General features: G+C 41.0%; 1 protein-coding gene across 1 annotated transcript; it reads right to left on the minus strand.

Annotated features, from left to right (window-relative positions):
* Positions 1 to 36,038: 36,038 nt before the first annotated feature.
* CXHXorf21 (chromosome X CXorf21 homolog) lies at positions 36,039 to 52,837 on the minus strand. The gene is made up of 2 exons (XM_002917051.4): positions 52,619 to 52,837; positions 36,039 to 39,496 (listed from the first exon to the last, which is right to left on the minus strand). The coding sequence occupies exon 2, from the start codon at positions 39,493 to 39,495 to the stop codon at positions 38,602 to 38,604; it is 894 nt and encodes a 297-aa protein (XP_002917097.1). The 5' UTR covers position 39,496; positions 52,619 to 52,837; the 3' UTR covers positions 36,039 to 38,601.
* Between the last annotated feature and the right edge of the window lie 10,324 nt (positions 52,838 to 63,161).

Consider the following 63,161-nt stretch of genomic DNA (forward strand, 5'->3'; position numbering starts at 1 on the left):
AATCGATTTCATTTATAATTGCACCAAAAACCATCAGATACCTTGGAATAAACCTAACCAAAGACTTAAAGGATCTATACACTAGACACTACAGAACACTTACGAAAGAAATTGAAGAAGACACAAAAAAATGGAAAAACATTCCATGGATCGGAAGAATAAACATTGTTAAAATGTCTCTGCTGCCCACAGCAATCTATGCTTTTAACACCATCCCGATCAAAATACCAATGCCATTTTTCAAAGTGCTGGAACAAACAACCCTAAAATTTGTGTGGAACCAGAAAAGACCCCGAATCGCCAAGGAGATGTTGAAAAGGAAAAACAAAGCTGGGGGCATCATGTTGCCGGATTTCAAGCTGTAGTACAAAGCTGTGATCACAAAGACAGTATGATACTGGCACAAAAACAGACACATAGACCAATGGAACAGAATAGAGAACCCAGATATGGACCCTCACCTCTATGGTCAACTAATCTTTGACAAAGCAGGAAAAAATATCCAATGGAAAAAAGACAGTCTCTTCAATAAGTGATGCTGGGAAAATTGGACAGCTACATACAGAAGAAAAATCAAGCTTTTACATATGATATCAGCCAGCTGCTGCTGTATAATAAGCAATCACAAAATCTCATTGCTTTACACCACTACACATTTATTTTTCACATATCTGCCTATCGGGTAAAGTGGCTGCAGCTGATCTTGGTTGGGCTTAACTAGATGGCTCCAGGCTGCAGGTTGGATCCAGCTCTGCTTCACATATCCCTCGACCTCCGTGGATCAGTGAGCAGACTGGCCGGACCATGGTCTTCTCATGGTGCTGACAGAAGTGCCGAGAGTAAGCAGAACACACAAGGCCTCATCCGGCCTCAGCTTGAAACTGCTACAGTGTCGTTTCCATCCACATCCCACTGACCTAAGGCAGTCATGTGGCCAAGCTCAGAGTTCAGGGGCATGGAAGTATACGCCTCTCGAACTGAAAGGACATGCAAAGTTACATGGCAGAAGAGTGTGGCTGCAGGAAGGAATTCAGCACATTCCAGTCACTCTGTCAGTGGACTTCCATAGTGGTGTACTCTTTTTCATAAATTATTTGACATTTATGTGTTTGTAGTGAGGTCAGGAATGAGCTGTCATTCTGATTCACTCAGGGGTGCTGGAAGGGTAGCAAATGTGATCAGTTAACAAGACATAGGTGATATATCTCTCAGTTCTGAAAACCTGAGGCCTAGCATCATTCGCAGGGCCCATCAGAGGCAAAGCCATGAAGCAGGCAAATCTGTCTCCAAGACTCCTTAAGGTCACCTCCAGTCATACGCACTTTCATGCCTTGGTCTTCTCTATTTCTCCTGTCTCCGTAACAAAATATTCCATCTCATTAAACCCTACCTTCTGCCTTTCAGGGCTGAGCTATCCAATACGTAACTACCCCGCCCACCCCCACCCCCCCGAGGTAGCGGCAGCTGAATAAGTTTCACTGGGGATTCCTGGGTACCGGGCGTGTGTGCTTAAATAGGAGTTGTTGACCAAATTTTGGGAAGTAAAACTCTTTTTATTTTGAAATGACCTTAATTGAAAACTGAATGTATTAGAATATAGTAGTGGTGCTGTACTCTTCTTCTACTAGTAGTCAAATAATATTCTATTATTACTAGTCAACTATCATTCGTCCACATGGGGGCACCAGGCAAGAGACAAACTGACTTGTTCTCTGGGTCTCCCTCTCATTACACCCTGGCGACCTCTGAAGTTCTTCCACAGATCCTCTAAGTACTGAGGAACACAGTTTGTGAACTCTCACTTTAGGAATGTCTGATGGATCCTCTCGTCTTTCACATCACACTGAGTCTCCCACAACCTCTGTGAAAGCATAAAGCTCTCTCGGTCGCAGCACCTCTGTGATGTGATCCGAGATGCATGTGAAATTTTTCTTGCTTTAGTCTGCCACAGTGTCTGCATATCTGCAAATGGGAGGTTCTGCTCCTTTGGTCTAGGACATTTTCTTGCCCCGGAGTCCTTTTAAAGGTATAAAATCTCTTTAGAGAAACAGTCCATCGGTTCATGAATACCTTAGCTTGAATCAGGATTTTGGGACGGCCTGCAGACAGCACAGGGAGGTGGGGGAAGAAATGTGAGTCCTAGATGTTCAAGGGCCATGGCGACCAGGGGTCAGGAGGAGCACTGAAAAAAAAAAGTGAACAGAAAAAAAGGAAGACTTAAGTGGAAAGCTGAGGTGAATTTAAAGAAGAGCCAAGTCTTGTCTGAAAAATACTTTTTCACTAAGTGAGCCCTAGTACGTAACATATAGAGATCATTTTCTCTGAACACAGAGCCTTTAGGAAGTTCATTTCCCTCTTCTGTGGGGAAAACCAAGTAGGTGGGCTTCATTTGGATCCCACACGTACTGTGGCATTTGCTATAATTCAGATTGATCCCAAGCTCAAAATATTTGTTTCAAACCATATGGTTTTTTTGTTTTGTTTTTTGTTTTTTGTTTGTTTGTTTATAATTTTCATTTTGTTATATTAGTCACCATACAGTACATCCTTAGTTTTTGATATAAAGTTCGATGATTCATTACTTCCGTATAACACCGAGTGTACCATGCAATACGTGCCCTCCTTAATACCCATCACCGGCCTAGCCCATTCCCCCACCCCCCTCCCCTCTGAAACCCTCAGTTTTCAAACCATATGTTTTTGAATCGAATTGCCCAAGGAGGAACGGCCTCAAAATTATTTATTTTATATTTTTATAGATGCCGGGAAGGAGAAATGGGACAAAATGGGCATAGTTAGGGGTTTGTCTGATAGCTGTGTTATATCTTCTAAAATCTATCATACAGTAAGTGATCAACTGTGCCTCATCAAGAGCAAACAGATACAGAATTCACTGAATTACTCTAGGATGACTTACTATCTGAACTTGAAATATACTACCAAGGAGCAGGTAGTTGCTGAAAAAGTACAAATTCATAAGACATAAAAATTCCATGTTTCCTGTAAAATTCTTTAGGACCTCACTGAGAGCTTCCGGTATACTTGTTTAATTCCATTCCACACATAAGTATTACCTGTTTCATACCAGGCGCTGTGCTGGAAAAGCAGAGAGAAACGGCATTCTCTCTGTCCTCAACACGCTCAAAGTCTAAGGGAGGAGGACAGAGTTAGGAAGGACTATACTGCTGTGTAGTAAGTTCTCCGTTCAAGGAACAGAGAGAACGCTATGGGTGTAAGTGAGTGACAGAGTGATCTGGCCCGGGGCTTTCAGGGAGAGGGAAGAAGGTAGGTCAGGGGAGGTTCTGTAGCTCAGTGAGCCTTGACAAGCCACTGGACACTTAGAGCTGGAGAAAGGCATGATTAGATCAGCTTTCTCAAAAAGGCACTCAGGCAGGGAAAAAGCAGTCAAACTAGTTAGGAGGTTCTTGCAATCAATCAGTCACGAGCTGTTAAAAGAGACCCAATAAAATGTGGAGTCTGGGGACAGAGGAGAGGCTTCTTCTAGGTGGCCTCAGGAGGTAGAAATAATGAGAGCTCAGTACTCAAACAAGAGACATATAAATGGCAACTACTTTGTCACATGTATGGAAAAAACTAAAATTTTCCAATTCCCGTGATGCATTGTGGTAGTTGTCGTGCTGGTAACTGTTCCCTCTAACTAAGAAAGAAACCAAAAACTCCTTCCTCCAGACTAGTCAGGCAGCTGCTAGCGACAAGACGTGAGTCCCCTGTCATAGGGAGACTCACATTCTCAATTGAAACGGAACTACTGTGTTATTTTCCATGGAAATCCTTATTTGAAATAGGTGCCCTCCTGGCACTGGTAAGAGAAGGTTCAATACGCATTGGGCCTACATGTCTTCATATCCTAATGAATTTCTGAGAATCACTTTGTCACACAGGTACTATACAAAACATTGTGAAAGCAGGCAGAAAATAAAATCTTAGCACCCCAGGATCAGTGCTGAATATCATGTAGTGGGTAAAGATGAGAGTGGGAGTGGGATGTCGCCCCATCAATTAAGAGCCCCTTATTGAATGCCAGTGCCCAGAACTCTACCTGACATAGAGTAGTACTTGGGGAACAGTTGGCGGATGAATGAATGAACAGGACAAGTAGATATCAGGAATACATAAATGAGGGGCACTTGGGTGGCTCAGTCAGTTAAGCAACTGCCTTCGGCTCAGGTCATGATCCCAGGGTCCTGGGATCAAGTCCCACATGGGGCTCCGTGTTCAACAGGGATCCTGCTTCTCCCTCTACCCTTCCCCCTACTCATGCTCTCTCTCGTTCTCACACACACACACTCTCTCTCAAATAAAGAAATAAAATCTTTTTTTAAAAAAAGAACACATGAATGACTTTCTTGTGATACTTGTCTTTGAAACGGTAAGAAAATACTAATGACCTCCCTCATGTGGTTGCAATAAAAAAAACATAATAAATATTTTGTCATATTCTCTGGGTTTTCCCCATTTTCACTTTCTGCAGCTCAAACCACTATTCAATTCTGCCAGAAGTGGGAACATGTATCAATTTTTAGAATGGTATATGAATTGACATTTCCCCCTTCTTGTACCTTAGTGGGGAAAAAGATTTTTTTATTATGATATGTTAGTCACCATACAGTACATCATTAGTTTTTGATGTAGTGTTCCATGATTCATTGTTTGCGTATAACACCCAGTGCTCCATGCAATATGTGCCCTCCTTAATACCCATCACCGGCTAACCCATCTCCCTCCCCGCCCCAAAACCCTCAGTTTGTTTCCCTGAGTCCATAGTCTCTCATGGATTTTTTTATGAATAAACAAAATGTGGCATTGGATCCACAAATTCAGAATAAAATAAAGTGGGAAAAAGACCTGGGATATTGCGGCAAATCGTTGTAGAAGCGAGTGGCCACAGATACCCTCACATGAAGTAGTGGGGCACAATCCTATCCACAGCAAGACAGCTGAATTCCAAAATCCACCAGAAATAAAATAAAAATGTGACCCAATATGTCAAAACTCGGTGAACATTTTTATGACCCATCAATTGTATCATCTCAAGTTGTTAGAAGATTTTGATGAACATCAATTTCTACATCAAGAAAAATAAATGAGCCTCCATTTCTTTCCTTCTCTTTGTTCTCACCTTCAAGTTGTTAAGGTCTTTGAGAAGAATAAAAGATGACACTTCAGTAGCTCACAAATCAGACTTAACTGTTCCCATGTCAGTTTGAGTTTAGAAAAGATTGCTTTCATCTAACAGCCCTCTCAGATACAGTACTACAGTGGGTACTATGTCACCTCCAGGAATGATTTATACTGTAGCTATCTAAATCTTAAAATATTAGAGAACTCTGCCTTCTAGCTATCTCCATGCTTTTAAAATAGTTCCCAACAGTGCCTTAACAGCACAAAGAACAAAGAAAGAGCATTTTCATATTCCTTAACTACCTACAACCCTAAATTAAGTCAGTGTTTAGAAAGACGTTCAAAACAGAAGTTAACATGAATATACACCCACTACTCTTCTCCAGTTTTCCAGTCAACATAAAAGAAACAATCCAAACCTAAGACTTGGTTACTTTTCATCCAAAAAATCAGAAAACTAGAAGTAAGAGACCCTTGTGAAGATTGCAAATATAAATAATCCCTTTCCTCAGAGAACACCCAGTCTTGTAGGGACAATAAGAGATGTACACACATACTTGAAATGTACAGAATAATAAGATCACTATCTTGGAAAGGTGTCAAAAGTGACAACAATACTCAGAGAGAGAAGGGCTAACTTCAGAACTAACCAGGACTGGGAACCCAAGGGCATTCTAGTCAAAGAAAATGTGATAAACATAGGACCAGTGGTCTTCAAGAAGAGGCAAAGAGACCGGGTCCCCTAGGAGTAAGATAAGTGAGAGAAAGTTTGAAAAATAATCAGTGACCTCAAGTGTCGGCCCAAGAAGTTGGATTTTATGAAATAATGAGAATGCTTCAAAGCAAGGAAATGATGTGAGGTCAGTTGCATTTTAGATTAATTAGGAAGTGGGGCACCTGGGTGGCTCACTCGGCTAAGCGTCTGCCTTCAGCTTAGGTCATGATCCCGGGGTCCTGGGATTGAGTGCCACGTTGAGCTCCCTGCTCAGTGGGGAGTCTGCTTCTCCCTCTCCATCTGACCCTCTCCCCTGCTCATCCTCTCTCACATGCACTCTCTCTCTCTCTCTGTCTCAAATAAATAAATAAAATCTTTTTTAAAAAATAATTAGGAAATTATGTGAGGCTGCGGTAGAGAAGAGATAGAGAGACATCAGAGAGACACCAACAAGACAGCTATTGTAAGAGCCCAGGAATGGAACCTTAAACCAGAGCACCAGCAGGGGGAATGGACAAGAGAATCCAAATTCAAGAGATACAAAAAAACAGAATGGCTTCCAGTTTCCAGTTCTGCATGTAATGAGACTGGAAGTCACCACATTGTCCTAACAACCAGTAAAAAGCTGAACAGGCTAGAAAACCAACAATTCTTCTTAGATTCCTAAGAGAGGGGAGGACACAGGGCAGACCGCTGCCCCCAAAACTGGAGAGATGGACAAGGAAATGCAAGGAATCACAGTTTATTGGGACAGAGACTCAAGAGTGGAAACCATGATAAGAACCAGTGCCAGGGTAGAAAAACCCAAACTATAATTGATGAACTGATGGAGGCTCAGTGATGGAACATACAGACATCCACATGTTAAAAAAAAAAAGTGAATCTAGATACAGACCTTATACTCTTCCCAAAAATTAACTCAAAATGGATCATACACCTAAATGTAAAACCTCAAACTATGAAACTCCTAGAAGATAACATAGGAGAAAACCTACATGACTTTGGGTATGGTGATGATGCTTCTTAGGTACCCCACCAAAGACACAATCCATGAAATAAGTGAGAAACTGAAGTTAATTAAAATTTAAAACCTCTGCTCTGTGAAAGACAGTATCAAGAGAATGGAAAACACAGGCCACAGGGTGGGATAAAATATTTGCAGAAACATCAGATAAAGTACTATACAAAATCCTCAAAGTACTCTTAAAACTCAACAATAAGAGAATGAAGAACCCAATTAAAAGCTGAACCAAAGACCTCAACAGAACCCTCACCAAAGAAGATATACAGATGACAAAATAAGCTTATGAAAAGATGTCTCACATCATAAGTCGTCAGGGAAATGCAAATTAAAACAATGAGATACAACTATGAGACCTGTTAAAATGGACAAAATCCAAAATACAACACCAAATGCTGGTGAAGATGTGGAGCAACAGGAATTCTCATTTGTTGCTGCTGGGAATGCAAAATGGTGCAGCCCACTGTGGAACACTTTTGGCAGTTTCTTATAAAACAAAACATACTCTTACCATATGACCCATTAATAGTGCTCCTTGGTGTTGACCCAAAGCAGTTGAAAACTTAATTACACACAAAAACCTGAACACGGATGTTCATGGCAGCTTTTTTCATAATTGCCAAATCCTGGGAGCAACCAAGATGTCCTTCAGTAGGTGAATGGATAAATAAACTGTGCTATGTCCAGAAAGTGGAATATTCAGAACTACAAAGAAATGAGCTATTAACTCCATGAAAGGACATGGAGTTTACATGTATATCACTAAGTGAAAGAATCCAGCCTGAAAATGCTACTTATTGTAAGACTCCAACTATATAACATTCTGGAAAAGGCAAACCATGGACACAATAAAAAGAGTGGGTGGGGAGGGTGGAGGTGAAGGGTGGGGAACAGATGAATAGGCAGAGAATGGAGAATTTCTAGGGCAGTAAAAATGCTCTGGGTGATATTACAATAATGGGTACATGTCATCATGTATTCATTCAAACCACAGAATGTACAACACCGACAGTGAACTCTAAGGTAAATTATGGACTTTAGGTGATTATGATCCATCAATGTAGATTCATCCTTGGTAAAAAAAAAAAAATTATACACACACACACACACACACACACACACACACCATTTTGGTGAGTGCAATTGCTAATGGGAGAGATTATGCTTGTGTTGGGCCAGGGGATATATGAGAAATCTCAGTACCTTCTTCTTGATTTTGTTGTAAATCTAAAACTGATTATAAAAAATAGTCTTTTAAAAAGAAAGACATAGTCTCCAGGGTTTTATAAGTGCTGAGGTTTAGGTGCCTGGGTGGCTCAGTCAATTAAGCATCTGACTCTTGATTTCTGCTCAGGTCATGATCTCAAGGTCGTGAGATTGAACCTCACATTGGGCTCCATGCTGAGCATGGAGCCTGCTTAAGATTCTCTCTCTCCCTCTCCTCCTTCCTCTGCTTCTCTTCCCACTCAGGCTCTCTCTCTAGAAAAAAAATAATAATAATAATTAAAATAAAAATAAATTTAAAAAATATAAGTACTGAGACATGAAGACAAAATGGGTACAATAGGAATTCACTGTGAAGTCTGTGTGACTGGGAAAATCACGTGGCGTTTATACAAATTAAAAGCCAAGAAAGTGGGACATATAGAAAAGGAGAGATAATTAGTTCAGGTTTAAAATATGTTGAATTTAAAAAAATTAAAATTAAATTAAAATTAAATGCAATAGGCTGAATTTGAGGCCCCCATGAAACAGTGGGCTAGGAAGCTCTACTTCCATTCAGTGGCATGAACTTTACGAGACCTACTCAGTTTTGTGATTTCTTCTTGTGTGTGAGCGGAAACTCTAGACAGTAGAGTTTATCACAGGCTGGGTATTGTGATCTGCCTGTCAATGAGACCCACCTGGAGGGAAGTCAAGACCTCACTGAGGAACAAGACCCATCTGGAATGAGGCCAAGAAGAATGACTATTTCAAATTACTAGCACAAACAGTATTGAAATGGCTGGTCTTAGAATGGACAAGACAGAAGGAACAAACCCTGTGGTTTATTTCCCTATAGCAAAGTTGCTCACTTCCCCTGATTTCCATGGCTTTTGCATTGTTACCTAGAATCATGACCTCTTTTTCTTCAAACCTTTTACATCTCGTCTAGTCTTTTACCTCGCCACTTGTCTCGTAGGACCATATACCCAGTGTTTCCAAAACGGCAGTGTTTAAAGTGAGCTTTTTTTTTTTAATCACTTTTGTCAGACAAAGGAATAGAATAAAAATTTGGCAGGTTAGCAAAGCTAGATTTTTACCTCACCAAATCAGCACCACAGAAAGAAAAGATGAAGGGGGGAAGCAGGAGGAGAGGGAGTAGGGAGCAGAGGAGGATGAAAAATGGTGAACAAGAAAGGAAGGGAGGGAGGAGAGAAGGGAAGGAAGAAAGAAGGAAAAAACATTTCGATTGGACCCATTGAGTGCCGTACAATCACATAAAGATGATTGTTTCCAATAATTAAAGTCAACATGGGGGCAAGAAATCTAGATATGCCAGTCCTCCACCCTCATTAATCAGACAAAGCTAGAGCCATTAATTCTGCCTCAGACGGACATACCATTCTCAGATCTACTAGTAGAAAACAAGGTAGAAAATAGGATCTGGAGTCCTAAAAAAAAATCTATTAATCCAAGCTTTGCTTTGTATCGAATATGTAAACTAGGGTGTTTTATTTACCTGTTGAGCCCTGATTTTCTGGTGTATAAAATACTTGCAGTAACACTCACTTTACAATGTCACTTTCAGTTAAAATATGTGTATGTATGTGTGCTTATTATGCGTCACCCACCGTAGAACTCAGCATAGTCTTGATAACTTGTAGCTCACTTCCTTACAACATTACTGTTAGAATTAAGTGAAATAATGTGTTTGGAGGCACCTGGAAAGCAGTAGATTAGCTTGACAAGCTTACAAAGTAATAAAATGATGCTTGAAAAAATACCTTTAGCCGTGTACATATCGTCATGACTCTTTCTAAGTCGACATTAAGAATGAACTTATTTTATTTTACTGAATAATACCTTGTAGCCTTATTGAAGTTCTAAATATTCTACATGCTAAAATAAAATCATAGTACATTCCCTGAAGTATTTTCAATCACTATAAAACACCATCTAACTGCAGTGCCTGGTTTGAGATGCAAGCCATATTTGACTTTGAAACTATGCTGACTGAGAGAGAAAACGCAGTGGTGATTAGCTTTCTAAGCTCCACTAGTTTTCAAGATAATCATCTTCTCTGCATTTTAGTTGTATAAACACAGCCATAATCTGTACCTCTGTGACCTCCAAAATTGAGATGATAGTGGTTCCAAACACTTAGATCTCTGACCCGTTCTGATGGTTGCTTGCAAAAGGTCTACATGTTCACATACACACAGAATGTTAATTTCTCGTTAACTAAATAATTTCTCTTGAATATTTGTGTTAATATTTTAAACATTACTTGCTCTTGGGGATTAGTGAAACATCATCTCAAAGCATTTATAGGAGAAAAGGCTCTTGCTTGCAAGTAAGGGAAACCCAATTTGAACTACAAATGGTATTTATGGACTCATATATCTGGAAAGTATATGAGTAAATGCAGGCATGAATAGTTTTAGGGGCCCAAACCATGAAAATGGTACTCCATCTCTTTAAATATCTCAGCTTTATCTTCTGTCCTTGAGCTTTATTCTCATATATACTTCATCGTTGTGTAGTTGTTGCCAACAGCTACAGGCTTATACAGGCCAATCCCGATAGTCCAGGACAAAAGGGACAATCTCACTCTCAACAGTCCCAGCGTAGGTTCAAAGACCATCTGCAACCAGTAGTCTAGTCCATGCTCATCCTGGAAATAATTACTAAATAATTGCTGTGGCCATGGAGAAGAAATACTAGGATTGGCCAGGCCTGAGTCACATGCCCAATCTTGGAGCCAAGAATTGAGTGAATATCATCCAACATGAATGGATTGAAAATAGAAAAGCAGAGATGATTCACCACAGGAAATTTGGGGTGCTGGGACGTCAATAAATGGAGGAAATGCTGACCAGCAAAAGTAACAGATGGCCATTACAGCATTCTGGAATCCATAGTGGTAATTTGCAATGCTGTATTTTCTCAACTTGCGTGGCTCTTAAAATGTTTTGTTGTTTAAAAAGGGGTCCTTCTATTTGTAAAGCTTGAGAATCTCTAATCGATTCTTTTCATAGGAGTTTATGGACTAAGGGCACCTGGGTGGTATAGTTGGTTAAGTGCCTGATTCTTGATTTCAGCTCAGGTCATGATCTCAGGGTCGAGAGATCGAGCCCGGCATCAGGCTCCCTGCTCAGTGGGGAGTCTGCTTGAGATTTCCTCTCCCTTGCCCTCTGCTCCCCCACTCATTCTCTCCCCCCCCCAAATAAATAAATCAGTCTTTTTAAAAAGGGGTGTATGGACTAATACAGATGAAATACATGAATAAGTAACTGAAGTTTGTGTCTGTCGATTTAGATGATTACTATGGCGAGGATGATACCATAGACAGCTGCTTTGGAACTATTCATGCCTGTAAGTCGCTAGCGCAGTGAGTTCTCTTGGCCCATTAAGTAACTTCTGAAAGCATTGCCTTCTCCAGGGAGCAGGAAGCACTACAAAAGAACAGTTTATAAAGGACATCTTCCAGCAAGAATTTTCTTTCAGTTGAGCTGTTTATTCTTGAATCTTTTGAGATAACCAGTTTAGCTGCTTACAGAATGAGTTTATGAACTTTCGTAGTGCTAATCTGAAATTAGTTGTGCATTCTACATATAAAGGCCTGTAATCTTACGGTACTTCTTTCCATGAGATAGTTTAGCTCAAAGAAATTTTATGAGGTTGATCATTATAGCATATGCACTAAATGAGCACAATTGTCATAATTATGGACTCAGGAGTAGCAAGTGCACTTCCACTTGTGTACCCTTCCAGCGACCCTGCTACCTGGATGTTCATCCTTACTTGGAAGGAAAATTGGTCATGCCGTAACAGACTACTTGGCCATTACTTTATGCATAAGTTTTTTTCAAGATTTATTTATTTGAGAGAGAGAGTACCAGTGGGGGGAGAGGCAGAGGGAGAGGGAGAGACTCTCCAGCGGACTCCCCCACTCAGCCCAGAGCTGAACATGGGGCTCGATCTCACAACCCTGAGTTCATGACTTGAGCTGAAATCAAGAGTTGGATGCTTCATCAACTGAGCCACCCAGGAGCCCCTTATAAGTTTTTATAAAAGTAAATATTTGCTTGATGATGACTATTTTATTTTTTATAATGCCTATTTTAATCATATATTTTTTCACACTGTGGAGCCCTGTAGTTTAAATCTCAAGTAATGTTATATAAATGACAAAGTCCAGCCTATGCATAAAATTATACGATGTCTCAATTACACGGTAATATTTAGGCCCCATGTCCTCTTCCCTAATAAGTTGCAGCTAAAAAGCTTTGTCTTTTTTTTTAAGATTTTATTTATTTATTTGAGAGAGCAAGAAAGAGGAAGAGAGAGCATGAATGAGGTGAGGGTCAAGGGGAGAAGCAGGTTCCCCACCAAGCAGGGAGCCCAACGTGGGTTCAATCCCAGGACCCCAGGATCATGACCTGAGCCAAAGGCAGACGCTTAACTGACTGAGCCATCCAGGTGCCCCTAAACAGCTCTGTCTTAAAGAAGACTCTGATACATCTTAATTTAAAAAAACTCAATCTTTCAAAGCAGTAATTCACGACATATGCAAATAACCGAAATTTATTTCCCTTTCCTCTCACTTTCTTCCTTGTTCTTCACCAATTATTTCTTAAATAATATTGTCTTTTATGATGCTTATCTTTGTATACTTATTTGCAAATGATATATCCAATGATGGGTTAATATCCAAAACATATAAAGAAGGCATGCAATTCATCATCACTGACCATCAGGGAAATGCAAATCAAAACTACAATGAGATATGGCCTCACTCCTGTCAGAATGGCTAAAATCAAAAACTCAAGAAACAAGTGCTAGCAAGGATATGGAGAAAAAGGAACCCTTGTGCACTGTTGCTATTGGTGGGAGTGCAAACTGGTGCAGCTACTATGGAATACAGTATGGAATTTCCTCAAAAAAGAAAAAAAACTAGCCTTTGATCCAGTAATCACACTATTGGGTATTTACCCAAAGAATACAAAAACACTAATTCAAAGGGGCACATGCTCCACTATGTTTATAGCAGCAGGATTTACAAAATCCAAGATATGGGAGCAACCCAAGTGCCCCTCCATTGATGAATGGATTAAGAAGATGTAGGGTGTGTGTGTGTGTGTGTGTGTGTGTGTGTGTGTGTATGAATATTATTCAGCCATGAAAAAGAACAAAATCTTGCCATTTGAAATGACATGGATGGAGCTAGAGAGTATAATACTAGGCATAATAAGTCAGAGAAAGATAAATACCGTATGATTTCACTCATATTTGGAATTTAAGGAAAAAACAAGCAAAGGTAGGGGGAAGAAAGAGGCAAACCAAGAAACAGATTCTTAATGATAGAGAACAAACTGATGGTTACCAATGGGGAGCTGGGTGGAGGATGGGTTAAAGAGGTGATGGGGATTAATAAGCAGTGCACTTGTCATGATGAGTATCAGGTCATGTATGGAAGTGTTGAATCCCTATATTGTACACCTGAAACTAATATAACACTGTACATTAACTATACTGGAATTAAAATATAAAAACTTTAGGGGCACCTGGCTGGCTCAGTTGGTAGAGCATGCAACTCTTGATCTTGGGGTTGTGAGTTCAAGCCCCACGTTGGGCACAGAAATTACTTTAAAAAAAATAAAATTTAAACAAAAAAATAAAAAACTTAATAAAAGAGGACTTCTTTTTATACTTTCTAGGTTTCCCCATATTTCCTTTTTTAAAACTGGGTTTATTGAGGTATAATAGTCGTTTTATAAATTGTGCATATTTAAAATATATAATTTCGTCAGTTTTAACATACTACCAAGAAATCATGACCATAATCAAGAAAAGGAATATATTTAAAAAACTCAAAAGTGATTTATGTTTGAACATCTACAAAAGCTAAAGTTAACAGAAAGGTATATTTTGATTCACTTAAAATAATAATTGTATAATAATAATAATATCCAACTTGAAAAAAGCCTGGGTGACCAAAGAAATGGGTTTATTGTCATTTGACCTACTCAATGAGGTGGGGGTTGAACGAGACATCTGCTGTGTCCCTCTCAATTGTGAGATGCTCTGATTATCTGAAAATCAGTGTTGCCCTTATTTCTGTCTTTCGGGAAATATACTATATGTCTTTTTTTTGGAATTATCTTATAAATTTTACATCAAAACTTTTGAAAATAAATAAAGAAAAGATAAACCCACATAATTCTACTGACACAGCACAACCATTATTACTTTTTGCACATGTCCTTTTAGTCTTTTTTTCAAATACTTATTTTATTTTTATAGTTGATTGTACTTGTGCTGTCCTTACCATTTTTTTTAAAGATTTATTTATTCATTTTAGAGAGAGAGAGCGACATGAGCAGGAGGGAGAAAGAATCTCAAACAGACTCCACACTGAGCGTGGAGCCTGACACAGGGCTCAATCCCAGGACCCCGAGATCATGACCTGAGCCAAAACCAAGCGTCAGACACCCATCCAACTGTGCCACCCAGGCACCCCATCCTTACCATTTTATACAACTTGTTTCACTTGATATTTTCTCCCTAGTCATAATTTGTTCAACTCTTTTAAGTTGTTATGAAATAATGATAGATTTCTAGGAAATTGCCAAAAATGTACAGGGGACTTCTGCGTACCCTTCATCCCAGTAACAACACGTGGTATAACGATAGTACGATATCAAAACCAGAAAGTTGACACTGATACAATGCACAGAGTTTATTCAGATTTCATCAGTTTTACGTGCATTCTTTTGTGTGTGGTGTGTGTATGCTTGCGTCTGTGTGTACAGTTCTATGCATATTTGTTTAGAATTGTGTATCCATCACCACATCAAAATACCTTTTCCATCACCAAAAGGCCCCTTCCTGCTACCCCTTAATAGCCACGCCTACTCCTTTGCCCTCCCCATTCCTGATCCCTGGAAACCACCCATCTGTCCTCAGTTTCCATAATTTCATTACTTTGACAACATAATATGACATAATCATGGAATATTTAACATTTTGCACTCAGTTTTTCTCACTCCACATAGTTCCTTTGAGGTTCATACAAGTTATCGTGTGCATCAGTAGTGCATTCTGGTTTATCAGTCAGCAGTATTTCATTATTTGTATAAGAGTTTGTTTACATTTGCCCATTGAAGGACATCTGGGTTGTGTCTAGTTTTTGTCTATTACAAGGAAGGCTACTATAAACCTTTGTGTACAGGTTTTCATGTGAGTATGTTTTCATATCTCTGGAATGAATCGCTAGCTTGAATGGTGTTATGGACTGAATATTTGCATCACCCCCCCCCAAATATTCCTATGTTGAAGCCTTAACTCCCAGTGTGGCTGTATGTGGAGTAAGGAAGTAATTATGGTTAAATGAGGTCATAAGGCTGGAGTCCCAATATCTGTAAGACTAATATCCTTATAAGAAGACACCAGAGAGCTAGTTAGCTCTCTCTCCCTCTCTTTTTATGTGCATGTACTGAGAAAAAGCCATATGAGGAAATGTTGAGAAGGAAGCCAGGAAGAGAGCTATCACCAGAAACCTTGATCTTAGACTTCTGGCCTCCAGAACTGTGAAAAAATAAGTTTCTGTTGTTTATGTCACCCAGCCTGGGATATTTTGTTATGGCAGCCCAAGCCAACTAATACATATATTACGTGTAGTTTTAGTTATCAAAGAAACTGCCAAACTGTTTCCCAGAGTGGCTGTATCATTTTACATTTCTATCATTAACTATGAATGATACAGTTTTTCTGCATCTTCACCAGCATTTGGTATTACCGCTATTTTTATTTTAGCCATTCTGATAGATATGTAGTGATATCCCTTTGTGGTTTTAATTTGCATTTCCCTAATGACTAAAAATGTTAAACATTTTTTCATGTGCCATGCTTCCTTTTACTTCCCTAAAACTTTAAAATGTCAGGGGTAAATCTCAGTCCACAAAAAATTGTATGTGCTAAAATTTTGACCTTATTTTTCTGAAACTGAATGCAGTTTTCCATGCACCTGTATCAGTTATTGTGCAAATAATCCAACATAAGAATTAAACTCAAAATCTCAGGGGCATACAATAATATACATGTTTTATAAACTCACCTCTCAGGGTTTGGCTGGATAGCTTTCCTCGAAACTGTAGGTCTGACTGAGCATGGCTGGGTGGCTCTACCCTACATGTGTGCATTTTGGAGTCCAGAGAGAAGGAGCAGCAGCTCCCTAGAGGAGGCTCTTTTCATGGTGATGGTAGAGGCTCAAGAGGGCACCTGAAAACATTCAGGCCTCTCAAGACCTAGGCTTGAAACTCACAAACTTTCATTTCTACCTATACACCATTGGCCAAGCAAACCATATTTCTAGGCCCAAAGTCAGAGTGTGAGGAGGTACACTCTCAGCCTTCTATGTGAGATTCTACAAATTATATGGCAAAGGTCATAGACAGATGGAGGGTACATAATTAAGGCCAATAATTTCAATCTATCACAACCCAACAACCAGCCAGATGGCTAAAACTAATTTTTACATACCTCAAGTTTTCCCTTGGGGTTACATCTATAGATTAGGCAATGGGCTTTCATAATTCTAAGCATGAAGGGTGGGGAACAACCTTTATGCGTGATCATCATTTATCCATTCTGGCATCTTCTAATTCTCCTCTTCATTCCATTGTGCTCTTTGGTCATCAGTCGACATAGGCTACTATATCTCCTTTCACCAATGGCAAGTCCTTTTCAAGCGGGTTGACTCTCTGTCAAATCTTCTTGGCCACTAGTAGGTCCTGTGGGGTGATACTTGAATGCCATAGAGAAGTCTCAGGCACGTCTGCCTATATACCATTAATAGGTGAATTATAAAAGTTTCTCCATCTCAGGGACCCTTGAATACTGGACCCGTGGCCTAGCCTCTTGCAACTTTAACTCAAAGAGTGTGTGGAAGTATACCAGACCCAAGGTGAACAAGGGTCCTATTGAGATTGCTATGTACTGAGCCCTGTTATGTGGGCAGGCTACACATGCTTATTTGGTTTTTGAGATTGTTCATTGTTTACTTGTGTAATCTGTCATTGATGAGGTTAAGGAGCACTGGAGAATGGAATCTAGTCATGTACTCCTGAAAGGTTCATAATACTCTGAAAGTATAAATGCTACCGAGACCCCAGAGCATTCCCTGATCTGACGTAGTCCATGTATACTCAACCTCATCTTTTGTGACCTTGCAAGTCCCTGTGCGGAATGATTAAAGACATTGGAAGCTGTGCCTGGAGTTGTAAGTCCTTTGTGTAAGTTGTGTACGCTGATTTTCCTGCCCTGCCTCCATGGTTCAAGCTATGTACCCTCGGGGCTGTGTGAAGCCCATGGTATCTTTTGAATGTGACTGTCAGTCTGAACCTAAGACATCCTTTAGTGGTTTTGTGGGGTTCAAGTCTCCCCTTCCCACAAGGGCTTGGCCTCATTTGGGCAGGGAGGTCAGGGAAAGAGCTTCTTTTTAGGAACTGCCCTGACGTTCAAGCTCTTTCCTGTCTTCCAGGCTTGTCCCCCTTTTAGTGAGTCCACAAAAGCTGTCTATTACTGATAATATAATCTTCCAGATCTTTTGTCTTAAGCCACAAACCTGGCTTTGTTTTTCCTCTCAAAAGCTAAGACTCTGATTCTGTTGTGTGTGTGTTCTGGAATGGAACCCTTCTATGAGGAAGTAAAGGTAAAATGTCTTAGCTCTTTCAGTGCTGTCTCTAAATATTACCCTGCCCTACCATGCAGGTGAGACAGAGTGTTACATGGTGGGATGAAGTTCAGGTTTGCTACCAAACACACCTTGATTCACATTTTGGCTTCAGCTCTTAGTAGCTGTATGATATGCAACCCATCAGTTGACCTCTGAACCATTTAATTAAAACTGTCAGTTTTTTTTAAATTTTTTATTATGCTATGTTAGTCACTATACAGTACATCCTTAGTTTTTGATGTAGTGTTCCATGATTCATTGTTTGCGTATTAACACCCAGTGCACCATGCAATACGTACCCTCCTTAATACCCATCACCAGCCTATCCCATCCCCCACCCCCCTCCCCTCTGAAGCCCTCCGTTTGTTTCCCAGACTATGGACTCTGGAAAACTGCTAGTTTTAATACTCTTTGCTTATGTCCATTCTTCTTTCACAACCTCTCAATTCTTCTTCTCCGGCGCCACAAAAATTTCACTTTCCCTGCATTAGAGTAACGTGCCGCGTTTAAGTAGCAGTCCTTCCCTTCATCAGTTTTAAAAGTGAAATGATCATCCTTGTGCCCCCAGCACCTCTGCTTCCCAGGGCAGCACTCTGGGGGAAACTGAATGACAGAAGAGACATAGGAACGGAAGACAAGCCAACAGACAGTTCCCCCCTCACCTTCCCAAACGTCTCCCGTGCTCAGCAATGCCAGAGCACAGGACTTCTTACCGGCTCACCCTGTGTCTACTCTCATTCTCATTTCTTCAACCTCGCTCAGATTCTGCTCCTCGGAAAGTCCGCCCCCCCACCGCCACCAACACCCCCCCCCACATCTCTCCCTCTCATCTAACTCGTCCTCTCTTTCTCTCTATGACTGGCACTACAGCCTTGAAAGGGGAAACCACAAATTTTTACAAAAGTGATGCTAATACCCATCTCACAGGTTTTAGAGAGAGGTGAGCTCACTGATTGGAAATCCCTTTGTAAGGTGTAAAGTGCTACACACCTGGGAGTGTCATTGTCCTGCCAGGAGCCATAGGAGCAGCAGCAGCAGGAGCCACATTCCTAGTACCGGATAAAAACAATCAGGGACGGCGTCTGGGTGGCTCAGTCGCTTAAGCATCTGCCTTTGGCTCAGGTCCTGATCCCAGGGTCCTGGGATCGAGCCCCATGTTGGGCTCCCTGCTCAGCGGGGAGTCTCCTCCCTCTGCACCCCCCCCCCCGCCATGTTCTCTCTCGCTCACTCTGCTCTCTGTTTCTCAAATAAAGAAAGAAAAATCTTTAAAAAAAAAAAAAAAAAGCAGGGATACAAATCTGGCTGGCCATGTCTGTGGCTAGTTTGGAACAGGTGGTCAGAAGTTCATTTGCATAAAAGCCTGCGATGCTCCTGGAAGATACCTCATTTTGAGAATAGAAAGAAGCGGAGTGAATGTGCCACAGTAAACAGCTACGGAAGATGACTGATGAATGTCGTGTCAGCTGAGGACCATAGAAACCTAATATCAATCATAAAGATCTGAAACCGATACCATAAGCCTTGGCCCTGGAGAGGCAGCGGGATCAGATCCTGAGTACGGTATGAGGGCAGTCATTTGAACTTACCCCCCACCAGAGGGATTCTGGGGTCATTTGGAGAAAAAGTGGCTGTCGTGATAATCTAGATGATAAAAAAAAAAAAAAGCCTAGAAAACACTGGGCCACCTGCACCATGCTTTCTGTGTCCCTCTAACAGAAGACAACACGCAAAGTAGAAGTCACAGAATGCCACCAAGTATTGGCACATTAAGGGCTCTGGGGATTTGGGGAAAATAACTGAGGCAGCAAAGACTGGTAAGAGAGAGCCCCTGAATTAACAAGCATATACTTCAGCTTAGGGGATCACATTAACTTTCAAGAACCATTGAGAACAAATAAACCAATTAAGGCAAGACTGCTCCAAGTGCCTGTGCATGAATGAGGAATAACTGGGGGCTAAACATCATTTGCAGACCAGCAGAGGTCTGTGGGCCACAATTTGAGCAGCTGTGAACTTGAGAATAAATGATCCTATTCTTTCTCACACACACACACAAGTATGTTCCTCTCCTATGAACTTTTCTATACTGCTACACCTAAGTTTCTAGCTCGTTATATCTAAGAGACTTTCCATCCTTAGTGAGATAAGGAAAAGACCTGGCTTCTTCTATTACCCCATTTCCCTTGAGAGTCTTCCTAAAGTTTCATAAATAACAAAAACGTTATGGTTCTTAAAAATTGAAATAAACAAGTCCAGGCCTACAGTATCACATTGTTTTTCAGAATTCTCTTGCAGCAAAAAAACTTCCACAAAGCCTACAAAACAACCAGCTGAACGCAAATCTTTTCTTCTTGGAAACCTGAAGCTTCTTTTCTCTGCCTTGGGTTTCTGGAAGATACTTTCTTTCTCTCCCCTCCAGACATGCATATTCCCGTTGTGGGCCTACATATGTTCCACAACTATGAGACACTAAAAGTGCTATATTCTCATTTTGTCTTGACATGTTTTAGTCTTCATTGATATCTCACAATACCAGACAGGAATTAATTATTAACTAATAATTAATTATAACGAAGAAATGGAAGAATAATAGTAATAGTAAGAATGCAGATTTTTCCAGCCAACAGTAAATTATTTGACTGCAAAGAGAGCACTCATATTTTTTATATATGGGCTATAATAAACAAGAATAATTAAATTATTGCACAGGATGTCATGTCGTTAAACCATTTGTTAGCGAATGGCTTTGAGTTCTTAGAATCATTGAATCTTAGATCTAGAAGAGACTTTTAAAATCATGTAGTACAGTGTACATTTTTCAAAATCAACATCACAAATACAACTCCTTGTTATCAAATATAATCTGGAAAATATAGGACAAAAACTCACATCGAGTCCCATTCCCTATTACATACAGTCACCTTGAATATTATGCGTCCTTTCTTCCAGCCTACTCTCCTTGCAAAGGTGACTCGTTTTATGAAAACATAACTGTAAGTCATACTGGATATACAATATTATGTCATGATTTTGTATTTAATATTACAGAGCATTATTTTTCTACACTATTACATAATCTTCACAAGTGACACTCTAGATGGTTTTGCAAAAAATTTCATCAAATGCTGTACCATGGACTGTTTAAGCATTCTTCATTCTTTAATTAATGTTTAATTGACACATTAATTGTCATGGTCATAAATTACACTGAAATTAACAATTTATTAAAAAATTGTCTTCGGGCGCCTGGGTGGCACAGCGGTTAAGCGTCTGCCTTCGGCTCAGGGCCTGATCCCAGCGTTATGGGATCGAGCCCCACATCAGGCTCCTCTGCTGTGAGCCTGCTTCTTCCTCTCCCACTCCCCCTGCTTGTGTTCCCTCTCTCGCTGGCTGTCTCTATCTCTGTTGAATAAATAATAAAATCTTTAAAAAAAAATTGTCTTGCCTGTGCAGGGTCACCTTACACTGACTCCTTCATTTTGTTTAACTGGTATATTCATCCGCACCTCACAAGATAGAGTAAAAATTAAGTTTTAGTCCAACCTGGGCCTGGAGGAAGAGATGGAGTCCATAAGACGGTACTGATGGGAGCCCAACCCTGTATGTCCTGCTACCATCTGCTGCGGGAATTGGCCGATGCGATCTGTGGCCTGTCTTCCTGACAACTTTGCCCAATCTGACTTCCCAGTGGTGCCTGAGATACCTCTGAAGTCTTGATATGTGTCAGCTTTCACTGCATCATAAACCCCCCCCCTAAAATATAGTGTTTTAAAACAACCTGTAGCTCCTGGTTCTGCTGGGCGGTCTTTTGTCTGGGTTGGGCTCAAGGGATTTCACCTGAGCTTACTTGTGCATTTGTGGTCAGCTGCCAGGTCAGCCAGGGGCCAGGTGGCCTCGGAGGGCCCTGTTCTCACGTCTGGTGGTAGGCAGAGGCTGTGGGGGTGACTACTCCATGGATACCTTGTTATCCAGCAGGCTAGCCAGGACCATTTCCTATGGCAGCCAAGTTCGAAAAGCAGAAAGAGGGCAAACTCCACTGCGCCATTGCTTTCCAAGCTAACATTTACATAATGTTTGCACACATCCCGGTGGCTAAAGCAAGTTTAAGAACACACTACCAGGGGCGCCTGGGTGGCACAGCGGTTAAGCGTCTGCCTTCGGCTCAGGGCGTTATGGATCGAGCCCCACATCAGGCTCCTCTGCTATGAGCCTGCTTCTTCCTCCCCCACACCCCCTGCTTGTGTTCCGTCTCTCGCTGGCTGTCTCTATCTCTGTCGAATAAATAAATAAATAAATCTTTAAAAAACACACACACACACACACACACTACCGAAGGGCATGATAGTGGGGAAGAAATACTTTGTGGCCATTTTCATAACCTACGACCCACTGTGATTGTTATTCAGTTGTAGACACCAGAGCCATAGCAACGCACTCTGGTATACTACCGAGTTAGACTCCAGGCAACCCACTGGGGACATGCAGAAATTTCCTGGGGCCATTTAAGAACCAAGGGCAGCTTTGGAGTCCTAGCTCTAGTTCTCTCTTTCTGATCACTCCACTGTCCCTTGTTTCTGGGGCAAGTGGGAAAATGACCCCCTGTCAGCTTTATCTTCAACCTCTCTTAAATACCTCCTGCGTCTGCCAGGATTCATAGTTGCAGACAACAGGGTTCATGGACGAATTTAGCACAACATGTGTATTAAAATATGGTACGTAGACATTCTTTTTTCTGAAGATTTATTTATTTGAGAGAGAGAGAGAGAACACAAGCAAGGGGAGCAGCAGAGGGAGAGGGAGAAGCAGACTCCTGCCAAGCATGGAGCCTGATGCAGGGCTCGCTCCCAGGACCCCCAGATCATGACCTGAGCTGAAGGCAGATGCTTAACTGACTGAGCCACCCAGGCGCCCCAAAATATGTCAGGTAGATATTCCAAAAGGACCAAAGGATGGACCTAGATGCTATACTCTGAGGATCAAAGTATGAAGAGTTAGTACAGTCTGGGAAAATAAAGCACACAGCCCTATCACAGACCCACCACTGAGGTCTTTGACCCTGGCAGCCAGAAACTCCACCCCAGCTGAACATCAAATGCCTCAGCTCTGGTACTTTCCAGATAATCACCTCTTCCCACATGCAACCATTAACTCACGTTGCTGCCTCCAGGTTTCAGTGCTAAGATGCTCAAGAAACTGGGTCACATGCAGAACTCTAGAGGCAGGGAAATGTGAGAAATGTGGTTTTTAAGTTTCCAGCTTTGACTGTACGGGGAAGTAAGCTGGAAGGTGGTTGCAATGGATGCTAAGGGCTCTATTCTGCAGGATGTGTCCGACCTTCCCATCCTAAACTCCAGGGTTAGAGAAGGGAGATCAGGCTGCATAACTGACCATCTGCTCCCTCTCTATCCATCTCTGCTACCCTTCCTACGATCCTTAATGACGGACGGGCCATTTCAGGGTTGGGTTCCCAAGAAACGCACCCCGTGGCAAGGGTCCCTGTGTATTTGATTCATGAAGGAAGTGCTCTTGGGATAAATGGGTGAAAAAATGGGAACAAAGCATCAGGAGAAGGAAGCGGGAGAAGGCAAGCAAGGCTGCAGTTGCAGGTAAAGTCCTTAGGAAGACAGCTGCCGCCTGACCCCGCAGGGCAGCTCTGCAGCGTAGTGCGGGGGTTGTGTTCCGGTCAGAGACAAGGGGGCCAGGATTTCATGCTAGAGCGTTCTGCAGCTGCTGCTGGCTGAGGCTTGCATCTTATTGCATTCAGGCTGCTATAAAAAAATACCACCGACTGGGGGTTTACACAATGAACATGTATTTCTCACAGTTCTGGAGGCTGGGAAGTCCCAGATGAAGGCGCCAGCAGACATGGTGTCCGGCGAAGGCCCACTTCCTGGTTCACGGGAGGCCATCTTCTCTCTGTGTCCTCACATGGCAGAAAGGACAAGGACACTCTCCAGGGTCTTTTTTATAACGGTAGTAATCCCATCATGAGGGCCCCTGCCCTCTTGACCCCGTCACCTCCCAGACATCCCACCTCCTACTACCATCACTTCAGGGGTTAGGATTTCAACAAATGAACTTGGGCTATGGGGGACGACACACACATTCAGTCCGTAACAGGCCACCCCACAGGTACATAATAAACTCCTCTACAGTTCCAGGCCTCTGCGCCTGTGGGCACAGCTGACTTCCAGAGGCCAGTGGCAGGCCTCCAACTGACATGTGGGAAGGAGTTTGAAAGCTAAACACATCAAAGTTGACTGAGGAGTGTATGGAAACAATTAAAAGGATCACAGAAAATCTAGGGGAAGCAGGGGACAATGTCCACTACGGCATATCTTCTCATGATCAATATCATGCAGCCCCCTGGGTCTGGATTTCAATATGTGTGATGGTACAGTGGCTGGGCATTCAAGAGCCATTCGACCCTCCTTCTGTTCTGCAATGGCTGCAAAACAAAAACTGTATCTCCCAGGCTTCCTTGCAATTAGAACTCTGGATGTGAGTTCAAATCAGACCATCAGATACATCCATGCAAAACTTAAGAAGTGGAAGTGAGGGGCTCCTGGGCGGCTCAGTCGGTTAAGCGTCTTACTCTTGCTTTTGGCTCAGGTCATGATCTCAGGGTGGTGAGATCCAGCCCTGAATCGGACTCCCCGCTCAGTGAGGAGTATGCTTGAGATTATCTCTCCCTCTGCCCCTCTCCCTACTCAGTCTCTAAAGTAAATAAATAAATCATAAAAGAAAAGGAAGTGGAAGTGAGACAGAGGCTGAACCATGTGGCCCATGTTTGGTGGCAAGCGTGGTTGTGCAGGCATGCGGTTGTCTGCGGCTGCCTCAGGATCCAGTCATGATGTGGAGAGACAGCAGGATCCAGGGCCTTCATTCAGTCTGCGTGGACCAGAGTAGGAATGACACGGCTCTGGAACTCCCGGTAGCACTGTCCTGATCCCGACTGTGGCAATAATCGCGTAATTCTAGAGCCGGGGGCCTCATGACCACCTGAGAGGTAGTATGTGTCCAGACGGCCAGGTTCTGTGGTGAGTCTGTGGAAGTTGTTCGCGAAAGCTCACACGAGAATCTGTTTCCTCAACGCTTTCGACAATTCTGTAACTCCTTCCTGCTCGAACTGCTTCAAGCACAGCCTGAGCCATGCGACCGAACCCTGACCTAAATAAGATGCTAATGGGAACTGTACAAATTTGCATATCTTTTTCTCTCAAAAAATATATCAATGTGCTTTTCTTTCTTGTATTTGAATGATGTCATTTTTGCTTTAGTTGGCCTGATAATGATCAAACCAACTGAAAATTTTTCTCGACTCAAAAATCCTATTTGGGAGTCAAAACTTAAGGATTGTTTTTTTTTTTCTTTCTATCTCTGTGTTTTTGCTGTAACAGCGTCACCTCCCCATCCCCTTCCCTACCCATAGATAGATGCATCAGACCAGCTTAAAAAGTCAGATGCACCTGAATACAAAAAGTAAGACTACAATGATACATTTATTAAGTAGTATCTCTGCTATATATATGGATTTAGAGCTATTTCTTCAGGGTACATTCCCAGAAACAAAATTGCATCATCAACATTTTTCACTATGAATACTTATTTCATATCATTTCCTGAAGTTGTGCACCAATGTATTTTCCTTCCACAATGTAAGATTCCTTTCAAGCATTCATCCATTGCACACTTCCCAAAAGTAAGAATCCTGACAAAGTTTTTTTTTTCTAATTTGATTAATAACTGATGGTCTCTTACTGATGTCTCAATTTGCATTTTTGGTCACTGAGCTACTCTAACCTTATACGATATCTATTCAACTAAATGTATTTCCATTTGCTGATGGAGTCTTTAAAGCCTCAGAAAACTTTTGTACATAGAAAATCACCCCCACCTGGACTTGGCCTTAATATTCAGTTCATCGAGCATACATGTCTAGTGAAAAAAAAGTAGGAAGTCGTTTTTTCTCAAACAGGTAGAGATTAAATGCTGACCTAATTAGGTTTTCCCGAATGGTGAAAGTCTCCATAAGAAATTTGGTGTAACTGATTCTTTTGAACACTTTAAATACCTTACAGCAGTTTGAATATTTCAAACGCTCTCAATAGCAGAGAGACTGTGAATAAACACAGTGATTACAAAACTTATTCCAACAAAATAACTCCAAGTTCTAGCTTCAGTATCAACCAAGCTGCTGGCTCCCCTCAGCCAAGATCGCTTTCCGAGAGAGAATATTAAGGTCTGGAGAAGACTTTGAGTAACCATTCAGAGGTTCAGACCCCCGGGACGGGGGGTTCTCAACAGTTAAATCAGGACAGTGCACTGACAGCGCTGAGGACCAGAGGAAGATAGGTACAGACTGACTGATCTCCAGCACTCACGTTCCTGCTTCACCCCTAACCTGTGGGGCAGGTGCCTTTCCAGATGTTGTACAGTTGGAGGGGATGGAGTTATGAAGGGTAAAGCTTCATTGTGAAGAAATAGCATGGTGGAGCGGGGGGTGATTAAATGAGAAGTTCCCCACTCTAGGGGGCTTATTCCCCCCGTAGTGACTCTGAACTCATTCAAGTGAACACAGAGTGAGATCTGGCCTCTGACCCTTTCCCCATAGCCACTGCTGGAAAAAGTAGCCTGTACTGCAAAAAAATATGAGTCCACAGGCCGGTACATCAAGGTATTTGAAGAGCAGGATGATTTCACAAAAAAAGAAAGCAGAATAAAAATAGAGTGTAAATAAATGAAAAAGAAAACAGAAAAACAAAGACAAGAATTGGTCCTTTTGTGGGGGGAGGACCACACATTACAAAGTGGACATACTCCAGCAAGATTCAAGAAAGAGGAGGCACCAAAATAAAAATGATATATGAAAAAGAGAAATCTAACCCAGATAAAACAGAGATGAGAAAGATAATGAATGTGAGGCATACCCATTGTAATGAATTAGGCAAAATGGACCAATTCCTAGAAAAACAGAATTTAACCAGAATTGACTTGAGAACAGTATTATAAGCTTGAATTGGGTTGCTAATATTACAGGAATTAAAGCAGTAATTTAAAATCTTCCTTTCAAGCAAACACCAAGCCCAAAAGAGATCATCTCAATCTCATGCAAACTGAAATGATGTCAAGATTTGTCAAGGCTATGGATTGACAAGATGTCTTATATATCACTGTTGAGAATGGATTTATCTCCTTAATTTGAAAATTCATGTAGCCTATGACCCAGCAATTCAACTCTTAGGTGTGCATCGGAGAGAAAGCCATATATACATACATGCAGTGCCACCAAGCTGACAATCAGTGAGGTCAGCAGGAAATGTAGACAATTATTGGTGAAGTTTATATAAAACCTGTAGGGGAAAAAGAGGCAGAGCTGGCTCCCACGTCTTAACACTCTTGCTACATATTTTGTCATTTATTGAATACTGTGAATCTACTACCATTGATTTATTTTATCATATGGTAATGTTTTTATATTGTGCTAAGCCATTTTGGATATAAAAAAGGAAGAATATTAAGTGTAATTAAGAACTGGATTTTCGAGGGGCGCCTGGGTGGCTCAGTTGTTAAGCATCTGCCTTCGGCTCAGGGTGTGATCCCAAGGTCCTGGGATCGAGCCCCACATCGGGCTCCTCTGCTGGGAGCCTGCTTCTTCCTATCCCACTCCCCCTGCCTGTGTTCCCTCTCTCGCTGGCTGTCTCTCTCTCTCTGTCAAATAAATAAATAAAAATCTTAAAAAAAAAAAAAAAGAACTGGATTTTCAAAGCGCCTGGGTGGCTCAGTTGGTTAAGCATCTGCCTTCAGCTCAGGTCATGATCCCAGGGTCCTGGAATCCAGCCCCACATCAGGCTCCCTGCTCAGTGGGGAGCCCGCTTCTCCCTCTCCCTCTGCTGCTGTCCCTGCTTGTGCTCTCTTGCTCTCTTTCTCTCAAGTAAATAATAAATAAAAATCTTTTTTAAAAATTAAATAAATAAATAAAAACTGGATTTTCATTACTCAGGCAAAAATTATGAATGTGTAACTTTAGAAGAAACATTTGTCAACATTTGTCATCAACCACGGGAATCACAACAATATTACTGACTACTTGGAAATAGAAGTCTGCTGAGGAGACATCAGCATCTACAACCAAATTTTATAGTTATTTAAGACTATACCTGCAAAAGATTGAAAGAACGTGACATATCACTTTTCAATGAGATTAAAAACCCATTCTAAATTCTACTAATTTTCAGTTCCAAGTTTTCTTGTGCATGTATAAAAGAGCTAATGTAATCGTTATGAATATGCTTGTGCCATGAACAGAAGAGGAATTTCTTATGAAGTTAAATGACCCTAGATGCTTCAAGTAGAAAATCGGTTAATTCCAAGAATCGTTCATTTTTTCCATTCAAATTATGCAATTAAAGTAAAGCTTGGAGTGCTCATTCTGTTGAAGATAAAATATCTGACATTAATATCAATGGTCTTACAAATCAATTAAAAAGTTAAACTTTGAAGACAGAGTTTTTGCTTTTGATAGGATAAAATGATTGCTAATTTTGGTAGAGTAAAGCATCATGGTAAGAACAATGTTTTTCACTAAATTAAGAAACCTATAAAACAAAAAGATACTCAGAATAGGTCATAGTGAACACAAAATTCATAACTGCATCTAAACAAGGAGTAATATTCTACCAACTGAAATGAAAGTTGTAAATACTTTAAAGTATTTTAATAAAGACACAGAATAAGTGAACTAAAAAATGTTTGTAATAAAGCTGACATTGAAAACTAAAAATACTTTAACATGGTAATATGAGTTTTCTCTGCTTCCTGTCATCAATCAGATTGTAGAGATGCTGGCACTTTTGAAAAACTCCTTTGTAAATCAACCTAAGTATTTTCATTAATATTGAACTTTTATGTAAATTAGCCCTCTCAGATTTGGTTGCATTTCATTCAAAACACAGTGCTTTTCCATTGGAAACCATTGGAGCTCCTAGATGAAAATAGCAAAAAGGAAGACTGGAAATTTATCTCTGAAAAAAAAAAAGGAGGAACTAAACAAATGGAATGACAATAACACAAATAGTATGCGAGATTTAATTTTGATACTCTATTTTTGGGCTTTGGAATATCTCAACTTGTGGAAAGAATCCCTTGGTGGAGCTCTAGTTTTTAACTGGATAAATTTATTATCTTTATCAGCATAAAACCAAGAAGGCTTTAATTTTGTAGCATTGAAATTTAGCAAAACATTCCCAAGTATCATAAATAGAGACAATGTACTGGACCCAGTTTGTCTTGTAAAAATACTTATTGAAAAATCGAGTCAAAGATAGCATCTGGAAAATATATTTTTTCAATGTTTTTTGAAGATTATAATACTTGCTTTTTAGCAGTTGGAAAGATATTATCTCAAATAAAAATATTAAGAAACCAGCCATCATGTGCCTTCTCGTGGAAGGACACAATACTACCCATGAATTCTTCTTGAAAAAAAAAAATCCTGCAACTGATTAAGCCTCTAGACCTATTAATTTAAAAGAAATACAGGGGACAGAAAAATACTTTGGGAATGCAGTCAGAAAAATCTAAGAGTAAAGTGACCAAGTTAGTTTCCAAACTGTAAGGAAAACGAATAAACAAGGATGAAGGTTAAAAGACACTTGAGACATATCAGCCAATTGCAGTATATTGACTTTATTTAAATCCTGATTCAGGGGCGCCTGGGTAGCGCAGTCGTTGAGCATCTGCCTTCGGCTCAGGGCGTGATCCCGGCGTTATGGGATCGAGTCCCACATCGGGCTCCTCCTCTGGGAGCCTGCTTCTTCCTCTCCCACTCCCCTGCTGTGTTCCCTCTCTCGCTGGCTATCTCTCTGTCACATAAATAAATAAAATCTTTAAAAAAAAATCCTGATTCAAACAAAGAAATAGAGATTTGCCAGACACTGCGGAAAACGCTCCATGTGTCCCACCATAATCACAGCCTCCTCTTCCTTCCAAAAGTAACCACAATCTTGACCTCTAAGCTAATCATATCCTCTTCCTTCTTAATAGTTGTATCACTCTTAGACATTCTGGTTTAGTCTTGCTAGAGTGTATTATGCTAAGTGAAATAAGTCAGTCAAATACAAATACTGTATGATCTCACTCATGTGGAATTTAAGAAAAAAAACAGATGATCATATGGGGGGGAGAAAAAAGGGAGAGCGAAACAAACCATAAGAGACTCTCAAAGATAAAGAACAAACTGAGGGTTGGTGGGTGGGGGATGGGCTAGATGGGTGATGGGTATTAAGGAGGGCGCTTGTGATAAGCGCTGGGTGCTGTATGTAAGTGATGAATCACTGAATGCTACACCTGAAACCGATATTGCACTGTATGTTAACCCATTAGAGTTTAAATAAAAATTTGAAAGAAAAAAAAAGAAATTTATTGTAAGGAATTGACTCATGCAATTAGGGAGGCTGGCAAGTCCCAGGATCTGCAGTCAGCAAGCTGGAGACCCAGGAGAGCCGATGTGTGGTTTCGGCCCGGGTCTGAAAGCCTGGGAAGCAGGAGAGGCAAGGCTCTCTGAGGGCTGGCAGGCTGGAGACCCAGGAAGAGCCATGTTTCAGTTTGAGTGGGAGGGCAGGAAAAGCCAAATGTCCCTGTTCAATGGCCGTCAAGCAGGAGAAATTCTGTGTTACCTGGGGGAAAGTCAATTTTTTGTTCTATTCCAGCCTTCAACTGATTGGCTGAGGGCCATACACATAAGGGAGGGCAGTCTGCTTTACTCAGTCTACTGATTCAAATGTTTATGTCACACCCAAACACCCTCACAGACACATCCAGAATTATGTTTGACCAAATATCTGGGCACTCCACGGCCCAGTCTAGTTGATACATAAAATTAACCATCACAGTATCCTGTGGACAAGACACAGAAGTAAGAACTAGATGAAAAGACAATCTAGCATCTGTGATCCCTAGATGACAAGTTTGTTGATGGACCAGTGTCAATATGGCAGGAGGCCTATGGCAAATGAATGACTTATGCAGAGTCCTTTTTAGTGTAAGACCATGTGTTTCACCAGAAGTATGCTCCACATAACACTGGATGCCTAAAAAGCAGTAAGAGTCTCATTTATTTGGTGAGGATACTCTTCCCCCTGGAAGAGATATGGCTTACAAGTGTTTCTTCTGTATTGACATTCACCTGTTTGGGTCTCCATAGTTTCCATCCCAGAGAAAGTGGAGTGGGATGGGGTCTCAGAGCATCCTCCTCACAGAGTGTGTGTGACTTAAACCTTTTACAGTGCTCCTTCCTATGGAAATTTGTATCACTAAGTGACAAAGCCAGGACAAGATAGTAGAATACCATATGCCTACAAATACTGATCTGTAGATTTGTGTAAGTGTAGAGTACCATGAGACTTGCTATTTGGGAAACCAAATGTCAAGGGGGTGCTGAAGTACGGAGTTTTCACACTTTGAACTTCTTTTGTGCAATGTGCTTGAATTAACTTCTTATTCAGTAACATTTCAGAAATTTGCATTTTACCAAATAAATAGTGAAAGAGAGAGAGAGAGGGAAAAGAAAAGTAGGGAGGGAAAGGGAAGGAAAAGAAGGAGGAGGGAGAAAAGAAGCAAAGAGAAGAAAAGGAAAGAAGGGAACGAAGCATGGGAAGGAAGAGGAAGGACGGGAGGAGCGGGAAAGAACAAGAAAGGAAATGAAAGGGGGCACCTGGGTCGCTCAGTCAGTTAAGTTTCTGACTCTTGATTTCAGCTCAAGGTGGTGAGATCGAGCCCCACATCTGGCTCCGAGCTGAATATGGACCCTACTTAAGATTCTCCTTCTGCCCCTCCCTGCCCCCAGCTCACACTCATGCTCTCACTCTCTTGAAAGAAAAAGAAAGGAAAGAAAGAAAGAAAGAAAGAAAGAAAGAAAGAAAGAAAGAAAGAAAGAAAAGGAAAGGAAAGGAAGAACAAAAAAGAAAGAAAGATTAAAGGAAGAAACAAAAGGCGGGAAGAGAGATAAGGAAAAAAAGGAGAGAGGGAAGGGAGGAAGAGAGCGAGGAAAGTTCCCTATTTCCATCGCATCCTCCTCTCAGCTTCTGTCCACTGGACAAGCAGTGAACCAAACTTCTCCCTGGTCCCTCTCATAATGCTGTTACTTCAAAGCTGGAGGTTTCTATCTTTAGGTTATTCCTTCCTAGGACAGGGCAGAGGAATGGGGGTCTCATTACCAGAAGTTCAACTTCATCACAAACTCTGGGTGTAATAAATAACACTTTCTCTAAATCCGAACCTCCATTTTCCCACAATGGCAGAAAAAAATCACCTCAGTCATTGATGGCGTTTTCAGTCCTTCTCAGGGTTGTTCCCCAGTCCTGGCATGTTGCACAAGACCAAGGAATGATGGAGGCTAAAGTGGGAGTTTGTGGCTGACCTTCAAGTCATAGACTATTGGTGATCATTGGACACAGGTTACCACAGGTCAGTGCCAAGAGGCCCACTGTCCCATCTGCATGAGCCCTTTGGGTCCACAGGTGTCCCTTACAAATAGGACCCAGGAATCAGGGCGCCTGGGTGGCTCAGTCAGTTAAGTGTCTGCCTTCGGCTCAGGTCATGATCTCTCAGTCCTGAGATCCAGCCCCACCTTGTCGGGCTCCCTGCTCATCAGGGAGCCTGCTTCTCCCTCTCCTTCTACCTCTCCACCTCTCTCTCTCTCTCTCTCTCTCTCTTGCTCTCTCTCTCGCTCAAATAAATAAAATCTTTTAAAAATATTTTAAAAAGTTTATGGTGCACCTGGGTAGTTCAGCCATTAAGCATCTGCCTTTGGCTCAGGTCATGATCCCAGGGTCCTGGGATCGAGCCCCACATTGGGCTCCCTGTTCGGCGGGAAGCCTGCTTCTCCCTCTCACACTCCCCTTGCTTGTGTTCCCTCTCTCGCTGTCTCTGTCAAATAAATAAATAAAATCTTAAAAAAAGCTATATATATATATATAGTTTTTTTTTTTTAAAAGCACCCAGGAATCATTTTCAGGGCTTATTATGGTCCCATCTGCCACAAAAATGGTCCTCTTTCAAGCCTCCCCACCACCCTCGAGATGTGTGTGCTTGGAGTGGGGGGCCATCAAGGCTGTTGGAAAGCAGGTCCAGGTTTCTGACTTTCTAAAGCCCAAAGTCCATTTTCTCTTCTTCCTCCAACCATGAGTTTTATCCTACTTAAGAAAATAGTCTGATAAATAAAACATTCTTTTGACTAGGACATACTGATAGCACAAAATATCTTTTATTTATATCTTTTAATGTAAGCTCTACAGCCAAGGTGGGGCTTGAACTCACTACCCTGAGATTGAGAGTCTCATGGTCTACCAACTGAGCCAGCCAGGTGCCCCAGTACAAAATATCTTTTTTTGTAAATGATTTATTTATTTTGAGAGAGAGGTGAAGAGATACAGAGGGGAAGGAGAAAGAAACTTCAGACTCTGTGCTCTGCACGGAGCTCGCGATGCGTGGCTCGATCCCATGACCCTGAGATCACCACCTGAACTGAAACCAAGAGTTGGATGCTTAACAAACTGTGCCACTCAGGAGCCCCCAAAATATCTTTTAATTCATCTTACAATTTAAGCTGAAATATTCACTCCCTGAACCTAGACTTTTGCCTCTGTTTATCAAGAGGGGGAAAAATGAATTATATCCTGCAAAAAAAATTTGTAAAAACCAGTCATACTTTTTTCATCTTCCTAAATCCCCAAAGTTAGTAAATCACAAAAACAACTTTGACAAGTACTCTCTGCAGGTCTTTAGTGAAATGTTGAGAGACTCTCTACCTGAGAGACTTTCTTTTCAACATTGGAGCCATTCCCAGCAAGACATTGGGCACAGGAAGACAGAAGTAAGTGCTGTAAGAAGGAGGGGAGAGGTTTCAGTACCAAATGTGCCTTAGCCACACATCATGCCACCTCTGAGATTAAGACCAAATCAAGGTCAAAGCCAGGCTTGATTGCTCAAGTCCATACTGAAGTTACCCCACCCCTACCCCTTTCCAGCTTCTCAGTGTGCTTAGTATTGAAGGTTCTAGTCATAGCCCTCTAACAGGGGCTGAGGGTCAAAAAGTAAGAAAATAAATAAAACAAGATATGGGCAAGGACTGCAGACATTGAATTGGAATAAACTGAAAGGAAAATTATTCAACATATCTTAAATAGTCATTGCGCATGTCTTACCACACTAGTGTGCATTGCTTGCTAGACTTTGTACCACATCGATAAGCTCTTTAAACAGGGACCCTGTCAGCCTCGTCTTTGTATAATAGTTCGTGCTGAATAAATATTAGTTGAATTTCTTTGAATTTAAAGTGAGTAAATGAAAGTCTGGTGGGCGATTTTTAGGATGGACAAGTACAACATAAAAAGGCAAATAATCTAAATCATATTTCTTGAATGTCAAACTTTGGGTTAACAGTTAAAACTCAGAGAGAGATCTTATTGTTAATATAGACAATTTCCTGAGTCTATTGGCCCAATGTTCTACAACAGACAAAAATGTCCACAAACTATTGGACGTTAGCGAATAGTGTTTGAGGAAGAAAACCTAATAGATTATTCCCAGGCGAACATTACAAATCTAGTTGTAGAACTTCTACTTCTGTTACAGCGTCAGCGAAACAAAGATACAGTAGTTTATTCAAAGATGATGTGATCACAGCTCAGAGAAATGAAAAACAAAAAAGTACGTGGAATCTTGATGAGCGCTGAGCAATGTATAAAAGTGTTGATTCATGATATCATACACCTAAAACTAATATAACACTGTGTGTTAATCATGCTTCCATGTTTAAAAAGTACATGGAGAAAAGACGGGAAATAAATTCATTCAAAACGTTACCTGAATATTTGGGGACTGGGGACTTCAACTTTCGCTTTGCTGTTATTCAGATTTTCTAGAATGAGCCAATACCATGTTTATAATGAATAGAAGAAACATATTTTAAAAGAAAGATAAAAATAGAATTAGAATCCAGAAAAGGATGTCTAAAATGAGCACAAGATTAATGTATATGGACAAATCAAAATATACAGCATGGGATGACAGCAGGCACAAAAGGAAACCAACTCTTTTACATATAAGCAAACATGGACTTATTCATCTTGAATAAAAATTAATAGTGGAAAGGCAAATTTCTGACAATCAGGAGGGAAAAAAATGGCCCTTCCTGTGGTAGACAGAATTCTGTCCACCACCGCCCCTCGCCCTGGCAACTACTCGTATCTTGATTCCTGGAACCTGTGAATGTTACCGTACAAGGCAAAAGGAATTTAGCAGATGTGATTACTGAAGAATCTTGAGATGAGCACGTTAGTCTCAATTATTGACGTGGGCCCAATGGATCCTAAAGTTCCTTATAAAAGGGAAGCGGGAGGGGCAGAGCACGCGAAGTCCCATTGATGGCGATGGTCGCTTTGCCGCGCAGCCAGGAGCCCAGGGGTGTGGGTAGCCGCGAGAAGCTGTGAAGGGTAAGCAAACTGATTCTCGCCTACAACCTCCGGAAAGAACGCGGCCTCACCAGCACCTTGACTTTAGCCCAGTGGGAATCACTGTGGACTTTTGACCTCCATAGCCCTAAGATAATAAGTTTGTTTTATTCTAAACCACGAATTTTGTGGTCATTTGTTACATTAGCCATAGCAAACTAACTTACTGCCGTTCGTGCATTCATGTAGTTCCCGTCGTAGCCATGGCCTCGGAGCTCCCTGTGGCATCACACACACTGACGCCTTCTCACGAAACACCTCTCCCATCCATCTGCCCAGATCCTAGCCTGCTCTCCAGGAGTCATTTAAACCATCACTTCCCTTTGGCATCTGCGCTGGGCTCCCCCACTGTCCACCACTTCCTGCCCCATCTACTTCTAGCCCGTGTCTCACTTGAGTTGCAATCACTGACAATGGTGTTTCTGTCTGTGCCACTTTGCCAAGTTCTTGCCTAATAAGTGGCTTTGTCACTTGTCATCTAGTTATTTGCTAGCCTTCCCAACAATCCAGTAAGCTGGCAGAGAACAGGGCATACTCCCCTCTGTGTGTGCACGCACACGTGTCTTCCCTACCTACGTTTAATGCACAGTGCTCCAACCCTCCCCAAAATAGCATCCAAGTAAGGCTCACTGGAAGAGACAAACCAGTCTCTTTTGTAACGAGTTATTTCTCAGTAAATAAGTGAAAAGAAAAATATCCATGATGTTTCATTATAATGTACTTTATTATACCAGCATGTTAGAAGAAATTAAGGTAATTTATTCAGTTATTTTTCCCCTTGAGAAAGAAATCTCGGTTGCACTTACTTCTACTCACAAGTAGTTGGTTTTCATACTAATGGTTTTTCACTTCAACCACCAGATGCAGTATCCAACACAGCCAAATGTATCCATCTGACATACATTAATTGGGTGCCTACTATGTGTAAATAGTGTTTGAGACCTGGGGAAACAAATGAGTAAATCCAAGCTTATGTTCTTAGGTGGGGGTGAGGATCTGCAAATATTATCGAGTGAAACAATGAAGGAAAAATGATGTAGCGTAAGGGTGAAGGGTTTGCGGTCTTTTCCTTCAGAGAGGAAAGCCGGTCTTTATTTTTTTTTATATAATTTTTATTTTGTGAAAACCAGTCTTTAATGAGAAAAAACCATGGTGGTCAACAGGAGAGCAGGTGGTAGTACTTAAGGACCAGGACCTTGAATTTCAATAGAACTGGATTCAAATCCAGTTTCACCACCCACTACAAGTTACTTAACTTCCCCGAGCCCAGTGGGCTCATCCCTGAAAAAAGGGATAATGGGCATTTGCTCTCATAGGTGATGAGAAAATCTTAAAATAATTCGTGCAAAAAGATGGTGCCAGACACATACCAAGACATTAATAAAGAGCAGCTATTATTCCGTAAATTTAAAACTGAATAAAATATCTGAATAATCATTTCAAAACCAGGTTTCCTTACTCAATATTATATGTTAAAGCATTAATTTATAAAAATAAATACTGCGAAATCTAGAAGATGCTGTTTTGCTCCGCCCCGCATCGCCGCTTCTATAGGAGGTGTTCCTTCCCCAGCAACTGCTTCTCACTTGGGGAATGGTGCCCTGAACTGAACTGCCTCAGCTCAAGTTACGCCCCCTTCTGGTCGAGCTGGAGAACCACAGCCACCCCTCTCATTTCAATTTGGATGCATTTTGAAGGGCCATCCCAGCTCCAGAGGCCTCTGTGGAAACCTTTTCTGTTTCCTCACTCCCCAGGAAGCTCTCTCCCCAGGCTTCATCTCAGTCACCTTCACCTTCCCAGGAAAGCTCAAGTCAGTCCAGCAACCATTGTACGGGCAAGGCACTATTGACTAGTACGGTTGGCAAACTTTCTCCATAAGAGGACAGATAGTGTTTTAGACTCTGGTGGGCCATTTTCTCTGTCACATTTATTCAACTCTGCCCTTCGAGTGTGAAAGCAGCCGTCGACAATACATATATGAATGGGTGTGGCTGAATTACAATAAAGCCTGATTTTATGGACACTGAATTTGGGTCTCTGACTTCACCTGTCAAATACTTTTTGATCGGTTTTTCCATTTTTAAATGATAGAAGAAATTCTGAGCTCATGGGGGTTCAAAAAGGGTGTAACTAGATTTACTGTGATCATTTTGCAATAGATATAGTGACTCATGTTATATGCCTGAAACTAATGTAATGTTATATGTCAATTATACCATAATTTTAAAAACAGGCAGCAGGCTAGATAGGTAAGTCCAGTGAGCCATGTTTTGCTGTCCCTTAAGCTAGAAGAACAGGGTAGAGCAGTGAGATGTTCATGAAACTACCGTTCTAGTGCATGAGTTGACGGAATTTGCTATGATGGGACTCTAGAGCTTGTAACCTAACTTCTTTAGAAGCTTAGTACCACCAAGAAAATCATAGATAGCAAAATAAAATGAATTATTTTAATATTCACAATGTGAGGGGCACCTGGCTGGCTCAGTCGGTGGAGCATGTGACTCTTGATCGCAAGGTTGTAGGTTCAAGCCCCAAGTTGGGTGGGGAGATGACTAAAAATAAGATCTTTAAAAAAGAAAAAAGAAAAATTCACAATGTGGTATTTTCCATTTAGAAGACTTCGTCTTCACTAGTAAACAGAACTGGGAGGTTACAGTGGCCGTAAGCTAAGTAATCATTCAAAAAAACCACAATTGTAATTTGTTACTGTTGGAATGTTTATAAAGAATAGATATTTTAAATGATCTGATAAAGAAAAGAGAAAAGAAATAGATATAAAATTTCACAACTGTTGAAACCAGACTTTCTACCCAAACATAGCACCCTTCTACAGTCCATTCTTCTCAAGAAGAAACAACTTGGAGGAATTTATTTGCTTAACAAACATTAACTCTTGACCCTGAAACCTTTGTTGTTATTGTTGTTGTTTTTTTGTTTGTTTGTTTTCCCATGGTGTATGTTCTTATCTGGCTTGGCTTCTTTTTAAACTTCTGTACTCCCTTAAATCATGCCTTTTCTTTTGGGGTCCTTGATATTTTTGCTTTGTTGTTGTACAACCTTTGCTTTGAAATTAGTCTTTATGGCTTCTCTTTCCACATGCCTTCATCACGTGTAATGGTGAGATTTCCTCTGAATTCACACCTGACCTCCGTCCAACCTTTACTTCTCTAGCTCTGGCCTCCCCTTCACACCCACCTCCTGCACATTCTCGGAATCAATGAAGAAAGTGTTGCTTTAGCTTGGAGTAGTTGAGAGAGAAGCATCCTCTCTATGGATTCACGTTGCTATACTGAGAAATATGGAGACTAGGTGTGCTGATTTCACTTGATACCAGCTGTAATAGACAGTTAATGACTATATCCTTGGCTTTGGAGGTCTCCAGATTCTTCTCTCTAGACACTTGGAGACTGATTTGATCCACACTTGTCATGATGAGTTCAGACGCCAGGATCTGGGTGGGAGAACTGTCGTGAAACTCGGTGTCCATAATGTACTGCTTATATAACTCGACCACCTTCTGCTCCAGGTACTCATTCAGCACTGCGTTAGACATAGGCTTCTGCATTTGCAGGCTGCTTTTCTCTTTGATGCTAGTTATTCTCCAGTAGGATGAACACCGCTGGATAGGTTTTTGGGGCAAGTAGCTGGGCTGGGGGGAAATGGAATCCTCCATGGGCAAAGGAATCTCAGATGATTTCAGCAAGGGGCCGTATTCAAAACTGCTCTGAGGGGGAAAATCTGTTGTCACTGAATTAATAGCCATCACCTGGTCCCCTGCAATATGTAAGTCATTGTAATTCTTGCAAATACTTTGGCAGGAAGGTGGAACCAAGTAGGTCTCTCGGCTGGAGTCTCTACATATTTCAACCGCAGCCACGTTGGGACTTTCAAACACAGGATTGGGGTTTGTCTGCAGCATTGTGGCTCTCTGATTTCTACTGTGTTGGCTCTCTCGTGAATGCACTGAAGAAATAAACTTGTCCGAGGATTTGCAGCTCACATACAGACTTCGGACTTGGGTTTCATCCACCGAGCAGTAGGAATGAGTAGCAGATTTTGTCTCTTCTTCATTCTCCTCAGCCACCTGCTCATTATAAGATGAACAGCTCCAGTGGATGTCCTTCTGGTAGGCAAGTCCACTGAGATACCCTTCTGACAGCATTCTGGAAAGAGAGTTGATAAGTAACAATGGGGGAAATGAAGATTGGAATTGTAAAAATGAGCAGTTGATGATAGCAAAAATAAAGGGGGGCACCTGGGCGGCTCAGTGGTAAGTGTCTGCCTTTGGCTCAGGTCATGACCTCAGGGTCCTGGGATGCAGCTCCACGTGGGGCTCCCTGCTCAGTGGGGAGTCTGCTTCTCCCTCTGACCCTCCCTCCTCTTTCTCTTTCTCTCTCTCTCCCCATCCCCAAATAAATAAAATCTTCTTAAAATATTTTTAAAAATAGAGGACAACAAAGAAGGTGATTTCGTTCATCCACCAAGCCATTAATAATTACGTGCCTTCTGTGTTCCAGGACTATGGCCTAGGGTAGAGATAAAAAGACAAAGAGAACATAGTTGCATCTTTCAAGAAGGTTCTATGGGAGAAAAACTGGGTACAGACAATTCCAAAAAGCGATAGATACTAAGGAAGTACAGAAGAAGAGCCCCTAACACAGCCTGGGGCAAAGGCAGAGAGGTCACAGGATGTGTCCTAGGGAAGATGACATTTCAGCTAAATTGTGAAGATTGAAGGGAGTTGCAGCCGTACACAGAGCTAAAAGACAATATGGTGGCATGGCCTGTTCAGCGTGTACCAAGATGCCAAGCATATGTAGAAGGGGCTGGAAAAGACTGGAATTGGGTCTTGGAGGGCGTTGGGTGTCAGGTGGAAGCGTTTGCTTTCTGCCCCCAGAGAAAATGGGGGAATGACTGAGAAGCTGGAAATTGGGGGGAGTAACTAGTGCGTTATGGGGGAAAAGACGTGGCAGAAACTTATGGCAACTTCCACCGCAAGTAAGAGCTGTGTCTTACTCATCTTTGTGTTTATCCCCGGGAGCTGGCACAATGGTTTGCATTTTGGAGGGACTTAAAAGATAGTGAATAGCTTGAATTAAATAGCTTGAATTAAATAATCAACAAAGGCCGGTAGGAAAAGAATTCACGACCAGCCCATCGTGAAGGCCCACAGAGCCTCCCCTACCTCTGTAGCCCGGGAGGAGTTCCCTGCTCTGTCCTGCCTGCTTCTCACTGTAGACGTCCTAGAAATGTCTCTGTGCCCAGCGTATCTGTTTACCTCTCCCCTAGTTAGCAGGGAACTTTCCTGATCTGGGGCTTTGGCTCCGCCTGTCTCCCCTCCTCACAGGAGGTGTCCCTGGAGTATGGAGTGGCTAGAACAGGCTGGAAACGAGCAGCTGCCTTTGCTAAAAAAAGGAACAGTGTGGCATTCCTGGCACTGGGGCACCAGACAACAGAAAAGATAACTAACTCTTCCTCTTTGGCCTTGAGGGCCAGGCTTTTCAAACACATTTATTAACTTGAGCCTGAAATGGAAAAGTCAGATGAGGGGACCCCTGGGTGGCTCAGTGGGTTAAGTGCTGTCTTTCGGCTCAGGTCATGATCCCAGAGTCCTGGGATCAGTCTCCTTGCTCAGCGGGGAGCCTGCTTCTCTCTCCCTCTGCCTGCTGTTCCCTCTGCTTGTGCGCTCTCTCTCTCTGTCTCTCAAATAAAATCTTAAAAAAAAAAAAACTGTTTAAAAAAAAAAGAAAAAAGTCAAATTAGGAAATAATTTTATCTAAAGAGAAGGGTCCTATTTTTACATTAGTTAGTTCCCAAGTGAATTTTTAATTGTATAAGAGTAACATTATAAACAGAAAAAATAGTGTAATTGTTTTGATTGTATAAGAGTAATTTTTTCAGTGTTGATTTTCTCTTTTAGAAGTATTTGGAGATTCAGTAAATTTATCAATTATTTAAGTAATTACTGTATTCTACTCAGTGTTACATCCCATAAAGACACAAACACAAAATTAAAGGTTTTCAACAAATCTGTAAGGTGGTTCTTGTAGGCCGGACACACTTAGGAGGATAATGAAAATTTTCCTGAGAAAACTTTCTAAGTGTAGGTCTTCCCTCAAGCTGAACATCAAGATGAAAAGGCAGCTCTTAACATACGTGGGAAGCAGATAATTTACAGGACAAAGGACGTTATCATACAGGTGAAATAGCGAGACAGTTCACGACTCGCCTCGGCCGCCCCAACCAGGCTGCAGCTGGGGATGACAGCCTTCAAGGTCTCAGAACACCATCTGAAAAACCAGAACAAAAATGAGACTCTCTACTTCTGAGTTCATGAATGGGCTTCTATAACTCTTGGCAGAATTCAGTTTTAGAAAAGGGCTTGTGAGAAAACGTAACTTGAGCTTTTAAACTTGAGAATCCAGAGCCCTAAATTTATGCATCAACAAGAGACTAGACTACTGGATGTAATTCCCCACGGGTGGAAGTGCTGTGACTCCAGCTAGGTTTGAGAAGCCAAGAAGAGAAGTCTGTGCCCCACCTCCCACATAAAATCTCAGGAAGCCAGAAGTGGAAGGAAATGCTCTCCTGCTCGGCTTGGTGTGGTGTGGGGAAGGAGAGCCCGCCACATGGCTTGCTTACGTGGACAGGCCCGAGGCTGCCTCATCAAGTCGGTTCACATACCCAGGGCATCCAAACCTGGAGAAGACTTAGGTTGGGGGTGGGAAGATTGCAGACATATATATAGATTATTTCCCAGGGACCGGCTGAAGAAGTTTCCATGGATGCCAGTATTATGACATGTTGGCCCCCAAACATGTCCTCCCTTCTATATCCATAGCTGACCCTATAGTTCCGTGTAAGCAAGCTGGAACTGAGGGGAGAACCCCAAGGAGGAAGGAGCCCTGAAGTGACTGAAGAAATCCTGATCAATTTGAAACATGAATAGTCATAAGAAAAGTGAGAACAGAAGAGACAAGCGCAAAAACATTTCAGAAGCTGGAAAGTGGGAGACCAAGGGTTAATGTCTTTGGAGCCGAGAATACTGACCCTTTTTTTTATAATAATATTTTTTATTATATTATGTTAGTCACCATACAGTACATCCCTAGTTTTTGATGTAAAGTTCGATGATTCATTAGTTGCATATAACACCCAGTGCACCATGCAAAATGTGCCCTCCTTACTACCCATCACCAGTCTATCCCAATCCCCCACCCCCCTCCCCTCTGATGCCCTCAGTTTGTTTCTCATAGTCCATAGTCTCTCATGCTTCATTCCCCCTTCTGATTACCCCCCTTTCTTTATCCCTTTCTTCCCCTACCTATCTTCCTAGTTCTTATGTTCCATAGATGAGAGACTCTTAATAAGAACCACAGAAAAATCCAAGAGCCAATTCAGTGTGGGGTGGGGGGCACAAGCTACTGAGAGTATTCTCAAGGGGACCGAGTTGATGAAACAATCTTCAGTTAAAACTAGGATGCTATTAAAAAAAAAAAACAACATTCTGGTGTCCTTAGAAATTAAAAATGTTAGTGAATTTTAAAGCTCAGTAGAAAGATTGGAAAGTAAAGTTGAGGCAAAATCCCATTTTGAAAGTAGAACAAAAATTCAGGATGAAAAATAGTAAAGATAAAATTAGAAAACCAGTCCAGGAGATTCATTATCTGAGTGATAGAAGGCTTAGAAAGAAGACAGAGAATATAGGGGAGAAATTAAAACAAAGAGTATTTCCCAGAACTGAAGGAAATGTTTCCAGAATACTGGGTAAATGCCTGCTTTTCCTATATGTCCCCTCTTGTTACTGTAAAAAGAACACTTGGGACAAAGAGAAAACATTATACATTTTCAGAGAGAAAAAAGAATACAAGAACCAGAATGTTTAGACTTCTCCAAAGCAACATGAGAAGCGAGAGCATTATGTAACAATGTCTAAAAATTTTTGAATGAAATTTATATTCAACCTAGAATTTAATGACCAAATCATCAAACAAGTATGAGGATATAATAGAGATTTTTTTTTTAAGTCACAAGTCTCAAATAGCTCATCTCTCAGGCACCTTTCTCAGGAAGTCAGTGGAAGATGTGCTCTACTGAGAAGAGTTAAGTATAAGAGGCTCAGAAGGCAACTTGGCTGGTTGGAAAGGATCAGAAGGCTTCTGGAGACAAAGATGAAATGGAAGACCACTTCATAAGTCTGAGCACCGTGAAGTAAGATTTATGGCATTGGCTATGGACTTGGGGGTGAATTAGGAAAAGCGAAGCAAATGAAAAATTTCAATGAGTGCTGTCCAACGGAACTTTCTGAGACAACGCAGTGATCTCTGTCTGCGCTGCCCAAAATGTTAAGTGGTAGCCATACGTGGTTAGCGGGCCCTGGAAATGGAGCTAATGAAACTCAATTTGAATTTTATTTAAATTAATTTAAAACACCACATGGCACTCTATTGGACAGCACAGGCTTAGAAGATAGTGAAGGTGGTAACATAAAACTTTAAAATACTCAAGACAGGCAATTATAATTGCCATTTAAAGTGTTCCAGACGATCACTGTCATTCACTGTCATCGCAATAATTCTGGAGCAATGTCTGATTAATTCATCTCTGCACTCCTTTTAAGGAGTGTTGAAGAGGGGATCTCAAAAGCTAGTGAACCAAGGGCATAAACTTTGAGCTGTTTGGTGATGATCTATGGGACCCTAATCTGAGACACTTTGTCTTTAGGTATTTTGAAACCAAGATTATGTGACACTTCCTTTTAATTTTTTTTTTTCCGTTACTCTTTGGGGAAGTCTAGAATCCCTGTGTGAGTGGTTCAAGGAAATTTTTTAAAGCTATTTTTGTTTTAATAGTGTGGTTTCTTAGGGTGTCTCTGAGGTGATGAAAGTGCCATCTAATACACATTCTCTGGTGATGGAAATATGAAATATCTGTGCACCGTCCAATACAGTAGCCAAGAGCCACATGGGACTAGTGTGTGCGTGAAACATAGCTAGTGTGACAGACAGTTTCCTTTCATTTAAATTGCTGCATTTAGCTACCATATCACACTCCACAGATCTAGGCAATTATAAACTCCAGCTCATAATTTAAGAAAAAGTTGTGCAGCAAAAGAAAAAAAAAAGTGTGGTTTTCTACATGGCTGAGTTGGACATAGTTTTGGATAGTCACAATAATATATAAAGTGGTAAAAATTGATCTAACCAAATTTGAGGTATTGTCGCAGGATGACAAAGTCAGGAGACGAGGATAGTACTTTATCAGGTAGAGTAATGTAATAACAATAAATATTGTCTTAAGCCTTTGCCTCTTTGCCCAAACTGGGTGGCCAGCCAGTGTAGACAAAGGAACACTGACTTAGCATGTGCCTGGTCTATGTGCTTGTAGAAGCCGGGGGAGGGGGGGGAAACAAAACAACTTGATCATTATCTGGTTGGGGTGACAAGGCAGTAAATAAGGCCCCGAAGTGAAAAAAAAACAAAAGTTGGAGGTAAACACTAAATAATTAATAAAAAGGACATAAAAGTAGGGACTGCTGTTTTGCCTAACAAACCTCTTAGGATCATTTGACACAAATCATGTTCATGTAGAACTTGGATTCATTTCTTAATTAAAATAAAAACTAAATATAGCTATTTTTAAAGTAACTAAGAGGTGGGGAAAAAGAGGCTGGCCCTTCCTATACAGCTGAGTTTGTGGTTAAAGATATAACACATTCTTTTTTTTGAGAGAGAGAGAGAAAGAGCATGCAAGCAGGGTGGGGAAGCGTAGGGGGGTAGTGGGGAGAAGAGCAGAGGAAGGGAGAGAATCTTAAGTAGGCTCCACGCCCAGCACAGAGCTGGACCTGGGGCTCAATGTCACGACCCTGAGATCGTGACCTGAAATGAAATCAAGAGTCAGGCACTTAACCAACTGAGCCACCGAGGTACCCCAAAGATAGAACATATTCTAAGCGTGAAGAAGAAACAGAAAAATCACCGTGTAAAAGGTAAACTTTCATTTGGCCCTGAAGAACAAGAAGGATTTGAACAGGCATGAGAAAAAGGAAGAATTCTTGCAGAGAGAGGAGAAGTCAACAGAAGTAAAGAGACTTGTGGGGTCATTCTCCTGTCGTCAGTAACAGACACCAGCCTGGCTGGGATACAAGTGTTATTTCTCAAAGTCATGGTCACCTAAGGCTTTTACTAAAATTTCACAATCCTTCTTTAGTAGCCCTTGTTCCCATTCAGCCCTATCCCAAATCTCCCACTATGTGTCCTGTTTCTTTTCATATCAAATAATCGGCCCTAATGGAGTCTTCTTTCATTTTATGTGAATGATGTTTAAGAGCACTCCAGATCATCTCCACTCCTTCAAAACAATGATGGAAGAGGGTCTAGGATTTGGTTTGGAATAATGGGGCTTTTGCACTATTTGTCATCAGCCAAAAGCTTTGTTGGTACCTTGATTCTGGTGGAACGAGAGCCCTACCTTTCTGATGTGTGGGCCCCAAGGCAGGCCACTAAGGCAGAAAGTGCTAAGTCCAATGATGGAAAAGCAGAAAATATATCCTAATTTCTAGGGAGAGATAGGCTCGTGGCTAAAGGAAAAGATTGCTGGGAGGGAGGAGCATCCGGGGAAGTAAGTTGGGTCATGCGAGGCTGAGGACATCCAGTGTACCCTGCAGGCCATACAAAGTTCTGGAAGTTAACTAAGCTGATGCAGGGCATGATGCCATCTCTCAATAAAGTACAAGGCCGATTTCAGCAAAGTGAGATTGGAGTTAAGGACCCAAGTTACGAGGCCACTAGTATCCACAGCCAAGGGGATTGGGATAGGAACCAAGGTGGGAGGTAGCTGAAGAGAAAGAGAAGAAATGAACTTGAGAGACCGAGACTCAGGGGCATGGAAAGGAAGGAGAGAGAGGAGCCAAAAATAGCAGTTTGGGCCTGCTGGGGAAATGGCACCAGCACTGACCAAAATGGGGAGATCAGGAGAAAGAGCTGGAAAATAAGCTAATGGGTTTAGTTGAGTTTCTCAAGCATTTTCCAGGTGTGTGCAGTAGGAATTTGTACTGGGAGCTAGAGGAGTTTGTGAGTTTTGGTAGTAATTTCTGTGAGGATCCCGCCTTGCATAGCCCAAGGAGGAATGAGCCACAGCCAGAGCGGTAGTATCAATAGCTTTGTAAAGACTACAAGAACTTCAAATATACTGGACAACTCATATTTTTAAAATCTACATTCAAAGATAAAGTTTCATCATATATTTGGACTAAACCGAAAAAAATTCTTGAACTAGTCAGGAGACCAGAATTCTCGTTCTGACCCTGTCACGAGCTGTGGTTTTAGTCTTGTCAATGACAAGTCAGTAAAATAGCTCACATCAGTGCTAGCTACAACCCACATCCTAAGTGCTCTGTACGTACTAAATCACTGGGTCCCCACGAAGACTCGCAGATGTAGGTACTATTATTATGCTCATTACATAGAAGTCAAAATTAAGTAATACGTCCAAAGCTGCCAGACATTCAAACACTGGCAGTCAGAAAAGAGAGGCCACGCTCACACGTCGCTTAACTCCTCAGAGACTCAACTTCTGATCTGTAAATGAAGAATGTAGGATTAAATTACCGGTTGAGTCCCCTCAAACTTTAATATTGCATGAGCTTGTTAAGTATAAAGAGTGTTAAGCAGGTGTTACTCAGAATCGAAAGAAGTTTCTGAAAATTAGCAGCAGAGGGCAGCAGAGAGCATGATAAAGCAGCTTTTGAAAGCTTGCTCTAAAGCTATGCAGAGGAATATTGGGTGAAATTCATAAACAAAAATTATATATTAACTCATTTGATACTCATAAAACCCTTCAATGTACTACTAGAGTGAAAACAATACTGCATATCATGATATCCTAAAATTTAAAAATAGAGAAATAGAGTTTATTTAAATTGTTAGCATTTTTAAAAATTTCAGTGATTATTTGTGAAATTCTTATGACATTAATCTCTTCACAGATATTGTAAAAGGTATACTTCAACCAAATATTAAGACACGTATTAGAGTAAATTTCATCTGAGACCCTGAAATGTAAGCCAATGGATTATTTTAATTGTTCCAAGGTATTTTATCACTTGAATTTTTGTTTCTCATCGCAGAGAAGATATATAGGTATATTTAGAATTGCCCATAACTAAGTGTGAAGGAAAAGACATCCAAGGACATTTGCAGATGAGATGTTCCAGGCAAATTTAGTCTACATTAATCATTACCAGACAGGGGAATACCAAAATTAACCTTATGTGCAAATTCACGTCTTAGAAATATGTGTTAAAGTGCAGAACCTTGTTAAATCATTGACTTGGATTTCAGAAGAAATGGCAATATAAATTCTTCCTTCTTCGCTAGCATTGACATTTTCTCAGAAAACTCTTGTTATACTCGTACAGAGAAATAGTTTTCATTTACACCCAAACAAAATAAAAATGGATTAAGAACTCTCTAAGTTACGGGGGCGCCTGGGTGGCACAGCGGTTAAAGCGTCTGCCTTCGGCTCAGGGCGTGATCCCGGCGTTACGGGATCGAGCCCCACATCAGGCTCCTCTGCTATGAGCCTGCTTCTTCCTCTCCCACTCCCCCTGCTTGTGTCCCCTCTCTCGCTGGCTGTCTCTATCTCTGTCAAATAAAAAAATAAAATCTTAAAAAAAAAAAAAAAAAAAGAACTCTCTAAGTTACGGATCAGCAAACTTTTTTTTTTTGTAAGGGGCCAAATATTTAATATTTTAAGTCTCTGCCCTGCTAGTCTGCGTCATAGCAGGAAAGCAGCCGCAGACCATATGTAAACAAATGGATGTGGCTCCTGCTCCAATAAAACTTTATTTAGAAAAACAGGCAAAGGGCAAATTTGATTCATGGGCCGTGGTTTGCCTACCCTTGACCTAAGTCACAAAGCAGATGCAGTACTGGGATAGAGCATAATCATAATAATCATAGTTGTGTCGGGTACTTTCCATGCATGACACCTCACTTTTCCATAACGCTGCGTGTTAGCTCTTACCATAATTTGCATTTTCCAAGCGAGAAAGCCAAGGTTGAGATTGGACCCATGACCTTCCCAGAGACACAAAGCCACTAAGTACTGGAGGCAAGATTCAAGTCTAAATGCATAAACCCCAAAGCGTATGGTCTGTTGGTAAAACAGATCCGCACTGCCTTGTTGAGAGCACTTAACATCAAGCAGTCATGACAAGTAATGAGTCCTTCGAGGAGAAGGGTGGCCACCCTGAGTCCGTTTACTAACAGCAGCACTTGGGAATAAAGGGAGGAAGATACAGGGAAGTAGAGAAAGAAAAGATCCCAGGAGACAGCTGGTGCCCACCCCAGAGGAGTGGCCCAGAGGGCTATACACATGTCCCATGTGTATCAATGCCAGCATATCTTTGAGGTATTCAAATAATTCATCCTCTCTGGCCTTTTAATCTTACCATGTGAACATTCTCCCCAACCACTCCCACTGGCAGTGGCCTGACATCACCTCGCCCTTGATTTTGCAACCACAGAGTACTTCAGTATTACAGATGCACTGTTTAACTATCAACAGCTCCCCGGAACCTCTGGGTTCAAGTCCACACACGTGAGGCCCTCGTGATACATGACCTTTGTCTGTCTTTCCAACCTCCTCTCTGTGTGTTCCCCAAAAGACTCGGGACCCCAGCCATGCCCGACTGCTCCCTGTTCTCCACACCTCATGCCCGTCCCAGGTCTTTGTGCATTTTTATTTCTGTCCTGAGAGCCCTGCTTCCCTATCCAACACCCGTTTCACCCTTCACGTCTCCTCTAGCCACAGTTCTGAGCCCCTGGCCATCCATTCGGCATTCTTGCCCTAAAATGAGAGGTTCTGGCTTATTCTGTTGCTACCCCCATGGTATGTTTCAGGATTGCATGGAATTTGAGCAAAATCAGCTGCAGCCTTAAAGAAATTGGTGAAACGAATCATTGGGAAACTCCTTTGAATGAAGGAGTGACTAGCCGTAGCAAAAGGAAAGCGAGAAGATGGGGATTGGTGGGAAGTGGGGGTGATAGGTCTGAGGGGCTGGGTTAAGACAGGGGTACCAAGAGGCCTCCAGAGCCACGTGGAGGAGGCAGGATAGGGCTGGCTCCTGGCATCCTAGGAAATAAAGGCAGGAAAGGCTGTTCGACGTTTCCGAGAAGATCCTGGGCCCGGCTAGCTGGGGTGTAGTTTGGTTCCCACCTGTTGTCAGCATGTCTGCTTAAATAGATCTGCCTTCTAACAGTTACAAAATACTACACCCACAGGCATATCTTAGGTCAGCAAATCATTTCTCAAAGTGAGCACTGAGGTTCTTCTTGCTTTTTTACTGTGTGTCATCCCTGCATGTACGTCCTTGAGCATTTCTGTAGGACAGGTTTGGAGAAGGCGAATTGCCCTTCAAGGAGCTTGGGCCAATTCTCTCACTAGCAACGTGAGAAATTAACGGTTTCCACTGACATTCTCCAACACAGTCTTATTTTTTAATTTGCCAATCAGATGAGCAGATTTATTCTTGCCTCAAATTTGAGGATGAAACACTGTCTTGTGAAGATGGTGTGTAGGTGACCTATCAGAGATATTTTTATGACCCCCCAGCCTCAAAATACTCCATTTCATCTCTTCATCTATTTCTCCTATAATCTAAATCCTACATCCCGTAATTCCTATCTTCGTGGTGTTTTTTTTTTTTATCTTGATTTCTCGGTCTTGTGACTAAACTACCAAAAGGTTATCTCTGAAAACCTTGAATTTTATTTTGTTCATAATCTAGTTATTATGGAACCAAATATATATTATACTTTTTTTTTCATTGTGAGAAGTAAATCTGTGTTTCATGTTTTGTTTTTCAGCGAGTGATGCAAGAACTTTACCCAAAACAGGGTTTCTTTAGGAGGGATCTCCCCGTCTAAACAAAGCTGCTGGTTTCCTTACTGTTGCCTTTGAAAGTGTGTGTTTTCTAGAGCTAGAAATGAGTGTTCCCTTCGCCACGTACCCTGCTTTATATTCCTTCTTTCATCTTCAGTGGCATCTGTCAGTGGACGCTCTGAAGTATCACTCGTCCGTATATCAAATCTTATTACAAAAGAAACAGTTTGAGATGATCTCTTCTATCAAACATGAAGCGATTCTTGATTTCTGGAAGTCTAATTTGATGGCTAAGAAAATAGAAGTCAAGGGGCGCCTGGGTGGCACAGCGGTTAAGCGTCTGCCTTTGGCTCAGGGCGTGATCCCGGCGTTATGGGTTCGAGCCCCACATCAGGCTCCTCCGCTATGAGCCTGCTTCTTCCTCTCCCACTCCCCCTGCTTGTGTTCCCTCTCTCGCTGGCTGTCTCTATCTCTGTCAAATAAATAAATAAAATCTTTAAAAAAAAAAAAAAAAGAAAATAGAAGTCAAAAGGCCTCTGTTTTCCGTATTAACTTTTGCAAGTAAATTTTCTGTTCAGTTCAGACCCAACATAACGGCGACTTCCTAGGGTTTTATGTGGATATGTGAGTTTCCTTATTATGGCACTGTAAATTTTGATGCAGAAAATTTGTAAATAGATTTTTGTCATATTTGGATTTTCTTCATATTTGGTCTTGACATCCCATAAATGAAAAAATTAAAGCTTATGATCACTTTTGAATTTGACACAAAACGAGAGGAATAGAAAAATAAGAAAAGTGATCATAATAGTATTGACTGAGCTTACATTTCTTTGGTGTTATAATTGTTTATCATTGTTCGTTATATTGGTAATTATCTCTATTACCATTAACATTGACTTAATTACTTAATCTGTAGTCCTATCACCAGAATGCAATGTGATATACTTGATTGGGTTCTAAACTGAGAAAATCAAATTGTAAAGAACATGTGGCTCATTGGACAAATTTAAATATGGGTCATATAGCAGATAATAGTAACATATTGATGTTAAATTTCCTTAGCACTGTAATTACGTAGAAGACTGCCCTTTTTCTTAGGAGATAATGCTCCAGAATCTGGGGGTGACATGTGTCCTAAGTCACCAAAAAAACTGTGTCTATATTTGTGTGTGTGTGTGTGTGTGTGTGTGTCCGAAGAGAGAACAAGATAGTGAGAAAGTCAATACGGCAACAAGCTACAACAGCTAAATCTCACTGATGGTAATACGGGTGTTTACTGGACTATTCTTTCCGTTTTAATACAGGTTTGAAACTCTGCAAAAAAAAAAAACTGGGAGGAAAATAACTCTGTTTAGTTAATGAAGGCAAATCTACGTTCTGTCATGTTTGTGAAGAGCTTAGAGGGACAGTATCTTATATATCTGAGGTAATCACTAGGTCTGTGATTAGCAATGTTTCAGTAACTTGGAGTAGCTATTTAAACCCCACTGGGCTGTGAAATGACAGTTAGGGCACTACCTTTGTATATCCCCTAAATGACCGTTCTAATGTGAATGTTTGACCCAAATTGCAATTACTCTCCCCTCCGACGAGAAGCTTCGCAAGCTCTGAAACACACTGTTATTACACCGACCTACAAAAGAAATGTTCTAAAAATATCAGTCTGAATATTCGGGCCACGTCAAGTCTATATTGATGCACAGACGGATGTGCACAAGAAAAAGGACGTTTGAGCAGATCTACAGATAATTGAGACAAAAGCCCACCTGCGCATGCGGTCTCTAATACCAACAGGTAGACTTGCCCCCAACCAGCCAGATGGCAATTCGAAAAGCAACAGCACCAGAGATCACATCCGCTTTGAGTCTGCCCTGCCACACAGGAAAACACTTATCTCAGGCTCTCGGAATGAATAATTGAGAGTCAGAGCCAACTGGAGCTTACTGTAATGGTACTCATCTCAAAAACTCGATCACTGTAACTCAATTCTAGCCTTGTGCTGTCCCTGCAAAACTCCGGTCAGGTTTTTAGGCTTTTCTTTTCAAAACCTAGAAGCTAAATCTGTGCAGCAGTTACTGAACGAGGACTGCATCAGTCCCACAGCTAGTCCTGGATCCCACCTGTCCACATCACTAGGTCAAAAAAATCTTTTCGAAATGACCCACAAGGTGAATGTGGGGAGCTCAAAGAAGGGAGCATTTGACTTAATTGCCCTTTATCCGCCCGCTCCCTGGAATGCTTGCTTCAACTCCTGCTCACCTCTGATTCGGTCAATTAGAAAAGCATCTGAGGTGCTAGGATTGCATCTGGCTTCTGATGAGGACAGATTAAAAAGGTGAGAAGAGAGATGAGCGAAGGGGTAACACTGAGAGGGCCTGTTGTCTCCTTTGTCTTACCTTCACTAACCAATCTGCTCCTTTGGTCCAGAAGCAACAGCAATCGACCATATAGAGAGGAATGAGCCAGCCAGGGCTTTCTTCAGAAATGTTGGCAAGCCTTCCACTGGTAAGACCAAGAAACTAAGCTGCTCATTGTCTGGCCATTCTTCTTATAACTGATCCCATGGAAAGAGTTGTGTTTGTTCGAGTCTGATTTGTGCTCAAGAACAGTGGGAAGTCCCAGGAAGGGGGGAGGCAATAACTGACAAACCCACATCGAGCCACAGAATGATGTTTCTTCCCCTTTTTTGAAAAATGAAACCTATCTATGAAACTGTCTCTTGTTAAAATAGTTGATTGCCACACTTTATATAAGAATTCTGTCAACATAAGTTTACTCCTCTAACAGTAAATTCTCTGGGATCCTTTTACCAAAAGAGGGGCAGCATCAGATAGGATTTAGAAGATTGTCAGTTTCGTCACTGATCTATAATTTTTTATAAGTATTCTCAGATTTGTACTCACAAATTTTAAAAATGCAAATGAAAACCGTTTTCTCTCTCAAATTAACCAAGGTTTTAAAAAAAAATTTGTGATAATACCCTGAGTGGGCAAAGTTGTGGAGAAAGAGGCGCTCTCCTATGTTAGTGCTGAGATTATAGACGTTTCTAGAGGGCCATTTCCCAGTATCTGTTGACTTTTTTTTGGAAAATTTTAAATATTAATACCCTCTAACCCAACAATTTTATAGGTATAAATTCACCCATGTCACATACTTACAACTGTGCACAAAAACATGTGAAAAGCGGGGCGCCTGGGTGGCACAGCAGTTAAGCGTCTGCCTTCCGCTCAGGGCGTGATCCCGGCGTTATGGGATCGAGCCCCACGTCAGGCTCTTCTGCTATGAGCCTGCTTCTTCCTCTCCCACTCACCTGCTTGTGTTCCCTCTCTCGCTGGCTGTCTCTATCTCTGTCAAATAAATAAATAAAATCTTTAAAAAAATGTGAAAAGGTATTTGTTGCAGCATTAAGTAAGGAAACAACTGGAAAAAATACACGTAAATAGGCTATGAGCTAAATAAATGTAGAGCTGTGTAGAGTACTACATACATTGTTCAGCAAGAACATATAATATGCTCCATTTTGTATCTTTAAAAGAATATATATATATATAATTTATATATATATAAAATGTATAATATATATATATTTGCTTACACATAGACTATTTCTGTAGGGAGATTGAAGAAACAAAAAAAAAGCAATTGCCTTTTTAAAATTTCTTATTTAAATCCAATTTAATTAACATATAGTGTATTATTACTTTCAGAGGTAGAATTTAGTGATTCATCAGTTGAATAGAACACCTGGTGCTCATTACTTTAAGTGCCCTCCTTAATGCCCACACCCAGTTACCCCATCCCCCCCACTTCCCCTTCCAAACCATGAATATGTCCACTTAATGGGTTTGTTTTATTTATCTTTGATCTACAACTTGCCTTAAAAAGTTCTGTCTTTGAAAGTGTACTGGCATTTTATGCATGTTAGCATCTCTGGAGATTTTTCTGCATTATTTCATGGGACATGACTTAGATCCAGTAGGAAAGGCACGTTCCCACATGCGAGCCATAATATGAATTAGTGTTGATTCTGACCATCAAGAACTTAGTTGTGAGCAGATTGTTGTAACTTGAGGGCCAAATATTGTTTTATTGGTTTATTGTTTTATAGGAGTATAGGTTCAACCACAAGCAGATATACTGAGGATGTTCTAGAATGGGTCACACCTACCTCCAGAAACACTTCCTGATGGGTTCCCAAAGAGCTCACCTGGCAGTACCATGCCATAACCTTTCGGGGTAGGGGGGTTCCACCTGTTCTAGGTTGCGTTAACTCACGTTTATTGTTTGTCTCAAATAGAATATACGGAATTTGCATCACACTCTTGATTTTTGTCTCAAGTTATGGATTTTCTGGAAATCATCCTTTGCAGAAAATATTTCCTGTCATCAAAAAGTTAACACTCTGCTGGGGCGCCTGGCGGGCTCAGTCAGTAGAGCATGCAATTCCTAATCTTGGGGTCATGAGTTTCAAGCCCCACATTGGACGTAGAGCCTACTTTAAAAAATTTTTTTTAAAGTTGGCACCGCGTCAGGTTGCCTTACTGTTTCTCTTTTGATAAGACCTGAGCTTATGAAATTGGCTTTAAACTACTTTCTCTTTGCTGGTTATAATAAAGCAGAATTATATCCTGTATAACTAAAATCTTATAATACGATTTTCTGTCATTCTGCTAGACAGTTACTGCCTTGATTTCTGTGCCTCCAACAGGGTTTTTTTTTCTTGTTATTCAGTTACCTCTCCTGGTGTCGAAAGTTCCTCCAAGCTATTTCCATTTTGATTTCATCCATACTTAGCTCACCCCTAGCCCTCAATAGGTTTCCTCCACCCTACACCCGCCTCCTAGTGCTCCTACCAGTGCTCTCAAATTCCTCAACCGTTGGTCTTTCTGTCACATCATACTTGCCAATTGCCAGTCACCAGTAAAATCTATTATTGCCTTTCCCATATCTAGAGAAAGGTGTATATGTGTGTGTGTCTGTGTATGTGTGCACAGACACACACCTGATCAGTTCACAAGCTTAATCCCTGAAACGTCAACACTTACAAGACAAATTCTTTGTCTTCCTGAATCATGGTCTCCAGCCACATACAATATATTTTTGTCTCTCAGTATCAAATTACTGAACTGAACCCACTTTCTCAAAGTTAGCAAGGCCCCTTAAAATAAGTCTAATGACCTTTATCTTGGTCTGTACCCTCTGTGATGTTTCTGTAGAATTTGGCACTGTCCACAAATCACTTTTCTTTTTTAATGATTTGTTTTTTAAAGGTTCATGTACGTGGTAAAAGTGTAAATGGTACCAAAAGGTATACAGTAAAAATTCAAGCTCTCTTTCCATCTGATCTTTAGCTCTCAGGTGCTCTCCCCAGAGGCACTTGGGACTGTCACCTTTCTTGTGTATTATTCTGAAGATTACATACACCTTTTGTATACCAGTGATTGGATACTACATAGGCGATTTTGTCCCTTACCTTTTTTTGTATAAATTTTTCAATGTCCGTATGTGTAGATTGACCTCATCCTTTTTAACAGCTGCACAGACTTTCAGTGTATAGAATGTTCCAGTAAGAATGTATGTATCCAGTTCTTTATTGGTAGAACCCCCCCTTTAGGAAGGTTTCCCTACCACCCACCACCACCCGGTAGATTTTGTGTCATTGCACACTGCTCCTCATTCTCCTGTCTCCCCACTTTCTCCTTTCTAAGAATTTCACTGGTTTCCTATCAACCTTCCATTTCCTAGAACTGAAATTCTTGCTTCTCTTCCCCACCCCTTCCGTCCCCCAGTATCTTCTGTTGGTGAACTCAGCACTTGCCACACCTGCCATTATCTTCTCTGAATCATCTGTGAACCTGTATGTCCAGTCCTCGAGGTGTCCCTTCTGTGATCTCCAGATTTTCAATTGTGGATATTTGACTGTTTCATGTAAATGAGGCCAAATCTTTAATTTTTTGACCCCGAAATTTGCGTCTGTACTTATCTTAATAGCATTACTCAAGTACTTTGAAATTCTAATTCCACTTTTATCCCTAATCTCTACAAAAGATGAATCAGCAGTGCCTGCCAACTTGACTCAATAGACCAGAGTGATTTATAACTCAATTCAAGCTGTGCCTCTAGGAAAAGTGAACAAAACAGAAGCCCTCGTGTCCATATGACAATACATAATGGTACAAGAATAAGCTTTTTTTCATAGCCACATATAACTCCTAGCATCTTTCAAAACAATCCTGTTTTCCCATATTCATTCTCACAGCTTATCTTCGTCATTTTTCTAATCAGCCTTTCCTGCAGACACAATTATAGCTTTATATAGAAAGTTTTCATGCATTCCCTCCATAGAAGATAAATCTTAATTGATATTCTCTAAAAATTAACATGAACATGTTAGAGTTTTGGAACATGTTACATATTCCATGGAGTAAATGAATATGACATTTAAAAATTCTTGGTTTATACTTCAGTAAGTCTAATTTATACCAAAGAAATCCATAACATAAGCTCTGGGGCAGTCCTGCTTATCTTGAGGACGGATGACAGATTATAATTGCTTTATTAGTACAACATTCTGAATTCCTGTGAAGCTGTGAGGGCTTGTTGTGCACTAGAGGTTTTGTTATTTAGGACATAATTGATTGTAAGGTGTACTGTTTGCTCTTGAATAACTCCCATTTTCCACTTCAGGGAGATTTTCATTTTGCCATCAAATAATATGATTACTGCATTTGTAAAGTTTCTGAAGCATTTTGGAATTCTTTCAGTTGAAAAATAATTCAAAATTGAAATGTGATAGAAGTTAAAAGGGCACATTGAATTTCATTCCGTAGGTTTCATTTTACGGCTGTGTGTAGTATAGAGAATAGTTCATCCTCCTTGGCCATTACCCAGTAACTGGCATTAAGGAAAGGTAGCAAGGCAAGTACATGAGTGCCTAGGAATCAGCATGAACTATTTGGGTTTCTGCTTTCCAATTGTTGGTCTTTGCTATTACTTGACGTCCTCTGCCTTAACAATCTAGCAAAAAGTTTCTAACACCAAAACTCAAATCCCTCTCATTTACTCTAAAATAAGTGACCCCAGAAATATTCGATAGTTTGGCTACAAGTTCTTGCTGCTTTTTACTCATTTTTATGCAATCGTGCCCCTCTTCCCTAGTTTTAAGATTTTCCACTATTAACGTCTTCTCTCTCCGCCTCCCCAGTCTAATGTTCAGGTCTTGGAACGCAGGGACACTTCCTCCTCAAGTCAAGATAATGCTTCACTTCCTCTACCATAAATTGGTCTTGAAAAGAAAAACTTGTTCTGTCCCTTAGTTGAGCAAATGCGAATTTCCATTTTACTGATGTTTGCTTACCTTTTCTTTGCAGCTCACACAAATGAGTATTCGGCATGAACTCGCTTCAGCCTCTTAATCATTTATTTCTATTAAGATCAAGAGGCCTAAGACTCAGCCAAATCTGTGGAGAATTTCGGTTTTTATGCATCACTTTTAATCCTCAACCCAAGCATATCTCATTATCCTTCCTTTTGTCTGCCTTTCAACCTTCTATCAAGAGAAAGAAAGGAGAAAGTTGAATCTGTTAGTTTCCTTTCCTACTTGTGCCTCCCTGAGGGACTGAATTAGAAGAAAAGGAAGGATATGTTAAACCAATAGGTAAAATTGGGTTTTGAGAGAAGTTAAGGGTTCCATTCTCTTGAGCTTCTTTTTCTCTGCATTTTAGGATAATCTGAACCATAATACAGAGAATGAACGTAGTAAAACTTCAAATCCAAATGGATCTTTGTCTCCCAGCCTGACTAAGGACGGTGGCTCTGGAGGGCAAAGGTTCGAAACAGTTTAAATAATTCCTCACACCCAGGCTTCTAAGGAAAATTTCTGCTTCTGCCCCCAAGCAGTTAGAAGTTCATAGGTTCGTTCATGAGAGCTGACTGAACAGGTCTTAGATGCTGGCCTAGAAAAGTTAAACCTGCCTCATCTTCGTGAGCACTAATCCCACCACATTGTGCCATCAGGGCAGAGAGCTGAAGCAAGGTGGACTGCGCACACTGAAACTATGTAGAAATTTCTAGCACCCCAGAGAAAGTTCCAAATGTTTAAAAATTGGCATTCTCTTTGGCATGCTTGTTTTTAGTTCCCCCCCACACCCCTTGATTCTATTTTTATCATGCCATTGTACTGACTCATGTTTATAGAGGCAGCCAGGAGCAAGCACATGAGGCCTACGGAGGAGACACTAGAACTTCAGTCCAAATAACATCATTTCACAAAGCAACAGGGAAGTGAAAATAGTGCCCTTGAGCCCTGAAGTCTCCAGATTTCCTCCCTTTGTGGAGAGCCTTCTGGGGTAAAAATTTTCCATCTCTGTCTCCTGCTAGCCACATCCAGCCCTCCTTTGGTTCTTGTCCCTGTAGGGTAAAGTTTGAAGTAATGCCTATGTCGGATTATGGATTTAAGAGCTAGCTTTGTTTAAGCAACTTCTATTTACAGGTACCATTTACAACAACAATATAATTGCTCTTCTTTTTAAGTCTTTCCCTTGCTCTCTAACTCCTAGGGATGAAAAGAAAGATGTTTGAGGCTAACCAAAAAAACCCAAAAAACCTTTCAAGATAAGTTTTAAACCTAGAAGTCCTTCAGCATTCACATTTAGCAGAAATAAATTAATTGGTTTTGAAGTTTAGACAAAAAAGAAATCCTGTACATCAGCTCCCTTGGAGGACTACTGTGATGTGGACGATGATCCAAGCTTTCTTCCGGGGGCTCATTATCAGAAATTCCCATCAAATAATGAGATTAGATGAGCATCTAATCCAGTGGATATGAGTGCTTAATTGCCCAGATATCATGTTAAATCAATTTACAGATCTCTTGACTTTAGTCTTTTAAGGAAGTACTTCTCAATTTAACATGCATACAAATCACCTGGGAATCTTGTCAAAATCCACATTCAGTAGGTCTGGAGTGGGGCCTGACCTTCTCTCTTTCTAGCAGTCTTGCAGGGCATGACCGTGCTGTTCATCAGCAGAGGACCACACTTTGTGCAGCCAATTTAAGGCACCCACTTTCTGCATCATAACATGAGGCTTTATTGCTAGCCAGTTTTTATTTGTGGCATGACCGCTATGCGTGCAATACTAATAAGAAAGTTTAAATTATGTCTTTTAATCCTCGAAATAACTCCATCAAGTAAGTATTTTTTTAAATAAGAAAAGTTGGCTTTGAGAGAAATTAATTCTTTTGCCAAGATCACCCAGCTAGTAGGTGCCAGGGATTTGGACTCAGGCTTTTCTGACTCCAAAGCCAGAGCTCTATTGTGGATGTGTTACCTGTAAGGTCTTGTACAGAGCACTTTGAAAGAGAGTTAAGGAAGTATTTCTACCCTTTGGAAGTCAACAATACAAAGGCAGAAAAAAACAATGTAATGGCAGAAATTGGACATACACATGAAAGATAGGTTTTTAAGTGTTGTGCAAATATCAAAGAAATATAGAAAATTGAGTTTAATAGTAAAAAGAATTGGAAAGGGAAGAAATTAACATATTTTCATAAAATTACTTTGGGGGCACCTGGGTGGCTCAGTTGGTTGGGCGTCTGCCTTCGGCGTGGGTTGTGGCCCTAGGACCCTGGGATCAAGCCCCACATCCAGCTCCCTCCTCAGCGGGGAGTCTTCTCCCTCGCCCTCTGCCCTTCCTCCCTCCTCGTGCGTGTGCGCTCTCTCTGCCTCTCTCAAATAATTTAAAAAATTACTTTGGATTAACTCTCATTAATCCCCCTTGTGTTAAACTATGGAAATGTTGCCAATAGAAATCAAAATCTAGCATTAACACACTTTACAGATAGCATATTTCAAGTGTTTAGAAAAGAAAGCTCTTGGTCATAGAAAGGTAGAGGAATTGAGAAGTTCTTTAAAGAAAAGGGATAGGTCTTGGATAAAAACTGAAAACAGCACATTTAGGGAAAGGGTATAAACAGAAGTATATGAACAGTGGTTTGTGGTGAAGATTGAATGGACCTATATGACTAGAGCAGAGAATTGATCATTTGAAGACTGTACCAGTTACCAATTGCTGCTTAACAAACCAGACCAAAACTTTGAGACTTAAAACAATCACCATTGATTTAGTTCCCTGTTCTGTCCAAGGCTTCTTCGGGTCTGGGCCAGGCTGGGCTGACCTCAGCTGGGGTTGTTGAAGTGTCTGTGGTCAGTAGGGGAGTCAGATGTGGCAGCCCCAGGCGACCCTGCCGACGTGTCTAGTGGTTAGTTAGGGCAATAAGTAAGAATGGACCTTTGTCTCTCATCATCAACAAGCTACACATTGAGAAAGGCACCAAAGTGCAGGCCCCAGTGAACCAGTGTTTTTTAAGCTTCTGCTTGTGGCACTGCTGCTAACATCACATCGATCAAAGCAAGTCACAGGGCCAACCCATATTCAAAAGATGGTATGTCTTGTTGGAAGAGAATTGTCAGCATTCCAACCAAGGCCAATTGTAGATAATAGTAAAGAGGAAGTTGGACCTTTTCAGAGGGTTGGGGTGGAGGGGGAAGGAGGAGTCTCCAAGGTCCCTTCAAGGGCTCCACTTGTATGAATATATAATTCAAAATGTCAATGTGTCATTTTAAAAAAGTCTATAAACTAGCTACTCATGGTTAAAAATATGCAACAGTAGAAAGCTATAAAAAAAAGTCTCCTCCCCAGCCCCCTCATTTCCACACCCCAGAGGGAAATACTGTTTTCAGCCTTAGGGTTATCTTTTCGGACAGTACTAAGTTTTTCTTAGAGGTTTTTGCCAATTTGCAGTGTGAGCTCCATTGAACACAAGTTACATTAAAGAAATGTTCTGTATAGAATTATTAATATTTTTGTACCTTTTTGGCATTGAGCTCTAGACAAGTGATCACTACTGTTTTTGAACATTTATTATGAGATCCAGGCATTAGTCATTTAGCACATGAAAACTACCAAGGCTCAATTTCTACCTCCGCTCGCTTGGAGTGGAGTGATTTCTGTGTCTCTGTGACCAGGAAAAAGAATGACTCTGGTGGCGCAGACAGGAAATTACTCTTCACTACTGGCAGTGCCTTCTTCCTGTTTTACCCAAAGATAAAAAGTAGGAATTTGAGGGCGTGTTCTCTTGAGGCAAGTTTCACTTCTCCACAGTGATTCCCATAAACCACTCTCCAATCTGTGCTCCAAGGTAATCCATTTGAACCCCTCCCCTGATCTGTTTGCCTCCTTAAAATTCATGAGGAAATGAAATTGTCATATTGACAAAGCTTTTATCCCAGGTCCAAGATAATCATATCAAGAAAAACTGGTTCTTGCCAGTCCTCTGACACAGGCCCCCTCCGCACACTAGGGCTGAGGAGTCAGCGCTGCGTGCAGAATTCACTCACCAACCCAAATTAGGAAGTACTTCCCATGAAACTGTGTGAAACTTGAGTGACTTGGGAGAAAAGTCCCTCCATACAAGAATAGTACCTTGTCAAATAATTAACTACTCTCTCTTTATACCTTTAAATTCTAAAGTCATTTTTCATGCAACACCTCACATTAGAAGGTTATTTCCCAGGGGAAGTTTTAAGGTGTGTACTCCAAACTTGGTAGGTTGAACTTAGTCAAGTAATGCCTTTAAGAGCTAAGGCCTTAGCTAGCATGCCATCAAGAATGAGGAGGGTGGGGGCGCCTGGGTGGCACAGCGGTTAAGCGTCCTCTGCTATGAGCCTGCTTCTTCCTCTCCCACTCCCCCTGCTTGTGTTCCCTCTCTCGCTGGCTGTCTCTATCTCTGTCGAATAAATAAATAAAATCNAAAAAAAAAAAAAAAAAAAGAATGAGGAGGGTGGAAAGAGAACAGTGGGATGTTTTCCAAAGTTGTCTCATCACTTGAGATGGGGCGCCTGGGTGGCTCCATCGGTAAGCTCTTGATTTTAGTTCAGGGTAGGATCTCAAGATGTCAAGATCGAGTCCCTCATAGGGCTCTGTGCTCAGCGGGGAGTCCGCTTGAGATTCTCTCTCTCTCTCTCTCCCTCTGCCTGCCGCCCTGCTTGCGTGTGCTCTTTCTCTCGCAAATAAATAAATAAATCTTGAAAAAAAGAGAGTCAGCTCAGATTCTTACAAAACAGGCAGATTTCCTAGCCACTTCCCCAAAGATATGGTTCATTAAATTTAGGAAGAAAACTGGGACTGCTACACTTAACAGCAGTCTCAGATGAATTTTATATTTGGACAAGCTTGGGAAAACACTACACTAGGGCAATAGTTTTCAACTGTTTTCTGATTTAATTTATCTAGGGCTGGGGTCAGGCAGTTTGTCAGGTGATTCTAGCGCACGGCCATTCTTGCGTTAATAAATGATGGTCCAAAGCAGTAGCTGTCAAATGTTCTGGCGTCAGGATCCCTTTGTACACCTAAAAAGGAGTGAGGATGCCAAAGAGCTTTTGCTTAGGTGGATTACAGCGGTATTTCTCACAACAGAAATTAGAACTAAGGAAAATTCTTAATATGTATTCATTTAAGAAGGACAATTATAAAAAAGAATCAGAATAATAGACTCATTAAGTAGTAATATGATACAAATAACATGATTTTAAAGAAAAATTTATTTTCTTTTTTTTTTATTTTAATGTTTTTTTATTATATTATGTTAGTCACCATACAGTACATCCCTGGTTTCTGATGTAAAGTTCGATGATTCATTAGTTGCGTATAACACCCAGTGCACCATGCAATACGTGCCCTCCTTACNGAACTAAGGAAAATTCTTAATATGTATTCATTTAAGAAGGACAATTATAAAAAAGAATCAGAATAATAGACTCATTAAGTAGTAATATGATACAAATAACATGATTTTAAAGAAAAATTTATTTTCTTTTTTTTTTATTTTAATGTTTTTTTATTATATTATGTTAGTCACCATACAGTACATCCCTGGTT

Source organism: Ailuropoda melanoleuca, chromosome X, assembly GCF_002007445.2.
Source record: "Ailuropoda melanoleuca isolate Jingjing chromosome X, ASM200744v2, whole genome shotgun sequence".
Lineage (NCBI taxonomy): Eukaryota > Metazoa > Chordata > Mammalia > Carnivora > Ursidae > Ailuropoda > Ailuropoda melanoleuca.

Coding starts and splice junctions, on each gene's coding strand:
- CXHXorf21 (XM_002917051.4), bottom strand. CDS start 39,495: ATGCTGTCAGAAGGGTATCTCAGTGGACTTGCCTACCAGAAGGACATC.